This window comes from Cryptomeria japonica, chromosome 10, assembly GCF_030272615.1.
Source record: "Cryptomeria japonica chromosome 10, Sugi_1.0, whole genome shotgun sequence".
Lineage (NCBI taxonomy): Eukaryota > Viridiplantae > Streptophyta > Pinopsida > Cupressales > Cupressaceae > Cryptomeria > Cryptomeria japonica.
Window position 1 is genome coordinate 382,406,396 of NC_081414.1, and position 72,089 is coordinate 382,478,484.

The following is a 72,089-nucleotide window of genomic DNA, read 5'->3' on the forward strand; positions in this document are numbered from 1 at the left end:
CCAGGTTTCACTGACGTAAAGTTGACTTGGTTGATATTTCTTAGGACATGTAATGTGCTCTATCGATTAACCTAAGACTAGGACATTAATCTGTTTCAAGCCATGAGGGTTCCAACGAACTAGGATGTCACAAAAGTGACTAAAATATATGTACAAGCGATAGCAAAGATGCATGAACGCAGGAATGCCAATGTTGTGTTGATAGATGGAGTGCTTGAGTACAAGAGGTGCCTGTTTGCCAAGTTTTCACTTGCTTGGAAAAGATCTTTTTTTTTTACCAAGGTTCCTGTTTACCAGGTTTTCACCAAGGCATTTTCTCTCTTTTGCCTTTTTTTTTTCTCTTTTTCTTTTTCAGGACATTTTATGATTTTTAGAATTTTTTTCAGGACATTTTTCAGTTGTACAGGTTGTTGGAGTAGAGAATGCTAAGTGAAGAATTTCTTCAAGTGGATGGTGTTAATTGGTTCACAAAGCTATTCTCCTTTTGATGTTGAGATCTAATAGGCACCAAAGCCAAAAATTGCAGTAATGATGTAGGGACCGAGCCAGTTGGGTTCAAACTTCCCTTTGTTGTCTCGAAACTGTTGATTTTTAGGATTTTCTCTCAGAACAAGGTCACCAACCTGAAATTCTAGTTGTCTAACCTTCTTGTTATATCCTCTAGACATTCTCTTTTTATACACTCTAAGATGATCAAACACCACTTGCTGACATTCATCCAACAATTCGAGTTCTTGCAATCTAGATATTTTGTAGTCTTCATTAGTAACAAGACCTTGAAAAGAAACTCTTAGAGATGGTATTTCCACTTCAATAGGTAATACTACTTCAGACCCATACACTAAAGAAAAAGGTGTAGCCCCAGTAGGTGTTCTAATACTTGTTCTATAAGCCCATAATGCAGGATTGAGCTGCAGATGCCAATCCTTCACAAATTTATTCATTGTTCTATGTAAGATAGTCAGGAGGTTTTTGTTAGATGGCTCAGCTTGTCCATTACCTTGAGGGTAATATACGAATGACTAGTGCTATTTAATTTTGAATTTCTCATAGAGCTTGTCTAGATCTTTATTCTTGAAATTTCCTCCATTGTTAGTCACAATGGACGAAGGTATCCCATACCTGCAAATGATATAGTTAAGGATGAACAGAGCTACTTGTTTACGAGTTGCTTTGATGAGTGGAACTGCTTCTACCCACTTAGTGAAATACTCAATGGTAGTTATGATAAACTTATGTCCATTGGAAGATGCAGGTTATATTTGACCAATGAGATCAAACGCCCATTGCTAAAAAGGCCAATGTGTAATGAAGGGTATGAGATCTCTTGCTGGAGCATGTATGAGATTTCCATGTAGCTGACACTTCTCACAAGTTTTAGAAAACTTTATAGCATCCTTCTCCATGTCTGGCCAGTAGTAGCCAACCCGTAGTAGTTTTTGAGCTAAAGTAAGACCATTCGAATGAGATCCACAAATACCTTCATGGACTTCCAATAATGCACATTTAGACTCTTCAGTTTCTAGACACCTAATAAATGTACCATCCAAACCTCGCCTAAACAACTCATTAGTAATGATGACGTACCATGAAGCATTTCAGGTTAGGTTCCTTTTCTCATTACGAGTAAGATTTTCTAGGATGATTTAGTCTCGTAGATAAGAGTAAATATGGTTGTAGTGAGATGAGTTGTGTCCAATAATAGAATAGACCATCTGGGACTCAGGAGAATCATAGGCAGGGTAATTTAACTCTTCCACCAAGAATTCAAAGCAAAAATTAGACTCTTGTAACTTTGGTATGGATGCCAAGGTGGCCATAGCATCTGCTGCTCTGTTTGCAAATCTGGGAATCTATTGAAATGATACAAAAGTAAAATATTTCTTGAGATCATCCACCATTCTCTTATAAGGCATCAATTTCTCATCTCGAGTCTGATATGCATCGTTGATTTGATTGATGATTAGCTGAAAATCTCCATAGATGTGTAATTCAACAACCTTCCATTCAATAGCCAGCTTGATCTCATTTACCAAAGCTTTATACTCTGCAATGTTATTTGTGCAAGGGAAAATAATCTTGTAATCCTTTGGGATTGAATATTTTTTAGGAGTAATAAAAAGAATTCCAACACCGAAACCATTTTGAGTGAAAGACCCATCAAAGAACATCTTCCATGATTGTTGAGTAAGGTGCATTATTGATTCATCTGGAAATTCTATATGTAGCGGTTGAGTGCCTTCAAGTGGAGCATCAAAAAGTTGATCTACAATCACTTGTCCTTTGATGGCTTTGTGGTCTACATATTCAATATCAAACTCTGTAAGAACCATGACCCATTTAGTCAATCTTCCTATAAGTGTTGCTTTGTTGAGAAGATATTTGAGTGGGTCAATCTTAGCTACTAGCTTGATGGAATGTGCAAAAATGTAATGTCTAATTTTTTGTGATGCAAAGACCAATGCCAAGCATGCTTTTTATATTATAGTGTAGTTCATTTCATAAGACACCAATGTTCTATTGATGTAATATATAGATCTCTTTTTTATTTTCATCTTGTTGTGCCAGAAGTGCCCCCAATGATGAATCAGTAGCAGATATGTATAAGATCAATGGTTTACCCTGAATTGGTGGCATCAGTATTGGTGGATTGGATAGGTATTCTTTGATTTGCTGAAGGTGTTGTTCACATTCCTGATCCCAGTTGTATATTATCCTTTCCTCAATACTTTTGTGAAAGGTTGAGCTTTGTCTGGTAGCTGAGAAATAAAGCGTCTGATTGATTGGAGACATCCTTGTAAACTTCTCATTTGATTGATGTTCTTTGGAGGTGAAATTTCCATTATAGCTTGGACCTTTTTAGGATCAACCTCAATTCCCTTCTTTGAAATGATATAGCCAAGTAGTTTACCAGATGTCACTCCGAATACACACTTCTTTGGATTTAGCCAGAGTTTGAATTTTTCCATTCTATCTAGTATAGGGCCTAGCTCTTGAATATGCGTGGATCTCTTCATAGTCTTTACTAAAGTGTCATCAACATAATCTTCCATATTCTTATGCATCATATCATGAAAGATAGTAGTTACCGCTCTTTGGTAAGTTCCTCCCGCATTCTTTAGTCCAAATGGCATGACATTATAGCAAAAGATTCCCCATGCATAGGTGAAAGTTGTCTTTTCTTGATCCCTAGGAGCTATTTTGATCTTATTATAGCCGAATAATCCATCCATTAGTGAGTACATCTCATACCCAGCAGTCATATTGACTATCATATAAATGTTTGGCAATGGAAATTCGTCCTTCGGACAAGCTTTGTTGAGATCTCTGAAGTCTATGCAAACCATAATAGATTTGTCTGCCTTTGACACAGGTACTATGTTTTAAATCCATTCTGCATAGTCTATAGCTCTAATAAATCCAACTTTTAGCAGTTTTTCTAGCTCAGCCTTGACTAGTAGTGCCACGTGAGGGTGCATCTTATAGATTTTTTTGCTTGAGTGGTTTAACTCTTGGTGTGATAGAAAGATGGTGCATGATAAGATCAAGATCTAGGCCTGGCATATCAAAGTATGTCCATGCAAAATTGATCTTCTTTTCTGAAAAGAGATGGGTGAAATCTTTCAATTATTCTGTTGATAATGATTGAGCTACACGAATGATGTGTGGTGTCTCTTAACTCCCAATGTTCACTGGCTAAGTTGGGTCAATCAATATAGAAGACCTTTTCTAAAAATGACTTGGCAGTATATCAAGTATCTCACCTTCAGGTGCCTCAGAGAGGTTTTCACCCTTAGGTACATCCTTTATTTTCTCTTTCTTAGATTCTGACACTACCATGATGTGGTTTTCACCATCAGATCTTTTATTTTTATTTTTTTTATTTTTGAGACTAAGATACTTGATATCTATTTCAATCATGTTCTCACTTTGTTCATTGGTGGAAGAGTACATGGGTTCAACTGCATTGAGGTAATAGGTTAGCGTGTAGTCATTGGAAAAAGTAGGTACATTCATGGGTTGGTCTTGTAGACTACAGTCAATTAATTCAGGATGTACCAAGGATAGAGTGTGGACAAGTTCGAGGGAGTTCGCAGTATTGTCATCACAACTACAAATCAAAAAGTTGAGTTCTAGAAGACTACCTTGCATAAATGTCTCAAGACCAGGAAGAGTCAGAACATGATTATTAAAGTGCACGTTAATATTTAGTTGACCTAATCCAATAGATATACTTGTAGCATCATTCTCTATGCCAAACTGGACTTCATATTGTGGTTTGATAGTAACAAGATCAGTAGACAGATTCTCATCATTTACATTAGAGGATTCAAAGTTTGATGCTGAGTAGATATTGTGATAAATAGGATTGTTTTCAGAGTCATCAGAGTCATTGGATGAAGTTTTCGAGTCTTCTTCAAGTGATTGAGTGAATGTATGTATGGTATCAACACCAACATCTTTAATGCTGCAAGTTCCTTCAAGATTTGGCTCATTTATCATTTGTATCTAACATACCTATTGACATAACCTTGATGGTTCTATGAGTCCCTATCATCTACTTCATTCAGCTTCCTCTAGACTAATGACCGGTTCTGCTTTTGTAGCTTCCAATTACTCTTGTGTAGTCCCATACCTGATTTGTTCTATCTTATTAGAGGGGTATATAATAGATGAAATTTTTTCTTGTATTCTTCCTTCTTTCAACCCTTGTTCATAGTCTTGTTGTCTTTTTAGTCTGATTTCCTGTATCTCCTTTTCTAGTTTTAAGCGCATCAACTCTTGAGTGTCATCTATGATATCACTAGACTCTTCTAGAGTTTCTATAATGGATATATCAGAGAGGTGGTCTGGACCCCATTCATACTCGTTTGAGTCAATCTCTGAATCTTCTACTTGTTTCCTACTTGTGTATGTGACTGGAACTTTCAGGGGTGCAAACAATTCTCTGATTCTTTCTACTTCGTCTCTTATATCTTCTTCTGGAACTTCAACTCCCTGTATTGTTGTAGATGACACCATCAGAACTTGAGTACTGATTGTTTCTTCTCTCTTGATTGGTAGTTCCTCTTGTTCTTTTCCACACTCTTCTTGAGTTTGTTGACCATCGACTTCCTATGATGTTGAAGCCGATATCCTTTTCTTCCACTTAGACTTAGAAGCATGTTTTTGGTCTGATGTCTTTTTTGGATTGTATCCCAGTCCAACCTTATCATTTGTAGATTTTGTTTGCAGCTGAATTAGTTCAATAATACCCTCTTGATATTTGCCCAAGGGACCAGTACCTGAATATCCCATGTGTTGGATCATTTTGTAGCTGGGACCATATTGGGTTGGGGAAATTTCACAATGTCGTACTTCCTCATTTTGACTATCTTCCTTGAAAAGCCACTTAAGAACAACATCCTCTTCTTTTTCATTTGCCAAGGAAGTAGAAGATTGTACATAAAGACCATCATGTATGATATTCGAAGTTAAAGTCTGCGTTCTCATAGCCTCTAATGGTTTGCCCAACTATTTCGATGATGGAGAGAGAGAGACTAATGAAAGTACTAGTTCTATCTTGTATCCATCCATGCTAGTATTTCTAATCTTCAATTTCTTTTCTAAGTCCTTCATCAGAGCTTCTGGACTTTCATTTGTAGAGGCTACTCTATTATGAGGTACAAAGGTATCAACACCTTTTGTCAATGCATTACAGGGGAGATTTGTATCAGCGAGGATATTGACTTCAACTCCGTTATAAGGAAATTTTAAGAATTGATGGTATGTATATGGAACTATCTTCATTTCATGAATCCATGACCTGCCCAGTAAGATATTGTATGACAGAGGAAGATCAAGTACCTAAAAAATGACATCTCTTTCTATAGGTCCCACCATGATTGGTAATAATACCAAACCTTTAGAGGTCCTTTCTTCTTCATCATAGGCTTTAATCATTATTCTCTTGGCTGGATCAATGACATTTTTCAGAAAATCCTAGTCGTGTAAGTAGACTATAAGTACAAATATTCAACCCCGCGCCTCCATCTATCAAAACATGTTTAACTCTATGTTTATGGATCATGGCTTCAATATGCAATGGTTGGTTATGTGGATGATTTAGCAAGTTGTCATCTTCTTTGGAGAAGGTCAGATGGTGAGGTGAAGCCAGATGACCCACCATAGATTGAAACCGATCAATATCTAAATATTTTGGAACATTAGTGGTGAGCAATGCTTTGTCTAGGATCTCTTTATGAGTAGAAGAGATTTTAAGCAATTCAAAGATGGAGATTTGAGCATTCATTCTTTTCAGTTGTTCAACAATTCTATATCTAGAGGATGATGATGAAGTTAGTTGTTTAAATTTATCAAATGTTGTTTCTTTTTGTTTGTTTGATGAGGTTGGTAGGTTTGATTTTGTTTGAGCAGGAGTTGAAGAACTAGCTCCTTGGAGAGTGACTTTCTTTTGAGAACGGGTCATAGAATTTTCATATCATGATCCATGTTGTTTGTCTTTGATTATAATCACATTACAATATTCAGGTTGGGAAGACTTAATCATGTTGATGACGTTGTCATTGCTGGTATAAGTGTAATTTACTTTGACACCTCCTTCTTTTTTTTGAGGAATCACCTTGTTCTTAAATAGGTAAAGGATATTTAAATGCTTTGTGATCAACATTTGTCAGGTGATTCCTGACAACAATTTTACCAACATCTATGAGATCTTGAATCTCATGCTTGAGCTTGATGCAATTGTTTGTGTTATGACCTTTATTTCAATGGTAGTCGCAATATTCATTTTCTCTCCACCATTTTGGTTTGACTTCCAGATCATATGGCCTAGAATTATCTGGTAATGTTATCAGATCATTTGCCAATAAAGTTTTGAAAGTGGATTCGTATGATTCTTCCAAAGGAGTGAATTCACGTCTAGGTTTCGAAAGCCAAGGTTTCTCTTTGAACCACTCTTTTACTTTCTTCAGAGGATTTTCTATTGCGGTTTTAGCTTCTTTGAGTGCTTGCATACTGCTAGCCAAGTTATAATATCATGGGCTTCGAGTTGGTTTTAATAGTGTCTACCACTCCATCATTAACAACGTTCTTGTTATTGTCTTTGCCATATTTCCAATACTTGTTCTTTTCTTTAGAGCTAGATCCTAGTTGTGTTTCTTTCCAAGGTGAGATATCTCCTTTCTTTATAAGCACATCTTCCATTCAAATAGAATTATCAACCATTTTGTTGAATGATGGGTGCACTTGCATTTAAATACTATATTTCAATTCAAGGATTAGATTGTTGATGAATATATCCATTTTCTCATAATTTGGAATAGGCCGTGAATATCTAGAGAACATCTTTCTCCAACATTGGAGGAAAGTGAGAAAAGGCTCCCCTATTTTCAGTTTGGTATTGCAAAGCTTGATCATAGTAACATGGTGTCGAATGTTATAGGAGTATTGTTGTAGAAATAGTTGGATTAATTCTTCAAAAGTTTTTATTCCCTTAGGTAGACTTGAGAACCATTCCATAGCTTGCCCTCCCAAACTTCTTGGGAAAAGGTGCATGAGATGTGTTTGGTCGTGCATGAACTCCATACATAAAGCACAAAATTCTCTGATATGGTCTTGGGGATCTGAGTTACTATCATATTTGTCAAATTCTGGGATGTTAACTCATGAAGGAAATGGAGGCATGTATAGGTTTTTGTCAAATGGAAATGGGCATATTGTCTCCAAAGAATATTGTTTTGGGGATTTATCCTTGTTTTTTAGTTCTATGATCTCAGTCTATAGGGCTTGTAATTGTCTGTGTACCATTATTATAGGTGATTCTTCCTTTTTAGTGACGAGAGTTTGAACATCATAACCAGTAGGAAGTTTAGTGCCTTGTTTTGCTAGTTCTAGAAAATAGTCTTCTTTTTCTCTAGCCATGATAACCTTCATCATTTTTCAGAAATATTTATCCTTTTGACATCTATGAATATTAGTTTCTAGAGGTTTAGAGTCTTTAGATTCACTTGATGAGGAATCATTGTTGGTATCATGAATACTAAGGTTGTCTTCGGTATTTTGTTCTGTTCTAGGTATAGTGGGAGATAAAGGTTGATAAAAAACTTCTGGATCATATGGCCTAGAATTATCTGGTAATGTTATCAGATCATTTTCCAATAAATTTTTGAAAGCAAATTCGTATGATTCTACCAGAAGAGTGAATTCACGTCTAGGTTTCAAAAGCCAAGGTTTCTCTTTGAACCACTCTTTTACTTTCTTCAGAGGATTTTATGTTACGGTTTCAGCTGCTTTGAGTGCTTCCATACCACTAGCCAAATTAAATATCATGGGGTTTGAGTTGGTTTTAATAGTGTCTACCACTCCATCATTAACAATGTTCTTGTTGTTGTCTTTTCCATATTTCCAATACTTGTTCTTTTCTTTAGAGCTAGATCTCGGTTGTGTTTCTTTCCAAGGTGAGATATCTCCTTTCTTTATAAGCACATCTTCCATTCGGATAACATTATCTACCATTTTGTTGAATGATGGGTGCACTTGCATTTGGATACTATATTTCAATTCAGGGATTAGATTGTTGACAAATATATCCATTTTCTTAGAATCTGGAATAGGTCGTGAATATCTAGAGATCTTTCTCCAACATTGGAGGAAAGTGAGAAAAGGCTCCCCTGATTTTAGTTTGGTATTGCAAAGCTCGATCATAGTAATGAGGTGTCAAATGTTATAGGAGTATTGTTGTAGAAATAGTTGGATTAATTCTTCAAAAAAATTTATTCCCTTAGGTAGACTTGAGAACCATTCCATAGCTTTCCCTCCCAAACTTCTTGGGAAAAGGCTCATGAGATACGTTTGGTCATGCATGAACTCCATACATAAAGCACAAAATTCTCTGATATGGTCTTGGGGATCTGAGTTACTATCATATTTGTCAAATTTTGGGATGTTAACTCGTGAAGGAAATGGAGGCATGTATAGGTTTTTGTCAAATGGAAATGGACATATTGTCTCTAGAGAATATTGTTTTGGGGATTTATCCTTGTTTTTTAGTTCTGTGATCTCAGTCCGTAGGGCTTGTAATTGTCTGTGTACCATTATTATAGGTGATTCTTCCTTTTTAGTGATGAGAGTCTAAACATCATAACTAGTAGGAAGTTTAGCGCCTTGTTTTGCTCGTTCTATAAAATAGTCTTCTTTTTCTCTAGCGATGATAACCTTCATCATTTTTCAAAAATCTTTATCCTTTTGACATCTATAAATATCAATTTATGGAGGTTCAAAGTCTTCAGATTCACTTGATGAGGAATAATTATTGGTATCATGAATACTAAGGTTATCTTCGGTATTTTATTCTGTTCTAGGTATAGTGGGAGATAAAGGTTTATCAAAATCTAGCACATCTGATGATGAAGTTTTATCAGTGAGCGGGTTCTTTATGTAAAATGGGTTATCTTGATATGAAAAGGATTGCCCTTTGCCTTTGGTATCTTTCTTATGAGAAATTCTGGTTTGAATAGGCATTTTTATTGACTGATGTGACCTAAAGCTGTTTGTGAAGTCAAGATCAAATTCAGAGCTAGTTGTTCGGTTAACGTATAGATTGAGAGAAGAAACTAAGATTTAGTCTAGTTTCAGGAAAGATCTATCCTATGTGAGATGTTTATCTAAGTTGATTCGAGAGAACTGAATAAGACTTAGTTTGGTTTTAGGAATGATCTATCCTATATAAGATGTTATCTAAGTGACTTAAGTTTGATAAGTAGTTGATTGAACTAGCTGAAAGATGATTGACAAAGTCGTGCAACACAAATGGCAGAGGTACGTTGTTTTGATTTGTTTATGCTCAGGATGATGATAACTAGTTTTATGCTCGATGTAGACTATTTTAGACAAGTTTGACTATTCTAGACAGACAAAATCATAGATTCGTATGACAACTTTTACAGGACTAGACGATAGTTTAATAGCTTTAGGATGATGACAGTAGTGTTTCGTACGAGTTGCTACCTAAGATTGTATGATAGATGGGTATGTCTTAAACAAAAAACTAATCAATGCAATGTTTTATCATACGATGTAGGATGCAGGCTCAAATGATAGTTCTCTAAATAGGATGACAAATAATCAGGTCTTGTATGACACAGAATGTAGGCTCAAATGATAGACTGTTAGGATTGATGGAATTTCATATGACATAGATATGAAGCCAGATGATAAATCAGAAGACTCGTATGACTTTTTATTGGACAGAGGCAAAATTCTAAGTTTTTAATGACTGAGTATGACCAGTTTTGAGATGGACCAAGTTTTCACTGACTGATGATGACCAGTTTTGAGGTGGACTGAGTTTTATACTAGGATAGACTAGTTTTTGACATGGACAGAGTTTCGACTAGGATAGACTAGTTTTAACACAGACAGAGTTTTGATCACTGAGTTTATTTCTTGTTTTCTCCATTTTTGGTATTCCAGTTTTAGTTTTAGGGATGAAAACATAGAAAACACGTAATATGTATAATGACTCCAATCACAACACGCTAACCCTATGGAAATTGGTGAGAGAAGAAAACCTTTTCTTGTAGACTTAGGTACACACCCAATAGCTAATCTGAATATGACCACTGAGTCTCATGCAATGGATTCTCAACCCCGTATTAGCTAACTCCAAATGCTAATGGGAGCATGAAATGACAAGTATCTTGGGAGAGTTACTATCTCTCTTGCACAAAGATTATCCCCCCTTTCGGAGGTGAACTGGGTAGCTTCTAATTTTAATTAGAACTAGTAAGGGATTTGTTCGGTACGTTGAGGTATAAACTCAATTAAGAGGTCTCCCAGCCTTGAAAACCAAGGTTTAATATGCCTAAAGGTATAGAGGAGAGGTATTCCCAAGAAATTCCATTGACTTGATTTTCATCAAATCATGTTTATTTTATAGTGGGTTGGAGTACTTGTCGTTTAGCCATTCCCACTTGGGTTGTTCCCCTCTCACCGGTCGTAATGGCTATAGAGTTATTAGCTCCTCAGGAGGGCAGGCCCACTAAAGATATACAAATCTCAAACTTAAAGAAAACACCTCAAGGGTCTAGATTCTTGATTGTGTATAAAGACAAGAACATACTCTCCTACCTCTCAGAATTTTCTTAAAACATGAAATACAGATTTGTTCTTTAACCAGATAGTAAGTTAGGTGCCTAAAAAAAAAGAATTTAATGAATACATGATGTTTGGTCAATTCTCCTCAAGCAACCTGCAAAGACAATGAATCAGTAGTCATATTATCTTTATGCTACTAACATACTCTTCGACAAGCATTCTACAAAAAATTGATTAGGCTGTGAAAATTTCTCAGATAGACAGATAACAAGCCAAGGTCAGCGTCAGTATAATCAAAATTGAATAGAGAGCCTGAAGAATGAAATCTTCTTTTTTTACCAAAAAATACAGATTCATACGATAATTCTCACCGACTCGTTTGATAATTCATACATGATCGTACAATACTTGTAGTTTGTTGTCCAGCACTGTGGGGAAACTCGTACGATAATTCGCAGCAACTTTATAGATGAAAATCTGAAAAAAATAAAAAATCTGAAAAATAAGAAAAAAGTTAGTCTCCGAGGCCGAAAAGATGTATTCTTCTGCCCCACGGTGGGCACCAGAAATGTGTGTGTGAAAAAGTGAAATAAGTTTGTAAGCTACAAGACACAACACTTCAATTAAGTCATTACATGTATGGTTAGACAAATATAAGCATGAATATGAAAACTGTTGGTGTAAATAATTATTCACCTTGGATATTATTACACTATACTTAAGTTTACTCAGGTACATGCATTTAATAGTAGTTTGGGTATGAGACACTTGGGTGCTTTTGCCACATTGGGATAGTGTGTGTAGGAGAATTTCCACCTTTTATGGTGTTGATCTTATCTTGTTGTTACATTCCACCTCATGTGGAATATTATATCGTTTCTCCTACCTACCCACACCTATTTCCTACCTACCCTTGTTTCTTATTGAGCCACATGTCATGTTTGTGTGCTCACATATCCCTAGCCTTGCCTATATAAGAAGGCTCATCTACATTGTTTGTACAGACACACGGGCAATCATTGAACATCTTGTAATGATCCAGTTGATCATATTTTGTATCTTGATAGAATACAGATTATTCCTATCATCTATTTTGTCTCTTATTTGTGTTTTCCATTGCCTCTAGATCTTGGCAAATTCTGATATCACTTTGACATTATTGGTGCAGCATAGGCTCTAATTCTTCCTAATGCAGAGGTATTTTGGTCATCATCATTGGACCATCTTTGTAGGAGATTTGACATTGAGGGACGGCTTCATGGTCTCTTCTCTCTTATGGGGGGGACATATTTTGTTCTTCTCATCATTGAGAGCATTGTGTTCTTTCATCATCTCTCTTTTGGGGGGGAGTTTTTTCCCATTGGTCTTTTCTCTCTTTCTCTATTTATGGGAGATTGCATTTGCATTTGTTCGTGGGTACCTAACATGGCCTTGTAGTCGGGACCCATCTTGCATTGCTTAGTTGCATTGTAGACTTTAGTGCATTCCCCTAAGTTGCACTTAAAGGGGGGTGTTGGTGTAAATAATTATTCATCATGGATATTATTACACTATACTTAAGTTTACTTAGGTACATGCATTTAATAGTAGTTTGGGTATGAGACACTTGGGTGTTTGTGCCACATTGGGATAGTGTGTATAGGAGAATTTCCACCTTTTATGGTGTTGATCTTATCTTGTTGTTATATTCCACCTCATGTGCAATATTATATTGTTTCTCCTACCTACCCACACCTATTTCCTACCTACCCTTATTTCTTATTAAGCCACATGTCATGTTTGTGTGCTCACATATCCATAAGCATCACCTATATAAACAGGATCATCTACATTGTTTGTACAAACACAACAACAATATCTTGTAATGATCTAGTTGATCATATTTTACATCTTGATAGAATACAGTTTATTCCTATCATCTATTTTGTATCTCTTATTTGTGCTTTCCATTGCCTCTAGATATTGGCACAATATCACACCAGTGTACATCATGAAATTATACCCCAAAACAATAAAAATTGCTCGAAAAAAGGAGTCTGGATGAGTGAGATATCACTATTTGAAAATTGACTGCAAAATTATAATTTCTGGAAAATTTCCGCCATAGCTTCAAACTTCAAATACCTCTATATTTAGCCTCTGAAGTTTGATTTGGATGAAACAAATGGAAAAACTAACTTTCTTGGACCTCCTCAATCCAATGGTGACCTCAGACTTGACCCATCAAGCTTCAATAAAAACCTGCAATAGAAAGCTCCAAAATATACAACCCCAAATAACAAACCAATGACACTCTAATGGCTATGATACCATGTGAGACTTAGATTGTAATAGTATTTCTGCCATTTATGAGTACCCAGATGATTCTCAAAGCACGTTGTCTCTATGCCTGATCTTCATTTTGTTGTAGCAAGTGATTCATCGTCATCAACATTGGTACCTGGTTTTGTCACACTTTGACATTATTGGTGCAGCATTGGCTCTCTTTCTTCCTTATGGGGAGGTATTTTGGTCATCGTCATTGGACCATCTTTGTAGGAGATTCAACATTGAGGGGGGGCTTCATGGTCTTTCTTATCTCTTATGGGGGGGATATATTTTGTTCTTCTCATTCATAATTGAGAGCATTGTGTGCTTTCATCATCTCTCTTTTGGGGGAGGGTTTTTTCCCATTGGGTTTTTCTCTCTTTCTCCGTTTATGGGAGATTGCATTTGCATTTATACATGGGTACCTAACATGGCCTCATAGCTGGGACCCATCTTGCATTGTAGACTTTAGTGCATTCCCTTAAGTTGCACTTAAGCGGGGGTGTTGGTGTAAATAATTATTCATCTTGGTGTTGTCTTGATGATGATTGTAATATATTCATCACTTGTTGTCATTGATGAAACACTCTCACACACACATATGATTACATTGACTACTGGTGTAACTTCATTGGTTTACACTATTAACCAGTATGTTTAAGGTCTATCTCTAACCGGTACTCTATGTCAACCGGTATATGCGTAAGAGATAACCTGTGGTTACATTAAGTCGACATCAATGAAGATGAAAATAAAGATGGAGATCAAATGGAAGATTCCAGGACAACGGTTCACATGTTTTGTTCCAACTGGTATTGACTATTCTGACTGGTATTTGATTTTGTGATGAGTTACTAGAACCATTATCTTGACAATCATTTTTGTGATGAGTTATGTTTATTTGTCTAGATACACTGCACCTAGGAAATTGTGTTTCGATTTCCTATGGCTGACATAAGATTTGTATGTCTATTTAAAGACATCTTAGTGAATCATTTAAAAGAGAGAACTGATATAGGAGAGGATTTTATGCCAATACTGATACGCATAAAGAGTGAAAGCTTTTGTTGAAGAGCAATAAGTGTTAAGATGAAGAGCAGTGTTGAATGTACTTAGAATGATCTGATCAAGCAAGTCTTGTGCTACTCAAAATAGATCAAACCTTTCTTGTTGTTTTCTATTCATTACAACATAATACAATCCCCTAACCGGGTAAGCTCTAACAAGCTTCATTGTACAAATCCTCTAACAAGGTGATCCATTAGTTTGGATTCTTAAATCCTCCAGTGAGGTTACTCCTAATAGGGGAGTACTCTTAACAGGGTATAAGCTTCTAATCAAGCTTGGGATCTCTAACAAGATTCTCTCCTAGTAGAGAACTTTGTAAGACCTTAACTGGTCAGTTATCTATTACTGTAGATAATTAACTTGTGAGTTCCATCTCACTGTGGTTTTTACCTATTTGGGTTTTCCATGTATAAACACTTGTGTTATGGTGGATGTTCCACTTTATGTGGATGTTGTTATTTCATTTTGGATAGCATGCATTTTGTTTAAATGCTTGGTTAAGTTCATCTACTGGTTAGTGGTTGAAGTTGTGTTTGTTTTGGTGTCACTGATTCCTCCCACCCCCCCCCCCCTCTTAGTGCTTTTCAAGTCCCTCACTTGGATATTATTACACTATACTTAATTTTACTCAGGTTCATGCATTTAATAGTAGTTTGGGTATGAGACACTTGGGTGTTTGTGCCACATTGGGATAGTGTGTGGAGGATAATTTCCACCTTTTATGGTGTTGATCTTATCTTGTTGTTACATTCCACCTCATATGGAATATTATATTGTTTCTCCTACCTACCCACACCTATTTCCTACCTACCCTTATTTCTTATTGAGCCACATGTCATGTTTGTGTGCTCACATATCCCTAGCCTTTCCTATATAAGAAGGCTCATCTACATTGTTTGTACAGACACACGGGCAATCATTGAACATCTTGTAATGATCCAGTTGATCATATTTTGCATCTTGATAGAATACAGTTTATTCCTATCATCTATTTTGTCTCTCTTATTTGTGCTTTCCATTGCCTCTAGATCTTGGCAAATTCTCACAAAAACCATAACAAATCGACTAATTTCCTTCTAAAAGATGCGAGTATAAGATTGCTCTCAGATTTGTATATGCTATACAAGTGACTAGACTACACCAAGACGAAGGATTTAATCTATATGAGCATGATATTAAGCTAAATGGATGCAAGATTATGCTAGAAGGATGAATAATTCAAGCAATATGGATTCAAGCAATCATAATTGAACTAAATATGTAAAAAGCTAAACTAAGATGCAATAATCTCAAAAAGCAAGCACAATATATTCAATGACTCTAGAGAAAAAAGTGTATAATAATAAATCTCTAGGGTGTTTTGAATGAGAGTTGAAGGCTGAATTTATAGAGAATCACAAGAGAGATCAAGAAAAAGCACAATTTAGGATTAATTGAAATAATTGAGAAATCAGATTCAGTTAACCTTGAGATAGATTCCAATTATAGTTTAATTGAAATGCATTCCGAAAAGAAGTTTGAGTTTGCATTAGAGATAAAATTCAATTAATTCCATGCACTAGAGATAAAAATAGGTAATTCTTTGATTTATTCAAGAAAAGATTCTCTTCAATGCAACTGAAGTTCTTTTTCTCAAAAGCTTTGAGTTCTAATTTTAGAGAATGATTAATAATTCAATTAATTGTTTTTCTGATTTCAAGTTCTCTTAATTTAGAAGAATATCTCAAGTTTAATTTCTCTTTCAATTCAATTCTTTTATTTTATTTTCAATTTAACTCTTGCTTTGCATATTGATTCCTCTTTTGTGATAAATCAATTCCTTTTTTGTGATTAATGACAAATTTATTAATTAATTAAATATGCTAGGATATTTAATAAATTAAATAGGATAATTGATCAAAATGATTTTCTTGGAATGATTTAATTAATTAAATAAATATTTAATTAATATTGAGTTATTCACTTGCCATTTAATATTTGATGATTGAAGAATTAATTAATTGTGTGCTCAAAATTGATTTAACTACCTCTGGTTAGGACCTTGGTGATGTTGTCAAAATTAGGGGCCCATGGTTTAGGTGACCAATTTTAGGGTATTACAAATTGTACACAGGTAATATGGATGAAGTAGATGTTGAAGGATATTAGAGTTGTTTGTGATGTACCAACTTCTATATACTGTGATAGTTTTAGTGCTATCAACATTCTAAGAATCTAGTGTTGCATTCCAAGACTAAGCATATATCAATAAATTTTAATTTCTTGAGAGAGAAGGTGAATGAGAAGGAAGTTAGACTGGAGTATGTGTCTACAAAGGAACAAATTGCTGATATCTTCATGAAGCCTTTGCCTAAGGATTATTTTGAGTATCTTAGGGAGAAGCTAGGGGTAATTTACCCTCCAGATAAGAACTAAGATGCATGGATTTGCATCAGTTCAGTGGATTTAATAGAGATATCTTATGATCTAGATTGATGTGTGGTGGTTGCTACTTAGGGGGAATAGTCAGTGATTCAGATGTTCAGTAGTTGGGAGAGAGATTTGTGCAGTATGTGCCTTTAATATTGATCTCCAAGGGGGAGAGAGAGCTATGTGAAAAGCCTGTGGTGAGCTATATGCATGATGTTAGGGGGAGATGATTATTTTCTTTCTTTGCATTGATTATTTTTCACATCATATATTCTCGTCAATGCCAAAGGGGGAGATTGTTGGATATTATTGAGAAGTTTGCTGGACTGTGTTGTTCTCATTGATGTAAACATATTGTCCTTCTCCCCCCTGAGGTTACTCTTGATTTGGATGATTCTCAGTCTTTGAGGGATGACTACCATACTAACACTAATGATGATGAATTCTCTCCTAGAGCATCCCCTTCTAAGACCAAGGGTAAAGCCCTTGTTGTTAAAAGCCCCAAATCTCAAAAACCTTGTAGCTCCAGCTCCCCTCCCCTTGTTTAGAATCTTCACTTGGGCTCTAAGACTATTGGTGTTTTGGCTGACTATCCTTTGGGTCAGGGAAAGCATCCCTCTCCTCCAACTTCCATTGATTCTCAACCTAACCTTAACACTAAGAGGCGACCTTCTTTTTTGAATACCCTTGACTCCTCTTCACCTCTGCTCAGTGCTAAGAAAAAGTCTGTATCTGATGTCCTTGCCTTAGCCAGAGATGGGGCAGTGGATACTTTCAAAATTTTGAAATGGATCTTCCATGAGATCAAAGATATCCAACTTAAACAGAGAGCAAATAGAAGTAACTAGGAGGTAATGAAAGAAAAAGTTAAGGATATGGGTAATGCACATGTATCTAATGAGAACAGTCTTTAGTCTGAAAAAGAGAAGGCCTTTGTTATCAATTTCCTAAAGACAACTATGGAGGCCTTTGGTAATTTCAAAAAATACTATGAATCTAGGATGGCAACTTAGGAAGAACAGATTGGGAAAATAAAGGATTCCATCAAAGCTACTATTAAAACTAGTCATGGTGCGATTGGTGCCGTAGTCGAGAGCTTTAAGAATATGATTAGCAGTCTTGAAGAACAGTTTCAGCCAAAATAAATTGTGGATGTGGACACCAATAATGATCAGGATATCTCCTCGGGCCCCAACAAAAGAATGATAGGCACTTTGAAGAGAAAGGCAATAGGACCTCCTCCCAATTTTCAGAAACTAAAGAAGATCACCAACACAATGATTGAGATTGAAAAGGAAATGGCATATTCAATGAATCTATTGGACTAGTGCTGGTGTTCTGCTACCTCTTCACTAGGTTTGTTGTTGTTGGAGTTTTTGTTCTCTGGTTTTCTCTGCTGTGTTCAAGCTTCTGTTGTTTTTGTCTATTTTTTTATGTTTTCCCCCTATCTATTATGAATCTTTATGTATATCTTATGGGGCAGTTTGGTCTTTTTGTGGTCTCTTTTTGTCTTAATGCCTTGTTAAGTCTAGACTACTCTATGCTATGTTGTTAAAGGGTTGTGGGTCCCTTCAAAACCTATTTTTACCTTAATAAAAAATATATTTCTCTGTGTGTTCCAGTGTTGCAGTCAGATTAAGTAAGTTGGTTTGGCCAGTGTGTTGCAGACGAGTTCTATGGATTAAAGGGTTTTGAGCTAAGTATCTCTAGTTTATTCAACTAAAGTTTTAGTGGTCTATATGTTGATTTGATCGAGTTATAAGATCCGATATTGTAGTTGGTTTTTCAGTGTTCTGTGTTGTTTGGTGTTCTAAATTGTGCTTCACATTGTAATATCTTGGTTTTTTAATTTGGCAGAGTGTTTGGGATGTTCTAGTGTATCCTCAATGCAGATAGTTCATAATTTGGAGGTTCTCAAGTGTATCTTTCAGTTTGATAGTCAGTTCAATTAGTGTTCTTATATTTCGGTATAATGTTGATGAAGATTCTAGTAAGTGGTGATGTTGCAATTGTTGTTGTGGTAATTCATGATTCTTGTGGATGTTTCTAGATTGTGTCCTATTTGTATTGGTGGTCTATGATGATCGTTGTTGTTGTTATTGATGAATTCCCTTATTTTGATGGTGTTTTTCATGTTCTTGGCCGACATGATGATTGTATCATGTTGCAGATGTTTGAGGTGTAATTCTTGGAGGTGTTTCATGTTGGAGGTGGTGAGTTGGGTCCATAGTATGTCTTAGTCAACATTTTTTTGGTCCACGTGTATTATTTTAGTGTGTATGGTTATATTTTATAATTTGTGTTGTGGGTTGAGCTGACCTTGAAATATAGGTTGATGAGATGTATAAATTAATGTAATATCATGTTGCAGATGTATCTGTGGTATTTGTGTGTGTGTGTAATGAGTGAATAATGTTTTGATCTTTCGGTAGCAGAGAAGAAGTGTGACAAAGAAGTATCTGAGCTTAATCGGAACTATAACCAAGCATGAGGAGATGTTATTCTATCAGTTCATGATATTTTGGATGTAATCTGAATCTTTTTGTAAGACAGTGAGTCTTCCCTAGGGTTTTATCCCTTGTTGTTATTTTGTTCGGAGCAGTGAGCTCTAGGAAGTGTTCCTGAATGCATGTGCATTCCCCATTGTAATATTTCATATACTTCTTATAGGGTATCATCATATTGTGGGTAGGTTCCCACTGTGGTTTTCCCTTGACTAGGTTTTTCACATCAAAAATCTTGGTGTTATGTGTGTTATTGATGTGGTGTTGATTTATGCTTTCACTATTATTTATCATATCTAAAATTGTGTTTAAGTCGAGTAAAGTTTTGTGAAAACTGATTCACTGCCCCTCTCAGTTTTTTTCCTTATTGCCAACAAGTTCTACTACCCAACCCACCTACAATTAATTTATTATATTATCACTTGATTATTACCATAAACCTATAATGAGTTATGCCAATGGTCTAGACCTCGTCTCCATAACACAAGGAGTCCTAGTAGTCAATTCCTCATGAGATCGAAAGACTCATGGAATCCCACTTCCCCTAACATGCACCTAGACCTTAGGGTGACAATACATAAATCTCATAATTACAACGAGGAGGCTCAGCCAATACAATTCACCAATGACATTTACATAAACAAATACACAAACCATAAAGACAAACATTGGATCAAGAACCTCATACTATCAATTACACATATAAGCAAGGCAAAAATCCTCTTGCATAAACAAATCACAATCTCCACTATAGCAAGGCATTGGTACTCTCGTTGGAGCCAAAACATATACCCTTCATAACAAGGAACACTCATCTTGCTGGAGCAATACTACATAAACCTCAACAATAACGCACTTGAATCAATATTACAATCACCAAATTGATCCCGAAACATCTTTAGGATTCAGATGATAATAAAAAAAAGGCTTTGGATAGACTCAGAATCAAAAAAATCAACTTAGGAAGCGAAGAATTATCAAAATACATAAGGCAGATTAGCACATATTCTAGATGTTTTAGTGCATTTGAAATATAAATCAACACTTCCAAAACATTCTGCAGTGCATATAAAACATTATTCAACGCTTTTACTTTTTTAGTCAGCGCATCTGATTACTATAATGGCACATATGATAAACAAAGTGGCACATTTAACATAAATTATAGCACTTATGACACATACTATAGTGCATTTGTGACAGAGTCTCAAAACTCAAAAACATGACTTAGACATTCACGAATCAAATCAAATTAATCTAAGACACAAACACGGCCTTAAATTGACCCAAAAAGAGATGCAATATCAATAATAAACCAAGGACTTTAACAAATAGCACGATGGGAATCAAAAGCATAATAGATTATCTCAACAAGAAATAAACACGACTCTCGGCCAAACACAACAAGGCAAACAAGACTCCAAGAATAAAAAATTGGAAATTCCCATATAAACTTAATGACAATATATTTCCAACACCCCTGGGACAAGAATGCAACACTCAAAGAATTTTACAACAATCATAGGGAAGGCACAATGACATTCATGGAAAGGAAGCAACAATTAAATAAAATATGAATAAATATATTTCTGCAAATCAATAATATAAACTATATCAGTATTCAAATTTCATTAATATTTCTCCCATCTTGCAAACAACATACACAAGCATGAAGAAGACATTCTTTTCTGGAATGAAAATTACAAAGAATGAGATTAATACAACCAACCTAGAGCTAGAAGTTATGGCAAAGAAAAAATTGAAGAAGTGCAATCCCAATTCAAAATCCAACAAGCTTCAACAATCCAAGCTCCATGCAAGCAAACTCCAAATCACCAAAAAATTCTAAGAAGGCCAACCCCAAGCAAAGCACAGGAAAACTAATATATAGAAAATTATTCAAGAACTATAGAAACATGCCAACCAATGAAAAATAATAGATTAAAATATATTTCATACCAACCCTCTCCAAAAATAAAGGTAAATATTAGCAAAATAATATTATTTAAACTTACACAAACTCACAGCCATTAGCAAACTAGGGTAGGTAGAATATATAATTAATTAATAACCCAAAGTGGTAGAATAACCTCAATAAATTAAATAATCAAATGGGCAATAATATAGTTACCCCGACAAATAAATATCAAATCACAAGCTCAAGTGATAATTAAACAATAATATATAATTAAATCGAAAGGCCCAATTAAATAATTAAACCATAAGACCCAAATAAATATTGAAACCACAACTATTAAATAAATAAATAAGAAACAATCCTTAATAATAATCTCACATTAATATTAAATATTAATATCAACTATTAAATTAATTTATTATTATAAACTATATGAGCCAATTTCATTAATAATTAATTAACCAATAATCACAATACCTCAAGACAATCCAACATTGTGTAACATGAATACCACAAGACAACTCTAAACACAAAACTAAGAGTAATAGGGTACCAACTTAAACCTAGTGTGTAGAATGGGATTTCATGTCACCTTCGATCAACTTGCCATTGGGATGAAGACACGCTCAGACCTAAGAAGCCAGATGGAGTCAATGGTCGGTACCTATAAATCTATCACCACCAATACACGCACAACAACATATACAATAACATATATAATTAAATAAAAAGACAAGTGAAGGGGAATCACAATGTCATATCGTGCTCATGTGAATGAGTGGTATGACATCGTCCCTACCACAAACACAATAGAAGACAATCATGACAACCAAGCACTATCATAATCATCATCATATCCCATATAATCATGTAATAGGGTTAGTACATATTTATGATACCATCAAATCATCTTAAAATAGACTAAGCTATATCAATATGATCCTTTTATGTATAAAAATGCAAGATGAATCAGGGAGGGGCACTACATTATCAGTGTGGGGATTGTAGATTCCTTATTTGTGAAGATTATTGTGTTGCACTCATTCCAAAGGTGTTAAATAATCCATGTTAGGATGACCATCCACAGTCCAACCCCCACAACTCCCTTGAGTAACCTCAAATAGGTAGAGGACACCTCAAATAGAGTATTTTGAAGGGCCCTTGACCATTCAAGTATATTATAGAATTGACACCAACATTGTTGAGCCACCTCATATTGGAGTAGAAAATGGTTTGTCAACTCCTCATGAGCTTTGCACAAGCAACATCTGTGAGGCCTCAATATCTTAGTCCTCTAAAGTCCATCACCTGTAAGTAATTGATTGTGTAGGGTAATTGATGCAAAGGTGCCCACCTTGGGAAGTACTTTTGATCCCCAACAAAGATCCTTTGGCCATGTCCCATTTTCTCTATCTGATTTGGCAATCATATATTCAAATTAAATTGTGCAAGCACTTGATTTAGCTACAAACCACACCAACTCATCACTTTTGTGATAGTAGGATATGTCTTTTACCTAATTCCTCAAGCAGTCACACTCTCATCTAAGGTTGAAGTATCTTCAATGCTATGCCATTTATGTCAAGGGTTTGAATTTTAGCCCCTCGATCATCCAGTTCACGCAAAAAAATCAATGCGTGAGATCCAACAACATAGCCTTCAAAAGGCTCAATTTGGATTTTAAACATGTCCATCCGATAGGGCCATAATGAAGATCTGACGGTGGTGGATGTTTGATGTGGCACCCCGGGTCTACGTATCCCTTTTCTATGTGATCGTCAAATTGGTCAAACTCCCCATGCGCTATGGTAGGGAACACCTTATCCTTGTTAGGAATCCCACAGATACTAAGAGGGGGGTGAATCAGTATCTAACCGGTTAATAGATTTTCTTAACTCAAAACATGTAGATCATATTAATACTGTGTACCGGTAAGCAGAAAGTAATGCAATAAATAGAGATAAAATCAACCACATGAAAAACACACCATAACACAAGGATTTAATGAGGAAACCCGGTGTGGGAAAAATCTCGGTGGGATTTGTGACCCACAATATTCACTTACTGGCCAATAAAAGAATATTATTGCTACAAGAGGGGCCTGCACATGTAGGAAGGCCAACTGCCTAGAGCTCACTGCTCAAATACAAAATAGGAAGTCTCACTGACTTAGAAAATGGATTATATAAATCCGTGTCTTGTACTGCTTCAAAATAGCATCTATAATGCCAGATCCAGTACCGGTTTCTGCTCTGCTTCTTACATAAACCCTTAACCTATAATTCGCATAATAGGTCTACCTTATTTCACCTAAATACATTCCTCTTCCTTACTTACAAATGTTCTACAATGATCTCTCTTATATAAGAGTCATTTTACAACTTGCCAAGTCGGCTTACAATGATTTTACAAATAATAAACAAAATATATTACAACAAAAATCCTGTCGGCCTCTGTGCTGGTATGCTACCTTTCACTGTCGGTGCCGATGATTTGTGTGCCGGTGTAGAGTCTAATCTTGCTAGTGCCGGTGAACTGCCTTGCCGGTGACATAGGATTGTAAGGTTGTCATCAATGACAAAACCTTCAATCACCTACAATGTCTCATTGGAGTGTGCCTATGCCAACAATCTCCCCCTTTGGCATTGATGGGAACACTCATGAGAAAATTTCAAAAGTGTATCCAAAACTTGTAATCCAAAAATGTGTACCAAAAATATATGAGCTCCCCTTGAGCAGATAAGTCTTTTGAAGATTATTTTCTCATACTACTACTCCCCCTTTGGCATCAATGACAAAGGTTGTCAAGGTGTCAATAGAGTTGTAGTTTTTCTGTCTCAACCTTGTAACTGGGTGGTTACAATTTGAAAAGGATCTGCCAAAACCAAATTTATGCTTTCCATAAACTTCTTACTATCTTTTATTACTGCCTCTATTCTTTGAACTATACTGGTGAGGTGCTACATATGCTCTGCTGGTGTTTTTTGTCCTTGTACTAATGCCTCAGATATCTCCTTTCTCAAGGATGCTAGATAGTCCAGTCTTGGACTTAGTCTTAGTCTCAGATTTTTAGCCTTGTTTATTATTCTCTCCTTTTCTCTCTCTAGCTTCAGTAGTTCTACCTCAAAACTAGTTATCTTTTACTCAAAAACTGATAATGTATCAGGTGAATTAACAAAATTGTCTACAAGTTTACTTATTTCTTCTTGTACCTTGCTCATTTTCTTATATATGTCCACTATTAAAAAGTTTGTCTTGCAAGTATCTTTGTACAGAGTTTTGAATTCCTTCAATATGTTACATAGTTCCGGTAGAAGTGTGTCAAATTCCCTAGTACAATTCTTTATTTGATTCTCAAAGAATTTTTGTTTTTCAATTTCCAACCTATCTTTGAATGCCTGTTCCTTTATTTGTTCAACTGTCACTATGTTGTCAGTAATATACTTCAACAAAGTGTCAAGTTGACTCAAAGAATCCTTATTATCTATGTTGTATTTTGGAGCTATCATCTTAAAAATTGGGATTGTGTCATCTATAGCTTTATAAGCTTGTGAACTACAATTAGTTATTTTCTTGAAAGAATCTAAAATAACTTCAGTTACATTGGTTGGTTTATAGCCTGTAGAGGAGGAACCAACATTATGAATTCTGCTGGTGGAGGAAGTAACCATGCTTGTAGTGACCTCTGGTAGGTCAGTCTGTGTTTCCATTTCCTTAAGCAAGGGTTTTTGTTTCTCTCCTGTTCCAGAGCCTGTTGCTCTGCTTGTTTCTTTGTCCGTGTCTCTGTCTTCCCATCTGTTGGTTTACCTTCATTGTTATCAGTGTTGTCAGCTACCGGTGGCTCACTAGCCATGTCAATTTTACCAGTTGTGTCCTTGTCTATCACAATGTTGACCTTTTGAGTGTCAACATCCACTTTGTATAGTACCTCAGGATTAGGATTAGCATCCTCTTGTGATACATCCATACTTTCATCTATCGGTTGGTCTTTTGTTGTTGTTACCGGTGGAGTAATCAGAGGTGGTAAGGATAAGTTATCTTTTATTTTGATACTAGGAGGTCCACCAACCTTTCCTTACCCTTATCTTTGTCTTTCTAATAGACTTTGATAGGCTTGGGGTTCCTGTATTCTTCCTGCTTTTCTTTTTCCACAAGGAATATATCTCATCCATTTTCTATTTCTTTTGTTACCTCATTTACTCTTCCTGCCATTAGTGCAATATGTCGGTGTGCAATAGAGAATACTAGCCGGTTGGCCTTTGCAATCAGATCAGCTATTTCTTTTGGAGAGTTGACTGGGTAGACAGTAAGTAATTTTTCAATTTTGATTTTCTTATCAAGTTCTACAATAGATTGTCTTCTTGCTTCCAGTCTCTTGAATAATTCATCTGGTATTTCATCTACAACTTGCATCAAAACCTTCTTATAGATATCCAGGTGTAAAATGGCACTGTTTTCAACTTGCTCTTTCTCATCTGTTGATAGTGTATCATATAATTTTTCTATGTTCTTGAGATTTCCTTCTTTTGTGATTTAATCCAACAATTTTTCAATTGGAGAAATATTATGTTGATTCCTTTTCTTCTTAGGTGTTCACTTTTTCTTTGGGGTTGTCTTCTTTATTGGAGACCTCACTGCCTGTTGTTTTTGTCTAGTTCTTCTAGGTGAGGGTGTGGATACCAGTGAAGGTTGTCTTTTCCTTACAACTCTTTTAAATTCGGCTGGCTTGTCACTCTCTGAAGAAGTTGCTACCGGTGACAGGTGAGTTTCTGGTTGTTGTTCCTGTAACTCATCTTTAGTGATACCAGTTTGTTTCAGTACATCTTCTTTTATAACCTTGGCCTGCCTTGAACCTCTTCTCATAGTTGCTTCTACTTTCTTTACTCTCTTCTTAGATTGAATTTGGCTTTCAATGGTCTCAGCACTACCAAATACTTCTTCCTTAGGTTCATTTTGTGTTTCCAGAAGAGCTTTTGCATATGTTTCAATGATGTGGTCATCAATCTCATAGCCCATTTCAGTAACCCAAATTATTCTTGGGATAACTGCTTCCATCTTGATCTCATCCTTTTTAATCACAAAACATATATCATCCTTTTATTTGTTAACAATTTCCTGTGATAGTCTGATTCTTTTGTTCATTCTGGCCTTTAGTGCTTGAAAATACTCATCAATATTCTTTTCCTTGTTTTCACCCATGTTGTTAAATAAGTCTGATAATTGTTTTCCTACCTATATGTCAAATCCAAGATTCTTGTTTCCTATATCGGGCACCTGTTTGGTTATATGTAGCATTAAGAATACAAGTAAATTACCAAATCTAAAAGTTCCTTTCTTATCCTTCTTTATTTTCCCTAAGTTGTCAATCAATTCATCCTTTAGCCATTCACATACATCAATTTTCACATTTTCTTTTACCATATCATGTGCACTTTTTATGCATAAACTGGAAACTGAGTTAAGTCTATTTGCATGTGTTGCTTTGTATCCTAAAATCATGCTAACAAATCTCACATTTATGTCAGTCACATCATTAACCCTTAGAGACCTTCTATTGGATGTTGCACCAGTTAGGTTCATTACCAGGTCATTTGAGACCTTCTTTGTTTTGTCTGGTCTGCTACTGGTGGAGGGTAACCCTATTACAGCTTTCACCGCTTCCTTGGTAATTTTATGGATTGAATCTAACCAAAAGAATACACCATGTACTCTGCTCAATACTATCCTAATAACTTCCTTGGGGAAATCTAGAATGCTGAGAATTTCTATGAATCCTAGGGTTTCAATAATTTGGTGTTCAGGTTTTACTTTACCGGAATCATCACAGATAATAGATTTGTGCATGTTCTTGATTTCTTCATCTCCCAATTCTTCTATATGGCAATGGATATAGATTCTAGGCTCTTCTGCATAAACAACTCCTTTGGGAATTTGGGAAAAAGAACCTACATTGTCATCCTTTTTAGCTATCTCAGGAACTAGCTAAAATACAGGCCTAGGTTGTTTGATTACCTCGACTATAGTAGGGTTTTCTATGAATTCAGGTGCAGAGGAGGATGCCAAGATTATAAATACCTTTTTCTACCTTAGGAAGGATTGATTGCTAAAGTGCTTTGCCTCTTTGCTCGAAATGCCTTAGCTCTGGAGATTTTGCGCTCTTCGAATGTTTGAATGCTCGGTGAAGTGAAATGGAGCCAAAAATATTAATTTATAATGTCAATTTGCCAACTACCACATTTAATGCATGCTGGTTAAGTAATCACTTAACTTTGTCTGCCGATATAGAAGTAAATTCAACTTCTTACCATCAACCAAGGGAATAATAGCATATGTCTCATTGGTTGCCAAACCCTCAAGGAAATTTCTTCAATTTGATGAAGAGACTCCTGCTAGTGGAGTGCTACTCTGTTCTGCCAGTGGAGTGTTTCTTGGTTCTACTGGTGGAGTAGTATTCCTATCCACATTCAGTTCTGATTTCTTGATCCATTGTTTTGAAAATTCTTGCTTAACTTCTTCAACCTTTTCTTTTCCTTTCAAACTAGGACCTTTGTTGTTTGCAGATGATCCTTTACTTCTACAAAATTTTGCAATATGCCCAATTTTGTTACATACATAGAAAGTCACATTATTCTTCTGAATAGTTTTCCCATAACCTATGCTGGTTTGTGTTCTGCATTGATTAGATAAGTGTCCAAATCTTCCACAAACATAACATTTTACATTCATTCTACAATTCTCAAAATTATGACCAACTTTGTTGCATTTTGAACATTGACCGGTGGGGGTGTTGATATTCTAATAATTTCTAGATCTACATTGATTTGCTCTATGACCATACTTGTTATAGTTAAAGCATTTTCCATTAAATTTATAAGTAGTAGGTTGTCTTACCGGTTTTCTATGATCCTATGTGTTTGCAGTATTGGAGCTTTCACCAACTTCAAAGCCAATTCCACAAGTGTCACCTTTAGGTTTTTGATTCTTTAGCAAGTTACCAAGTTCTTCTGAGCTTTTCTTGAATTTCTCTTTATGTTGATTTGCAGTATCTAGTTCTCTTTCTAAGACTTCTTTCTATCTCATCAGTTCATTGGAGTCATTCTGAGTGTGCATTAGACCTGTCTTCAACAAATCATTTTCATAACTGAGTCTTGTGTTTTCATTTGCAACATCACTTAGTCTTCTAGTCAAATCTTCTTCATTCTTCTTTCTATCTTCAATTTCTTTACAAAATCTCATAGTCATATCCTGCATCTCATTCTTTGTTTTCATGTTCTCTTGTTTCACCTTGTTTATCATATCATTAAGAGTTTCTTTTTCATCATTCTCATTTTGCATCTTTTCATGAAGTTCTATTCTCTTGTTTCTTGAAATAGTAAGATTTTATTGAAGTGCTTGAATAATATCCTGAGCAGCCTTTAGATCATCTTCAAGTTTGATATTTTTCAATTTTTCTGCATCATAATCTGAGAGATCTCCTTCAAGTTGCTTCATCAAATTTTCCATCTCTACCAGTGTCAAGATCTTCCTCAAGCTGTTAGGCTTCTAAAAATAGAGGACCAAGCTCTAATACCAATTGTTATGATTCCCATAGATACTGAGAGGGGGGGCTGAATCAATATCTAACCAGTTAATATGTTTTCTTAACTTAAAACATGTAGAGCATATTAATACTGTGTACTAGTAAGCAGAAAGTAATGCAATAAACAAAGATAAAATCAACCACATGAAAAATACACCATAACACAAGGATTTAATGAGGAAACCCAGTGTGGGAAAAACCTCGGTGGGATTTGTGACCCACAATATTCACTTACTGGCCAATAAGAGAATATTACTGCTACAAGAGGGGTCTGCACATGCAGGAAGGCCAACTGCCTAGAGCTCACTTCTCAAATACAAAATAGGAAGTCAAACTGACTTACAAAATGGATTATATAAATCCAGTGTCTTGTACTGCTATAATGCTAGATCTAGTACTGGTTTCAACTCTGCTTCTTACATAAACCCTTAACCTATAATTCGCATAATAGGTCTGCCTTATTTTGCCTAAATACATTCCTCTTCCTTACTTACAAATGTTCTACAATGATCTCTCTTATATAAGATTCATTTCACAACTTGCCAAGTCGGCTTACAATGATTTTACAAATAATAAACAAAATATATTACAACAAAAATCCTGTCGGCCTCTGTGCCGGTATGCTACCTTTCACTGCCGGTGTTGGTGATCTATGTGCTGGTGTAGAGTCTGATCTTGCTAATGCTGGTGAATTGCCTTGCTGGTGACATAGGATTGTAAGGTTGCCATCAATGACAAAACCTTCAATCACCTACAATGTCTCATTAGAGTGTGCATATGCCAACAATCCTTGTGTATTTCTTACCCCGCACACAATTCTAATGTTTCTTTTCCTTGGTGTGGGGTAACAAAGAACCAAATCTTCATCACCCTTTGTTACCCCGCAAGATCCCTGTGATGTCCATTGACCTATCACAAGATGGTGGGGGGATCAAACCACTTCACTTTGTATTACCCTGCAAGGCCCTTTTACAATCTCCTTTCACCTTGTAAGGTGGTGGAGAGACAAACTGCTTCACAAAACTTGTTACCCCGCACTGCTCTTTTTTGCTACTATTTTCCTTCGTGGGGTAATGGGGAGAGACCAAGTCTCTATCTCTCACTATCCCATTCTATATTTTCCTTTCCTCTTCTCCCCACGCACATCATTTGGACCTTGACTTTACCTTGTGGGATGGCAGGCAAAGTCCTCACGTTCTTTACCTCCCTATCATGTGCCCGTCTTTCTTTATCATTCCTTTTGGCATGGGATGGTGGGGGGAGGAAAATTATCATTGCATGTTTTTCCCCACAACACACCCTTTTAGAAAAATTTTCCTTGTAGGATAACAAGGCGAGAATGAAGAACTTGGTTCTTGTTACCCCACAAGCATCATTTTTGATAACTTATGCCCACATAAGGAAAGAAAGGAAAAAACTTCCTTGCCTTCCTTGCCATCTTGTATAGGTAGAACTATTGGAAAGAGACATTGCATAGGTTATCATGTATTTCCATCAATGGCAACCCAAGTTAGTGCACCCATCTGCATTGCATTATTTGATTCTACCGGAAGTTAGATTGAAGATTTGTTCAAGGTCGACAAGATAAGAAAAAAGCATCTAACACTGTTTAGTATTTTGTTTAGTACTTCTTTTCAGGTTAACATTTTGTGTTATGGATATCAGGGAAGCTTGATGGATGTATGGGATACCTTGTTCCAAATTTTTGGTCTCTGGTGATGATTGGTGTGCAAGTTAGAAGATTCTGAGTATCGGTTTTTGGTTTAACAGTGCATAATAGCCGACTTGTGTAGTTGATCCATGTGCGGATTAAGTGGAGTGGTTTTGGTGATTGGTTTTGTGATCCAAGAATTTTGGCTGACACTTGTCATAACATGTGAACAATCATTTTGGTCGGCATAAGCATTGGAGGTTGGATTTTGCCGACAGGTTGTACACCTTTGGATAATGTTCTATCTTCATGAGTCGACTCGCGATAGATCTAATTTCTTGTTGTGGATATATATAATCTATGTATTTGATCATTTTGGATATGTGAAAGGTGTTAGTGATCGATTGTGTGCATGGTATAGATTTGTGCTCCAGATCTTAGTAGAACAGTGTAACAAAGAAGTGTAGATGAAGTGTATGAAATCCAACCAAAACTATAATCAGGAATTTGTAGATTCTATTCTTTAGTTCAATCACTCCAATAATCTTTTGTAATTGATTTGTAGGCAGTGAGCCTCTCTTTTGAGCAGTGAGTCTAAATCCATGTGCATTCCCATTGTAATACTTTTATCTGAGTATACTCATTTTATGGGTTCATCCCCACCATGGTTTTTCCCATAACAGAGTTTCCACACAAAAAATTTATGTTATTGTACTGTGGTTGTTGGTTTTATGTTCTTGCATCTTTCTTTCAATTAAATATATTAAGTGGTTGAAAGAATAGATTAATAATATCAAATTTTACAAAACACTGATTCACCCCCTCTTAGTGTTCCTTGATTCCAACAATTGGTATCAAAGCCTAGTTCCTTGGGAATAATTCTAACCACTTGAGGAAGATTTGGGAAGGTGATTCAATGAATTCTGGTGGTCTTCAACAACAACTCTTAGTTGCACTAGATGATCTTGATCAGTCAAAAGTTGAAGTCTAGGAGTTGCATGCAAATCTTAAGGATGCTGAGAATTTCATTTAGTCATTGAAAGGGAAACTAAAAATGTCTTAGGAAAAGAGAAAAGAACTCTATGAATAGCTAAAGTAAAAAGAAATCAAAAGCATCGAAGATGGTCACCTGAGTCAAGCCTTGAATGAGAAGATAGAAGAGTGTGAGAAGCTTGCAAAAGACAATGCAGTCCTGAAACATGAGATGGAATCTATAATGATGGGATTGACTAAGAAAATTGAGGGAAGAAAGAAGAATGAAGAGTATCTTAATTAGTCCTTGAAAGAAAGATCTGATGAATGTTGTAGAGTTGAGTGTGAAATTGGTCAACTAAAGCTTAACCTGCAACAATCTAGACACAATGAGGAAGAGCTTGAAAAGAAGATTGTCATTCTTAGGGATGAACTTGTGACTGCAAAGGAGTATAAGGAGAAATTGAAAATCAGCTCAGCTAAACTTGATGCACTACTTGAAAGCCAGAAGAGGATAGATAACAGGAAATATGTTGGATTTGAGAAAGGTGAAAGCTCTAGATCTGATTCAAGCAATCCTAAGTCAAAAAATAAGAAGAACAGAGTGTAGTGTCATAAAATTGTGACCCTTTCGATTTTAACCACATTTGAGGCCCTCACCTTGGTGACGGTATCTTCTTCTCCAACTGAGACCCCTTTCTGCACCTTCACCCTTGAATTTCTCCTGTTTGAGCCTTGAGATGGCCTCAAGACCCTGTCCGAACCCCAAGATAGGGCAAGACAGGGGCATGGAACCCCTGGCCCCCATAGGATAGGGGTGTGGCACCCTTGTCCCCCCCTCTTAGGGTGGCCCCAAGATAGGTCCCTCCGGTCCTATCTGCATTTTGGGATTCCAAATCCCCCTGATGTCGGCCTTTGGTGAGATGAATTAATCTTCTGAGGTATGTATAAAAGGGGAGTTGGTCCTCTCATTTGCATAGATGGGATAGACACAAAATAAATGATAGGAAAAATTCAAGTGAAAGGTCTTCATCAAGCATTCAAGTCTTCAAGCATCCATCAAGTCTTCTTCTTTATGTGTCTTATTCATTCATCCATTGGAAAAACATTACAACATTCATTTGCAAGCATGTGTGTGTGTTAGGGTTTTGTCATGTTACATTCTATTTCATGAAACACTTGTGATTACATTCAAGACGCAAAGCAATCATCATCAACAAATTGCAGATCTACAAGGAATACATTTCCATTATTTTTATTTAAGCATTTGCAATTACTTTCTTTCAAGGTTGATTCCTCAACTGGGGTTTGACTGAGGCAAACCCCTATACACAACCCTTCTTCCCTTCTTTTTTGTGTGTAGGTTGTAGGTACGCAATTGTAATTGCAGGTTTGGGCTTCATTTGCAGAGACGAAAAAACCCCTTTTGTTTTGCAGATTTTTTCAGAGGACCATGTGCACTTTCAACACAGTCCTGATGAATTTTCTCCAAATTTGTAGGGTAGATCCGTATTAGTCTAAATATCTTAGATCCGAAGTTACAACACGATCCTGAACTAGCAGCTCCTTATTTCACCCATTTTATCTCTCTTTTCTACATAGTCAACAAGTCAACTCTTATATTTACAAAAGAGGGCAAATTACATTCCAACACTTGCAATCCACTTAGAATTCGCATCCTTGTTTCCCTTGGATTTGGATCTAGTAGATTCAGCTCCTCTTTTGAATTTAAAGTATCTCCCAAGTGAAAATCATCCTAGTGATTTCCTTTCTCTATCCTAGGTGGGGAATCACTAGGGTTCAATTTTCCACTACACATTTTGGTGAAACCGACGTCCCACATCTTTAATTTTGATTTCTCATTGTTAGATATAAATAATTGCAATTTGAACTTTAAAATTTCATTTCCAAGTTTGATCTTTTTACAAAATTTAGAGGTTAATTGCATAAAAACCCTAATTTTCCATTTTGAGGAAATTGAGCTTGTGAAGTGTAACATTTTGGTTGCTTGTTTCAAATTTGATTTCTATTTCAAAATTGCAATTCAAATATATCTTTTCATTCTAAAAATTAAGTGGTTAAACAACAAAACCCTAATTTTTAAAATCCTTTTATTTTTTACCTTTGACTGCCAATTTGACTAATCTAGACATCTCCAAATCAACTATTTTTTTGGATTCTGCAATAAAATCATAATATCTATCATCTCTGAAAATTTTGAAAAAAGTTGGTCGGATCGTGTGCACTTCCCACATGGTCCCTACCTTTTTTCCCAAAATTTTGGGAGATGAAATTGATTTTCTTAAATCCAAAAAATTGGCTGATTTTATCAATTTTTAAACCTCCTAAGGTCGAAAGAAAATTCAAAATTGAATGTCTAGTTTTCTTGTAATTTACAAAAAACATAGATTTGAAATTGAATTTGTGCAAAACTTGGATCTTACTTCAATTTTTAGATTTATCGTTGTTGTTAGACTTGTCTTCTTGCCTAAAATTCAAAATTTCAATTTCCCTCCTTTTTCCAAAATTCAAAATTTAAAAATTTAGTGGTTAGGTCCTAAAACCCTAATTTTCATAATTAATTGGATTGTGAGCAAATCTCAATCATTTTCTCATAATTCCAATTTTCTCAACATCATCTAAGGTGGCCTTATCCATTAGGTGTGACCTTTTTCAAATTTGCAATTCAATTCCTCATTTTTCTCAAAACCTTAAAAGGGTCCTATTTTGACATTCACATCTTAATTTCACCTATCTGTAGATCAGAAAATCAATCAATTTTTTGGGGTTAGCTCTCAAATCATCGTAGCTTTCATCCCTAAAAATTTCCAAAAAAGTTGGGAGGGCCGTGTGCACTTTCAACATGGTCCTTGGTTTTTTCCCTGAATTTTTGGGAGACTGTTATGAATGTATTCGTTTGCTAAAATCCAGGAAATTGGCTGATTTTGTCGAATTTTGATCCCTCTAAAATAAAAATAAAAATCTCCACTTTCAACATTTCAATTTTCAAGATATAGTTTAAAATTAAGTGGTTAATTAAGAATAGCCCTAATTTTAAATTTCAAAATTTCAATTCAACAACTTTCAATTTTTAAAATTAAGAGGTTTTTCAATAGGCCCTAATTTTAAACTCTTTTGGATAATTTTAAAATTAAGAAGTTATTTTTTTCTTTTTACATAATCCTAATTTTAAAATTTAAATTTCCTAGGAGGTTGCATTATTATTCTTTCAATCAATTTGTTCATTTAATTGAATAATCATTTTTCCTAGAATTTTGAATTATTCAATTATTTTGCAAGTTTAAAATTTCACATTTGCAATTCAAAATCCATTTTCCCTCCTTTATTCAATTTTCTATGCATGTATGGGGTAAACATTACCATGGTTAAATGACATATGAGTTCTTGTTTGATCATAAGTGCATATGGAGTTCTTATCTTATTTTCCTAATTCAATTTAAAGTTACATTAAATATGCTCATGATGTTCCCTTTTATGCATATGATGATAATTTAGTTCTCCCTTTCATTCATAGCTATGATTTACCCTCTCCCAAAATTGATCTCATTAACGAGGGCACATTGGTGCAAAAAGGGAATATGGACACTTCTTTCAAAGATCTCCCTCCTAAAGATGAATCTTTGGAGAATTGTGTTCCTTCTTCTCCTAAAAAGTACCTCCCTCATAAGGATTATTTGGTGCAAGAGGATGATATTATGGCTACTTATCCTAGGGATACCATACCTTATTTTCATGATCTTCCCTCTCAAGATGAAGCATTAATTACATATGATAGTCCTTTTTCTAATGAGTGTCTTGAACATAGAGATACCTTAGAACAAGAGAATGATATTATTTCTCATCATAATGCTCTCTCTCCTAAAAATCAAGAGCCTAACAAAAATCAAATCAATTCCATTTATGTTCCTAGGAAACCAAACATTCTTCCTGCTTATCATGTTGTGCCTTACACATATACTAATGAGGTAGTTGATGAGAACATAAGTGAAGCATCATATGATTTCTGAGTTCCTACAATCCTCTCTTCAATTCACTCAAATACACCATCTCCTACCAAAGAAGTTCCTAAAAAGGAACTCTTAGAGGATCATTGGGGGTCCTTAGATTTCACTCCTACCTTTTCTAGAAAGTCTAAGATGCCCAAATTTTATACTCCAAATTTTTCTCTTAGCAAAAATCTTGAAATTGATTGGGCCTCTTTAAAATTGAATCTAATTCCCCCTAAGAGTGAACCCTCTTTTGAACATACACATGGATGCAATGGACTAATGTTTGAATATGAGCGACAAAATTATGAGAAATCACACTTTCCTTTGTCTACATCTTCTTCTCCATTGTCTTGTAAATCCACACATTCTCATTCTAATTTTGAATTGCAACAAGAAAATGTGTTGACCAATCTCCTAAATTTCAACTTAATATCTCCTCTTTCTCCTAAACTAAGAAGAAAACATAAACATCATTCTGAAAATTCTTCTTTTTGTAAATATCATCAAACCTATGGTCATTCTACTAATGAGTGTCAAGGTTGGAAAACACAAATACAACATTACATTTATTCGGACATGTTAAAAATAACATCTAAAAATGAATGGCATATTCATCATGAGAATTTAAAATAACATTCAATATCCTATTATGTTTCTCCTCACTATGTGGCATAGTTAGCCTACCTATTGGGGGCTCCTTGTCATTTGTGGTGGTACAATTTTAGGTGCGATCATACTTAGTGAGCAACGTAATAGTCTATTTATTTTGCCTCTATGCTTGGGGGGAAAGAATATTCCTTTTCCTCTTTCTAAGGTTTCACTATTTTCTTTATGGAGTACATTATTCATAAACTTTATATCCTTTCTTGCATGAAGTTTTCCTTCATGCGAGTGCATGTCTATTCCCTAAGTGGGATCTTCTCCTTTCTTGAAACGATATGTCTATTATGAACAATCTCTCCTTAGAGAAATTTTTGTGAACTGCCTATAGCTAGGAAATCGGAAATCATCACAAGAAAATCAAAATACTAATCTAGCTCAATCACAAAAGAAAATTGCAATGATCAATCCTAACACACTCAATAAAGACACGAAAACAAAACATTCAAAGCTAAAGACTAAGCAAACCAAATACAGATCTGAATGTCTCCTTCATGCGGCTTCATTGTCCTTCTTTCTTCTCCAAATAGCCTTTGTTTGTGGATCTCACCTTCAAGTGCAAAAAAACTAATGTGAAAGCAAGATTGAGATTGGCACAAGAATACTCAAAGCGTGATTGATTCGACAAAGTAATTCAAACAAGTGATTATTAGCCAAGATTGAAGAAATTCATCCAATTTATAGACAAATTGGAGAAATGATCAAATTAGCATGATTCAATTCAAATGGAAATTGTAAATCAAAAATGTCAATTATGACAAATTATGACAAATTATGCACTTTCTATGCAAAATTTGATTGATTGATAATTATGACAAAATTATGACAAATTGGAATGTCATTCCCATGAAATTAGGAGAAAAATAGGAGAGAATTGAAATTAGGAATTAGAAAATTAGAAAATTAGAAAAAAAGGAAAATTAGGAATTAAGAAACGGATGAAAATTAGGAAATTAGGAATTAAGAGAAATTAGGCGAATTAATTAATAATTTGTCATTTATTAATTAATTCACAAAAAGAGGAATTATTAGCCAATTAAATGAACATTTAATTGTGATGAGAAGACTTAGGATAAATAAATAATTTATTAATCCTAAAGGGAGAAATGACAAACAAGGTTAAATGATTAAATCATGAAACCCTAGAAGATGAATTAGCAATGCAAGGATGACAATTAGGTCTTGACAAAGGATAACTGATATCGATTCGATTTGATCATTATTCTAAATTGATAAAAGACCAATGCTGCTAAGTGATTTGATTGACAAATGCACCAATTGACGAGGAACAATGACTAATTGATCCAAATTGACATAATTGAGACAGACAACGGTCAATGGCAAATTGATCGCAAAATGACAAAATTGACAAGAGAACAAGGATCGATGAAAAAATAGATTGCAAGATGACAAGATTGAAAATGACCACGATCGATGACAAATCGATCGCAAAATGACAAGATCGAACATGACAACGATCGATGACAAATAAATTGCAAAACGACAAGATTGAAAATGATAAGGATTGATGACAAATCGATCGCCAGATGATAAGATTGATAAGAGGACAAAACCCTAATTAGGATTGACGATGTCCAAAATGATGACAAATGAGCATGCACATTGATGCGACAGGACAAGATCGATCAAAATCATGACTGGAGAGTGTTGTCAACAAGACCAAATTTGAGAGTGAGACGAATGAAGAATGTAGAAGAATGACTTGATGCTCACAAATGATAAAAACCAAGTGCGTGACATAGGAGAAATGTTAATGCGACGCAAAAACCTAAAATGAGGCAATGCACAAATGTTAAAGTATGCTTCCGCAAGCGTTGACCATTTTTTAGACGTCTACATTTTGCCCCTCTTTGAGACAATGCGATTCTAAGCATTGTTTCAAAGAACTTAAATGAAAATGACCCAAACAACTGACAATGACATATGCATGCCCCCTCGAGGAATCGGCTGAAAACATGCAAAAATGAGGCCAATTGATCGATAAAAATGATAGGATCGAACGGACTGACAATCGGAGATCGGATGCATGAAGGACAAGCAATTGATGGTGCAAAAGACCACGACTAGCATGAGATGGAGAGGGTGCACATCCATCTATGCACTGACAAAGATCTATAAATGAGACCAAGAGAGTGAAAATTTGCTCATTTGCACTAGCCTAAGAAGAGGATTTGTTCCTCTAGAAAAGGACACTTGCAGAGAGATGACGAACATGCCAATGACAGATCACCTTAGAGAATGTGTACGCACGTACAGACAACTAGACGACACAGAAGCAACTGTATGTATCTCAAAAACCCATGTTTTCAGTTTCATGAATTTGACTTGCTTGCGGGACATTGCGGGGCCCACAGGGAATGCAGAAACTGTCTTCTGCGCTTGTCTAGGGCGAATCCTGCACTTGTGTAGGGTCTTATGCACTTGTGTAGGGGGACACAGGCACAGGATATGTGACATAGGTGCTGGATACACAACACAGGCATAGTTGTGTCCTGGGAACTCAATTTAGGTCAAAAACAGCATGCAAATGATCCAAAAATGGGGGATAAGGGTAGGATAGGTCAGAGTAGATGAAAAACACCCTGATGTGGACATGAAATGAGGAAATGCAACCCGTAGGAGCAAACCCTAAAACTGACAAAATATGCCCCAATTGTGATGCAGAGTCGACAGTATCCATTGATCACGTGAGAGAACCGACCAGATTGCTTCATGTTATGACATAGACTCAGGAGCACGGACAGAGATACATTAGCAGGAATTGGGATATACTATATCACATTCATGCCCGAGATTAGGGCAAACACATGACTGCTTACCGCATTGGCAGAGCGATGGCATTCGGAGACCTCCTCATTCCATCTGGCGACTGGAGAGGCGACTATGACATTGGAGGATGTATGGCGTATCCTCCACATTCTGATTCATGGGGAGATGGTAGAGTATGACCCAGTGACAGGGAGAGAGGCATTGTGCAGATTATTTGAGTGTGACGCAAATGATCTGGATATCGTAGAGAGGGAGATCGGCTGGGAGACCATGGCATCAGAGTATGATCGACGATATGTGGTGATAGCCATGGTTATAGCATGTCTACTAGTAGGAGATAGACGAGGACATGGATTCCCTATTGGATGGGGAAGAGTGTTGGAGCGGATGGCAACAGAGGGGATGATGTACGCATGGGGACCATGTGTGCTAGCTATGCTATATTTTCAGTTGCATCAGATAGCATATTAGGGAGTTTAGACTTTGAGCTGTGGAGTCACATTGCTATAGGTATGGGCATTCGAGCACATAGCCATATGTCGACCAATTATAGAGAGACAGGTAGTACCACATCGACCATATGTGTACTGCTATGGGGGAGCACTGAGACAGGGTCCGTTTGGATACATATTGTATTGGCGACACGAGCTAGACAGACTAAGAGAGTTCACATGGAGGCCATATCGTGATTGCCCTGGATGGTCAAATGATAGTGATGAGCTATCGTATTGTAGACAGGAGAGGTACCTGATTGGGCGACCAGTGAATTGCTAGAGAGTGATTGAGATGTACCTGCCAGAGACAGTCAAACGACAGTTTGGAGAGAGATAGGATGTACCTAGGAGGACTGCACACTTTGCCCAATCTCATAGAGAGACGAGTCAGTGGGGGAATATGATTCAGCCACATATAGCATATGCTGACTTCTCACAGCTACAGCAGAGATAGTGGGATTGGAGATCAGATGTGGAGGACGCTGGGATGACAGAGGAGTATGAGAGATGGTTTACACAACGACGGCCAGTGCCATTGACCAATCCTGACATTCCAGTACCGAGGAGACAGGAGGACTTCCCACTCGTAGGAGAGGAGGAGGGAGATGAGGATGATGAGGATGACGAGGATGGAGATGAGGATGGGGATGATGAGGATGAGCCAGATTCAGGCGAGTAGGAGGCATTGCAGGATATACCCATAGAGCCAGAGACAGCTAGCATAGAGGAGATGGAGATGTGCAGGGCTACCATAGCAAGTCAGCATGATCATATTGTGACATTCGAGAGACAGAATGATCAGTTCAGAGCGGAGATAGCCAGACTCACAGCGGCTCAAGATACAGCGATAGCGTAGGCACAACGAGAAGAACAGAGAGTCACTGAGTATATTGGGTCAATTAGGGATGCCAGTGCATGGGAGATGGCATAGATGTTGGTAGAGACCAGAGAGGAGATATGCCATTGGAGGACACTATATGAGAGTGCAGTTCCACTAGAGCAGAGAGCAGCTTCATATCGGGCATGATCGAGGATAGAGAGCAGGGCACGCTCTCGGAGGTCAGTGAGTAGCATGGGGGTGAGTGGACCTATGAGACCACCACAGCCAGGATCAGGAGGGACATCATCCTTGAGACATGGTAGGGATGAGGAGGACAGAGGGAGCACCCAGTGACAGAGGCACATGCTCCTTAGGACAAAGACATATGTAGTTTGATATTATATAGTCAGCTTGCGGGCCATACTTAGGACAGACAGTCCAATTTTGTACTCCAATATTATGTGGATATATGATATGATATGCATCGATATGATGGGATGCAATGCATTATGACTTATAATTATTTTCCATGTGTGGATGACTTATGCACTGTTTATTGTGGAACATGTATGGATGCATTTTTTATGTGTTTTTGATGCATTGATAATATGAAATGGATAAAATGCTTGATGTGATGCTCGATGTGATGTTTGATATAATGCAAATGTACTAACCAAATGGATGCAGGATGCAGCATATGTGTGTGGAGAAATCGAAGCACTAGACCGAACTGACTATCCGAACTGATGGAAGAAATGTTAGTAAGAAGAAAATGAGACGGAGGATAGTTAGAGACGAAGAAAAACTTGCTTTCAGTAATGCACTTTGTAGGTGAGAACCTTTATTTTAATGTAGCAAAATGGATGCGTAGCATCATGGCATTGAAGGCCAGCGCTGAAATGCAAACCCTTTTGCAAAAGACAGACACATTGCAGACAAACATCAATCACAACAAAAAAGAAAGGGACCATGAACCATCCTGGTCACTCTAAATCACTCAGTGACATCATCGAGCAACATAGGAACATGATCGAAGAGAAATCAATAAAAAGATAAGATGCACAAATTCCAACAAATCAAACAAACATCTTCATCTTCATTGTCAAAAGTTGAAAGTGCTGATAGGATGATCATGTTGTCTGGTTTCAGGACTTGCGGTACCTCGTCTAAGACAGGACATAGTCTGGTTTCGAGAATACCACACCCTGTATAAGACCCATGATAGCGTGCCAAGGACGAATGATTTTGAGGTTGATTGATATGACAATGTTGATCAGTTTGAATGTCTGGTTTGAGTGAAAAGTTCATCTGTTTATGCATGATTTCATTAAAGCACAGTGTTGGATTGTGTGTCGTTGGATGTATGCTTAGCGATCTGTCTATGCACAAAGGGATTATTGATTTTTTTGTTTTGCTTTTCGAGATTTTACAATTTTTTTGTGTTCATTTTTTTTTTTTCAGGACTTTATTTGACTTTTTAGGGGTTTTTTCAAAACATTATTTGATTTTTGGATTTTTTTCAGGACATTTTTCAATTTTTTAGAGATTATTTCAGGACATTTTTCAATTTTTTTTTTTGACTTATTTCAGGACATTTTTCAATTTTTATTTTTTTTTGGATTATTTCAGGACATTTTTCAATTTTTTTTTTGACTTATTTCAGGATATTTTTCAATTTTTTTTTTTTTGGATTATTTCAAGACATTTTTCAATTTTTTTTTACTTATTTCAGGACATTTTTCAATTTTTTTTTTTGGATTATTTCAGGACATTATTTGATTTTTTTGTTTGGATTTTTTCAGAACATTATTTGATTTTTTTGGATTTTTTTTTTTTTTTTGTATTATTTCAGGACATTTTTCAATTTTTTTTGACTTATTTCAGGACATTTTTCAATTTTTTTTTTGGATTATTTAAGGACATTATTTGATTTTTTTGTTTGGATTTTTTCAGAACATTATTTGATTTTTTTGGATTTTTTTTTCTTTTCAGGACATTATTTGATTTTTTGGATTTTGCCCCCAGTGTCTAGCAAGGCAAGGAATATGACAGGTGAATAAATAGGCTTGCTAAAATGTTGGTGGATAGAGGGAAGACAAAGGCCTTTTATCATGGATACAATGCGGATGCAATTTTCAAGGGCTATTGCGTGATGGGACAAGAGACTGGATATGACAATGTAAAGTAGTGACATGGCATGAGGGACATGTCAAGAGGTTTTTGAAACCATGTTTAAATTTTGCATCCTTATGTCAAATCAAGATCAAGGAATGAAAAAAAAGAGTCTATGGATAGGATAAGCAAGACCAAGAATGGATAAGGGACATGGACTGAAGGTTAGGATAGGATACGGAAAAGTTGCAATAAGACAGGGAATATGGATGAAAAGTTATAATAAGCAAATGGATAAATGACCAAAAGCTATGATGGAATAAAAGCTGCAAACAAGATACGTGATGCTCATGAAGATCCTCAGCCTTGTCAAGATCAAAGGTGAAAGGAGAAACTGGACAGGAGGGACAATAGGATAATGAAGGGTAATGACAGGCATTCGATAGGATAATGGAACAATGAAGGACAAAAGGATATGATAGGATAAAACCTATCCCCAAGTACGGTATGCAAGAAGTTCATAGATTACACATGACGCCTTTTTGCCAGGTTTTCACCAGTGGATGAATTATTTTTTCTTTACGTTTTTATCTTTTGTCTTTTTTTTTTTTCAATTGTTCACTTTTTTTTTGTATTTTGACTTTTTCAAGAGAAGATGGACACATGATAGGGGATGGAAGAAGGAATCAAGCATCTTTTTTTTTGGATAGTAGCCTTGAAAAAATGGACCATGACCTTAAAAAGTATGCTCAAAAACGTTGGTAGGATAAGGACATGGAAAAAGAGATGAAACTAAGGCTAGGATTTATGCAAAGGATTAGATCAAAGGGATGGAAGGATGGAAAATATGCATTGGATAATAGGTAGGGTATTGGAAGAATTGGGCTTCAGTGGATGGAAATGAAGGCAAGATCAACATTGGCACACACCTTGAGGGGTGATGGACTGATGGAGGAAAAATGTATTTTGGATATTGAGATTTGGATGGAGGAAAGGATAGTGATTTTGGGACATAAGGGCCCAAAATGGATGAAGAAGGTGATGGAGGAACAGATTTGAGAGGTTTGGATGGAGGAATAGAAACTTTGGATGCCAAGTTGGATGTTTCTTTAGGCTTTTGTGCTTCAAGGAACCGCTTAGGGGTCCACATGGTTTTTGATTTTTCATGCTTTTGTGGTTCCTTGGAGTGCTTTACTTGCACAAGGGATTTAGGAACCCATATAGATTTGGTCTTTTGTTTTTGAGAAATGGGCCTTTGTAACCTTTTGGATTTTTCTTTTTGTTTAGAGATCATATTTTGCTTTCTTTTGACATGTTGATTAGATTGGACATGTTGATCCTTGAATACATGTGGATTTCTAGACTTATGACTTTTATACTTGGCATCCAAATTGCTTGGAGGGGGAAAGGAATGCATGGATGGACATGAATGAAATGGACTTCTTTTGGATGGATGAAATTTACTCAAGGATGTATGCCTTTGCTGACCTTGCATAGAGAATGAAGGAATATAAGGACCTAAGATGGATGGAAGGTATGAAGGGGAAGGGATATGTTTGGATTTTGATGGAGGGATACCAACGTCTTGAGAGTGAGTTGTGTAGACATGACCCTGAAGATCTTCTTTGATATGGAGAGATTCTTGCTTATGGAGATCTACTCCTTTGCCTTTATGAATAGCTTGACTTGTAGGATACTCTTTTCTTTGGGAAGAAGACGCGAGTCCATTATGAGGTGGATATGATATGAGAGAAATAATGAGATCTTGAAGTGGATCGGATTGCACCAAAGTGGAAGAACCCATTATGCATGTCGAGGGTTCATGAACATCTTGCACTGACACATTAGAATCATGAGAGGGATTAGGATCATGAGGGGGATCAAGATCACGAGGGGATCTAAGCTTAAGTAGTGGACATGGTTCAATGACAGGCTCTTCAAGAGATGGAATGAGAGAAATAATGGGATCATCAAAAGAAATGTGATCTTGGAGTGTATATGGAGCATTAAGACAAGGAGATGGAGGAACAAGTGGATCTTATGGAGGATGTACAGGAATAATTTGATCTTGACAAGGAGGAAGATCATTGGAATCATCTTTAAAGGTGCTTTGTCTTGACTTTTAATGGGATCATCGTAAAGGATGGAAGGGATATCTTGATCTTTCTTAGGAAGTGGAATGTCAATGGGATTGGAAAGGACATTTTTTTCATGAAATGGAATGGGATCGTTTGGGATTGGATGGATTGGGATATCTTGATCTTTCTCAAGGAATGGAGTGTCAATAGGACTTTGGATAGGATGGACAAAAATAGGGGAATCATCGTGAGTGTCTGGGAACATGGGGTCCTGGTCAACAATTGGATGGGATGATAAGGTTTCGGGATCTTGATCTTGATCTATTTTAAGACACGTTTCTTCATGCTCTAAATTATCCTCTTGACATGGGGTTGGACTTTGGATATGCATGGGGGATTCTAACAAGGGATCAATGTTTTGGCATGAAGGAAATGCACTTTGAACATTTGTGATGCATTCTGGCAAGGAATCAATGCTTGAACATGAGGAAGAGAGACTTTGAATGGGGTCCTCTAAAACAGGTAATGGCAATAAAGTGCATGGTGGCATTGGGTCTTGTATTTCTGAAACATGACAAGGATGTGCATCATGAATTGGATTATCTTGGCAATCAATTATGGATTGCCCTTGGATAATTTCATCCTTGGGTGTATTGTTTGATGAGGACAATATGGAAGGTTCCTGTGAAACTTCTAAAGGTGTAGGGATAGATGCCACTAGAGAGTCAATTTGTTTGTGGGGGGATGAGGCATTGCTAGACATAAGTGTATTATCTTGATCTTCTTCAAAGAACTCACTTGGTAGGTTCCTTAAGAGCCTTGCAATAAAGCCACCTTTCTTTCGAGGTTTTGACATAGTTGTATCTGGAATTTGAACTTGTTTGGAAAGAATTTGGTTTGATGTCATCTTTTGATTTCAAACTAGATGTTGATCAGATTGGTTTGACATGTTCAAAATTTGGCTTGGTGTGGGTTGCAACCTTTGTTTTTGAATGTTTGGTTGTGGTTGTTGACATTGATATGTTGATTGAACTTGTTGATATTCCACCATTGGTTGAACCATTTGTTGACATTGTATAGTTGGTTGGACATATTGTTGAAATTGAACCATTGGTTGTATTGGTTGTATATGTTGAAATTGTTGAACAATTGGTTGTGATGGTTGAAAATATGATTGATAGTAAACACCTTCTTGTTCTTGTCATGGAGGCACATAATGTTGTTGTCTCTTTTCTTGAAATTGTTTCATCATCTCTATTTGTGAGAGGAGAGCTGGTATGTCTGATCGTTCGATAAGAGATCTTACATCAATTGGCTCAATCTTTGGATTTCGACCTAGAAATTTTTGAAACATTTTGGACATTTGTGATCTATTCTTCTCAATGTTTTTCACTTTTTGTTCCAATATCTCATTTTCTTGAGCTAGTTTCTCCTCTAGTTTTTGTATTTGGAGACTTGTTTCATCATAAAAAGTTTGATCGAAGTTCTGAGACATGTAGAGATGGGATTGACATGATTGATTGCTCAATTGTGATGACATGGCTTCGTAAGAAGGTTGAGACCTCATTTCAACAAACATGTCACTATGCAAATGCAACTAATGGGATTGACAAATGCAACTTAAAGGATGACAATGCAACTTAATGTTTTTGTTGTTTTTCAAGATTTTGACAAACTTTTGAATGCAATTCTAAAAATGAGACCCTTAGGAAATTGAAATGATGTCTAGACCTCAAAGGACAAAAGGACCAAGTGACAAAAGGACAAAATGACAAAGTCTCCCCTATATGCTTGGATACTAAGCTAGGTTTGACCAAATGACAATAATGACAAAAGAGAAAAGGTTTGATAAGGTCTAGACTTCCTAACAATGACTTAGGGTTTATCAAAGATTTGGATTACTCAAGTATGACAAAACCTAGTTTTGACACTATATGCAAAGGAACAATTACTATGCAAATGACCCTAATATGATATGATAATGTCCTAAGCTTGATAAAGAGACCTAGGGTATGCAAATGCAAATGTATGACAATGGTATTATGATAATGCAAGAGGACACATGAAAAAGGATGACCCTTATGGATATGCAAAGGAGTATGACCTAGATGAAACCTAACCTTGGTACTTGATAATGACTTTGCAAAATGGACACTTAGGATGAAACTAAATCTAAGTGACATGAATGTTGAGAGAAGATTTTGAAAAATGTTTGAAAACCATATTTGAAGATGTTTTGAACTTTGTTGGATGAAATTTTCTTGTGTTTAACCTTGTTTTGAATCAATTTGTCTTGAGATGCAATTCAACTTTTGACAAACAAAGAAGACAAGATATTTCAACTTAGACTCAAGACAATCATGCTCATTAACACATTTCTTATGGTAGGCAAGGACATTAGGTACTTGAGAGGTAGACTCATTATGAGATTCAAGGAGAATACATAGATGCTTGACCCCACAGGCTCCCCTCCACGGTACTCACTTCTCAAGGCAGCCAAGCATCAGTCCCCATGGAAATCTCCCCATGGCGAACTTAGTATCTCTTCCAAGTATCCGAACTTGTCCTTCTCAAGCAACTAGAAGGATTTTTGGCCTCTAAATACAAGGTGTTTAGTAAGGATTTTTGTTAAGCATTACTCCTTAATGTCACGCAAGCGTGATTGAGACATTAAGCCCATCAAGATACCAAAAAAATGTAGTCGCGCAAGCATGATTTAGACCGCGAGGTCCTACTTAGATGTTGATATGAGAAAGAGTTCAAGGGTCATCACTTCCCAAGTAACTGCAATTCCCACGTAACCCTTCCTTCAAAGCTTTTGCCCATAAGGTATTTGTTTATAGTGAGTTAGAATGCCAAGGTATTCTAGCCATACTCACTTTGGGTCGTTCCCTTCTCACGATTATCACTTGCTTGCAAAAGCAAATGGTCAAGAAGGCAAACCCTCTAAAGGTGACACACAATCAAAAACATGAGCATGGTATTGAAGATCTGGATTTCTAATCACCCTAAGAAGGATGAGAGCATACTCTCCTACTCCAATGTCAAACTCAACAATCAAAGCAAATATATATTCATTCCATCCTATTTAGAAATCATACTAGGTGCCTAAACATTAATTGCAAACACAAAGTTTAGTTGTAGTCCAAGGCAACCTACAAAACCCAAGTCAGAAGTTTGATATGTTTAGTCTTTAACTATCGAACCTATATAAAACATGTTAGTAGTTTCATTTGTTGTCTTTGTCATGCGTATGCCAAGGTTCTGCACAGAAAATTAGTACCAACAAAACCAAAAAAGCAGAAATAGAATGCAAAAGAAAACAATTTGCAAGTGAAAAACATGTCTTTTACCTCTGTTTCTGGCCCTACATAGGCGTAGAATGTCTAACATAGGTGCAGAATGTCTAACACAGGTGCAGAATGTCCTTGACACAGGCGCAAAATGTCTGACACAGGTGCAGAATGCTTGACACAGGCGCAGAAGTTCCCAGAAAACACTGCACTACCCTATTTCTTGGGTTTTTGACCTACAAATCATCTCAAAAGCACTCAAAAGCATGGTTAGGGGGTTAGTTCATGTCGGGTTCACCAATTAATGTAGCTAGGAAATTGGAAATCATCACAAGCAAATCAAAATACTAATCTAGCTCAATCACAAAAGCAAATTGCAATGATCAATCCTAACACACTCAATAAAGACACGAAAACAAAACATTCAAAGCTAAAGACTAAGCAAACCAAATGCAGATCTGAATGTCTCCTTCATGCAGCTTCATTGTCCTTCTTTCTTCTCCAAATAGCCTTTGTTTGTGGATCTCACCTTCAAGTGCAAAAAAACTAATGTGAAAGCAAGATTGAGATTGGCACAAGAATACTCAAAGCGTGATTGATTCGACAAAGTAATTCAAACAAGTGATTATTAGCCGAGATTGAAGAAATTCATCCAATTTATAGACAAATTGGAGAAATGATCAAATTAGCATGATTCAATTCAAATGGAAATTGTAAATCAAAAATGTCAATTATGACAAATTATGACAAATTATGCACTTTCTATGCAAAATTTGATTGATTGATAATTATGACAAAATTATGACAAATTGGAATGTCATTCCCATGAAATTAGGAGAAAAATAGGAGAGAATTGAAATTAGGAATTAGAAAATTAGAAAATTAGAAAAAGAGGAAAATTAGGAATTAAGAAATTGATGAAAATTAGGAAATTAGGAATTAAGAGAAATTAGGTGAATTAATTAATAATTTGTCATTTATTAATTAATTCACAAAAAGAGGAATTATTAGCCAATTAAATGAACATTTAATTGTGATGAGAAGACTTAGGATAAATAAATAATTTATTAATCCTAAAGGGAGAAATGACAAACAAGGTTAAATGATTAAATCACGAAACCCTAGAAGATGAATTAGCAATGCAAGGATGATAGTTAGGTCTTGACAAAGGATAATTGATATCGATTCGATTTGATCATTATTCTGAATTGATAAAAGACCAATGCTGCTAAGTGATTTGATTGACAAATGTGCCAATTGACAAGGAACAATGACTAATTGATCCAAATTGACATAATTGAGACAGACAACAGTCAATGGCAAATTGATCGCAAAATGACAAAATTGACAAGAGAACAAGGATCGATGACAAAATAGATTGCAAGATGACAAGATTGAAAATGACCACAATCGATGACAAATCGATCGCAAAATGACAAGATCGAACATGACAACGATCAATGACAAATCAATCGCAAAATGACAAGATTGAAAATGATAAGGATTGATGACAAATCGATCACCAGATGATAAGATTGATAAGAGGAAAAAACCCTAATTAGGATTGATGATGTCCAAAATGATGACAAATGAGCATGCACATTGATGCGACAGGATAAGATCGATCAAAATCATGACTGGAGAGTGTTGTCGACAAGACCAAATTTGAGAGCGAGACGAATGAAGAATGTAGAAGAATGACTCGATGCTTGCAAATGATAAAAACCAAGTGCGTGACATAGGAGAAATGTTAATGCAATGCAAAAACCTAAAATGAGGCAATGCGCAAATGTTAAAGTATGATTCTGCAAGCGTTGACCATTTTTAGACGTCTACATCGCCTTCTTTCTCTCTATTTGCAAATTACCTCTTCTATTGTCCTATTTATAACCTGATGTCCTTTCTTGAATGGAGTTATCCTTCATGTGAGCACATGTCTGTTCCTTGGTTAGGATGTATTCCTTGCTTGAAATGGTGCATCTCTTATGAGTAGTCTCTCTCTATAATTTGTGTAATTCTTCTCATTATCCTATACTTGGGGGAAATGATCTCTCTCTCTCTCTCTTTCTCTAAGGATACAAACTTTCCTATGTTGTGGATGGTGTGAGTTTTATTAGTTGATGTCATTCCTTGTGTGGAATTATTGTTTTCACTCAAGGATTCTCTCTTATACAAGAGGTGTAATTCCTTGACTATAATCTATTTCACACTTGGTAATGTGCATCTATAATAAATTCACCTATCCCCATTGGGATAAAAGTGAGTCATCCTTCATTAAGAATCCCTTTCACCTAGTGATAGGAGGAAGGATTGAATTCTTGTTCTCTTCTTTTCTTTGTTCTAGAAGATGTTATATTTGTCTAAGACAACTCCTCTTGGAGGAAGATGTCTTTTGAACAAAGATCTCTTCTCCTCCAAGGATCTCCTTTACATTTACAACAAGATATCTCTTTTCAACTATCTTATCCTTTCTTGAAGAGTATTCCCTCTCTTGCTTGGATTTATGACATTTTTGCATGACATATATCTTCTTTGTGATGAAGGTAGGTACCCTTGTTCTATTTTCCTTAAGATATCAACATCAACCTATGTTGACATCTTTAGGGGAGCACCCACATTGCTCCTTTGTACCATACTTCTCTCGTGCATTATACAATGGGTCATTCTCAGAACTAGAGCACAAACTCTTAGAGCGAGATGTCACCACTTTTTCTTTTATAAAGAAGGTCATTCTTGGAACCAGAGCACAGACTCTTAAAGCGAGATGTCATCACTTTTTCCTTGTACAATGGGTCATTCTTGAAACTAGAGCACAACCTCTTAGAGTGAGATGATGTTACTTTTCTCTTATGCAGGGTGATTATTCTCAGAGCCAAAGCACAGACTCTTAGAGTGAGATGTCTCACATTTCTTGACATTTTTACTATACATCTTATACAGGTTGTAGTGTACTGGGGCATAGACTCCTATGAGGCACTTCAAACCTCACTTTCACATGCACGCGCTTGAGGTTGGGTGAAACTAATGGTGTTCCCACTCTCCTCCCTTACATGGATCACCTAGATAGACTCTAGGGGCTAGATTTCCATGTCCTTCTCTCCATGGATAACCTTGTTTTAGGGGCGATATGTCCATGGTTTCTCTCTTGTTTTCCTTTCTTCTCGTGGATCACCAAAGTGTGTATTAATTTCCTCTCTCTCCTTCCTCTCATGAACCCATAGTTTTACTATTGATGGTTCATGGATGATGTCATCTTTTCTCTTTTATGTGATTATTGGTGTTTATGTGATGGCATTTGTCTTTGTGTTTCAATTAGTTGTTTGAGACATTTGTATCAAGGTCTCTACGACTAGTTGATGTGTGGTCTTGCGTTTTGTTTTTGTAGTATATCTTTTGTGCTTTGTCTTGTATTATTTGTCTCATCCTTTTTGTTTTGTGTGCTCTTGCATATGTTTGAGTGAGTTAAGATCCTAATATTGGGGGCTTTTGTTCCTCAATATTAGTGACGTCTTATGCTCCTTGTAATCTTTCTCTACATCTCTCATCTTCATCTCTATTTCTTCTACTTTACCGATAGTTTTGGCGTAAGTTGTACCCCCGCTAAAGTGAGGGCTAAATGTACTATCATAAAATTGTGAACCTTACAATTTTAACCATATTTGAGGCCCTCACCTTGGCGATGATATCTTCTTCTCCAACCAAGACCCCTTTCTACACCTTCACCCTTGAATTTCTCTCATTTGAGCCATGAGATGGCCTTAGGACCCTGTTTGGACCCCAAGATAGGGCACGATAGGGGCGTGGCACCCCTGTCTCCCCTAGGACAAGGGCTTACCACCCCTGTCCCCCTAGGACAAGGGCGTGGTGACCTTGTCCCCCCTCTTAGGGTGGACCCAAGATAGGTCCCTCTGGTCTTATCTGCATTTCGGGATTCCAAATCCCCTGGATGTCAGCCTTTGGTGAGATGAATTAATCCTCTGAGGAATGTATAAAAGGGGATTTGGTCCTCTCATTTGGATAGACATGATAGACATGAAATACATGATAGGCAAAATTCAAGCAAAAGGTCTTCATCAAGCATTCAAGTCTTCAAGCATCTATCAAGTCTTCTTCTTTATGTGTCTTCTTCATTCATCCATTGGAGCAACATTACAACATTCATTTGCAAGCATGTGTGTGTTAGGGTTTTGTCATGTTACATACCATTTCATGCAACACTTGTGATTACATTCAAGAAGCAAATCACTCATCATTAACAAATTACAGATCTACAAGGTATACATTTCCATTATTTACATTTAAGCATTTGCAATTACTTTCTTTTGAGGTTGATTCCTCAATCGGGGTTTGGTTGAGGAAAACCCCTATCCACAACTCTTCTTCCCTTATTTTCTATATAGGTTGCAAGTGTGTAGCTATAATTATAGGTTTGGGCTTCATTTGTAGAGACAAAAAAACCCTTTTCATTTCGCGGATTTTTCAAAGGATCGTGTGCACTTTCAACACGGTCCTGATGAATTTTCTCCAAATTCGCAAGGAAGATCAGTATCAATCTAAATATCTCAAATCTGAAGTTACAGTGCTATCCCAAACCGGTAGCTCCTCATTTAACCCATTTTATCTCTCTTTTCTACATAGTCAACAAGTCAACTCTTCTATTTACAAAAGAGGGCAAATTACATTCCAACACCTTCAATCCACTTAGAATTCATATCCTTGTTTCCCTTGGATTTGGATCCAGTAGATTCAACCCCTCTTTTGAATATAAAGTATCTACCAAGTGAAAATCATCCTAGTGATTTCCTTTCTCTCTCCTAGGTGGGGAATCACTAGAATTCAATTTTCCACTTTACACAAAGCTAAAAGGTTTCCGGTAAGACAATCTAATGCTCAAAGGTATCCTTATTTCAATTGTAATTTCTTTGTTTACAAAAAAATTAGTCATAAAGATATTCAATGCAAAAGTAGAATAAATCAAAATGGTCCATCTTTCTTCGGTCAGTGTTTCAATTACAATAAGTATAGACATAAATCAAGTGAATGCAGAAGTATGATGAATAACTCTTTCAATAGAAGGAATATTAGATTTTATGCATGTAATAGGTTTGATCACATTTCTAATTATTACATATCAAGAGGAAATCAAGTGAATTATAGGTTTGGATAGGGAAATGTTGTGTGCTACAATTGCAACAAATCTGGTCACATTGCAAGATTTGTAGAAGCAAGAATGTGGATAGGAAGGGTCTGGTAGATAAAAGAAAAAGTGTACAGAAAGATGATAAAGGAAAAGGGAAAATAGATGATATTAGGAATCAAATGAAGAAGACATGGGTGAAGAATAGTGATATTGATGCAGGAAATGGGTCTGCACCTGAATCTGATGCTGGAAATTCCTCTAGGAAATAATTTAAGGCCTCTGGCCTAAGGGGAGTTTTCAAGAAAATCCTATACCCCTTGTTAGTAGTCAGTGTTTGAATTTGACGAATTGACAGAAGATGTATTGGAGTATTGCAGATAAGTTGGAAGAATTTTTGAAAGAAATTGAGTGATATTGAAGATCTACAAAAGAATTTTTGTAATGCAAACTGAGAAGACAAGGTATCCAGAAGGTTTAGGGCAAGTGCATTTATTACATGAAAAAGTTAGATGTGAAAATGATAAAAGGTCACTTAGCCATCTCATTTGTCACTTTGTATTTTAAGAGAAATAGTAGGAGCGAGCTCTGCAAGTATATTTCCATGAGATCGAAGTGTATAGGTGATTTCATGTGAAACCCTAATTCGGCGAGAAAGGTATTTTTTTGTAAATCTTGTGAACTTGAAATTTATGAAAATGGACACTCCAATGGTTGTGGATATCACTAAGAGGCCTCGCCCTAGGTTCAAGAAACACCCCTTAAAATCTATGGAGGTAGATCAGCTAGGTGCATTTTCATTAGCTCCATATGGTGTTCTTCATGTCGAAGATATTGGGGCATACATTCATGCAAATATGGACAAACCCGAGAGCTCTAAATTGCTAAATATGTTCATGAATCAACTCAGAGATGCAGACTATAACCTCAAAGCTGAGTATAAGGCATTGGAGATGAATAATTTCATTCAGTTCATCAAGTTTTCTTTGTTTGAAGAGAATGAATGGGTATGGTATGTTGTGAGTTAGATGCATGAATTCATGTGGTTGATGAACCCGTTCAAGATTACCAAGGATTCCATCAGGGCCGTAACTAGTTTAAGCTCTTGTAGTGAGCTATCCATGCTAAAATATATAAAGAATCACCTTGTTACCGATGCAACCAGTTGCATGTTTGACAAGAGGGAAATGATAGCTGATGATATCATTGAACTGGATGTAAAGTTTTCCTCCATGTTAATTGGATACAATATTTATCATTCTAGCCAGAAGAATTCAGCCTTTGGGACAACCATCTATGCTGCATACCAAATGATCAAAGAAAATGCTGAAGATGACCTATGTGAGCTGCTCTGATGCCACATAATGGAGAATTTGGCAAAGATAAAGAAAGAAAGAAGAACAACTTCAAGTATGGTACTTTGGTCTTGTTCCTATTCTCTTACATCATGAATGAGGTTCTGGGAGTTAGGCAAGTCTACTGGTCAAATGACAAGCCAATTGCTACTCAGATAAGAGATTATTTATACAACATTGGCTACAACAAGGCTCAAAGAACTTCTTTTTGGGGATACTTAAAAACTTCTAGAGCATAATGCGGGTTAAGGAAAGGATTCCTTAGTCCATTATTGAGAAGTATAAGGACTCTATATGCTTTATGATAGATATGGATCAATGTTTGATGGAAGCAGTGGAGCCTATAATTATTTGGATAATGCCTATGGGGTATGAAGTTGATGAACAAATTTTTGAGATGTATGCTCAACACCTCCTAAGAAAACTAGTAGATACCTTAGAGGAGATATTTGGTACCTATGAGGAAAAGGGTTTACAACTGCACTCTCAAATGAAGCGACTTGAGATAGTCTGGAAGGTCAAAAAACAGGTTGAGAAATATGTAGAGAGTATTGTCATTTCCAAAGAATTTGTGAAGGAAGCTAGGAAGAAGTCAAAGGTAGCTAAAGAGGAGAAACCCACCTAAGAAAAATCTATTGTTTTGGGAGCCTCTCCTAAGCCAAGGCAAACCAGAAGCTTTGCACCCTCCTCTGATTCTCGTAAGCCATCCAACACTAAGAAATATCAAGTCAAACATCTGACAAGGAAGGAAAGGGAAAGAAAGTTAAGAGTGCAAGGGTGTATGTCACTATTGAAGATGATGAAGAGATTGAATCTAATGAGGCAGTGAAAGAAATCAAGACCAAGGGTTCTAAAGCCTCAAAAGTCTCTAAAGAGAAACCCTTAAATGAAGAAAAGGTAAGAAAGAGGATGGAATTTGATTCAGATAAGCCCAATATGTCAATTGATAAAGTTGTGAATGTTGTCACTGAGCAAGGCAATCTAAAGCCTCTATTTGAATGCTATGACAAATTTTATGAGGCTAAAAAAATAATTCTTGAAGAAGCCTTTATTAAATACTTGAACATATTCAATAGGGCTCTTGTTGAAATCATGTTTGAGAATCCTAAAAGTCTATATGATCTTTTAGAGATGAGAAGAGTTAGTACCAAAGTTGAAGATGAAAGATTAAAAGAGTGTGTGTTGATCAAATTATGTCCTAAGATATCTCTAGAGGAAGTGAAACAAATAGTAAAAGAATCTAAAAGGGAGTTTAGGAGCAAAACTAGAATAAACAATCTTATGATTGGGCAAACTGATGAAGTTGTTGAGGAAACTAAGATCTTGAAGTCAGTTCTAGAAAAGAACAAATTTTATGTTGTCTCAAAAGAAGCCTATGATGGTGATGGATCATTTGTTCTAGATGTTCAAGAGTTGCACTCAAAAGGTGAACAGGTTGAAGTGAATGTTTTCTCTATTCTGAAAGAGGAAGGTGTGAATAAAGAGAAAGAAGATGTGTTGAACCAAGGTGGAGAAGTGATAGGGAAAGAAGATAAAGATGAGGATACTCAGAATCATTCAGTCCAGTCAATGAACAAAATGCCATATGTGTAGACTCAAGCTCCATCTAGAAATGAAGGTCCAAAGGAGGTCAAAATTGAACTTGACACTGCAGTAAAAAATACTACGGTAATTGGTATTATCTGTGAATAAAGAGACACTGCAGATGATGTCAAGGACTTCTTTGAAATGGATAAACATATTTGTGATGATTTGTCATTATCCCAAGGACCTATCAATTTGGCCACTCTCTCTCTGATCTAGAAGTTGAAGTTAGCATCACTTGCTCAGGCCAAAGCAAGAGAGGAGATTTTGAAATCTCACATGGAGGACAATGAGCTGCTAGATATTGCATCCAGTGTCTTAGAGAAGGTAATGCCTAAATTCCAAAAGGACACATCCGATTCTCCCTTTGGATAGTTGAAGAGATTAATCAACTCTATAAGTACTCATTTTAAATCATTTGAGAAATCAACAAAAATTAAGATCTGAAATGAATTTAATGATAAAATATTCAATGAGTTAAAGAAGATGATTGATAATGATAGGAGGCTGCTAGATAGGTGTGTAAAGAGCATTCAAAATGCCCTATCTGAAGGTGGTGCAATATACAAATCTTGTTAATCTTATTCTAAATTTGTCGATGATATTGAGAAGCAGTTGGCAAGTATCTCTCATTCATTTGATCCTTTGACTTTATTTGTGGACAGTCAAGAAAGTCAGGTTGTGGCTTTTCTTGACAAAGTCAGGAGTTTGGGGCAATAAAAAAATAGAATCATTGCCAAAGTTGGTGAGCTTTGGAGTCTAATTTCTCCTAAGTTGAAAATAATGTTTAGTGATTTAAATGAATCCCAAGATGCCATGGTTACCCATGATCCTCTATATCTTCAGATGGAAGAAATACAGGTATTTCTCTTTTGTGGGAAAATATCAGTTTTGGAAGGCCTAAAGAAACATTGGGATAGTGATCTGGCACCGTTGAAAACTATTTTTGCAGATGTACTTAAGTTTATATAAGTTAGAGATATCTATTTGTACATATGTTGTTGTATATAGAGTTTTGTAAGAATTTTGGTATGCGGATCCCTGCCTCTGCCATCGATGTCAAAGGGAGAGTGTAGGGCAGTGAAAAATGTAATATTCATCTTAGGGGGAGCTTTAGAGTTTTGATTTTTTGAGTTTTGGAGTTTTGGAGTGTATGTGCATATGTGGTACTGATTCCAACACAATCATTTTTCACTAAGTGTTGCCATCAATGCCAAAGGGGGAGATTGTTGGCAAGAGACACTACACAAGTTATTAGGTGTTGTCATTGATGTTAACCCAAGTTAGTGCACCCATCCACATTGCATGATTTGATTCTACTAGAAGTCAGATTGAAGATTTGTTCAAGTTTGAAAAGCTAAGAACAAGGCATCCAACATTGTTTACTATTTTGGTTGGTACTTATTTTTAGGTTAACATTTTGTGTTGCGGATCTCAAGGAAGCTTGCTAGATGTTTGGGATACCTTGTACCAAATTTTTGGTCTCTGGTGATGACTAGTGTGCAAGTTAGATGCTTTTGAGTATCAATTTTTGGGTTTAATAGTGCATAACAACTGACTTGTGTAGTTGATCCTTGTGCGGATTAAGTGGAGCAGTTTTGGTGACTGGTTTTGTGATCTGGGAGGTTTGGCCAACACTTGTGGTAATGTGTGAACAATAATTTTGGTCCACAAAAGAATTAGAGGTTGGATTTTGCTGACATGTTGTACACGTTTGGATAATGTTCTAAGTCTTCATGAGGTGACTAGAAATAGATCTAATTTCTTATTGCGGATATATATAATCGATGTATTTAATCATTTTGGATATGCAAAAGGTGTTAGTGACTGATTGTGCATAGTTTCACGTGCACAGGTTATAGATTTGTGCTCCAGATTGTAGCAAAATAGTGTAACAAAGAAGTGGAGATGAAGTGTAGGAAATCCATGTATGGTGCTTAATCAGAACTATAATCGGGCATTTGTAGATGCTATCATTTAGTTCAATCACTCTAGTAATATTTTGTAATTAATTTGTAGGCAGTGAGCTCTAGGTAGTAAGCTTGAATGCATGTGCATTCCCATTGTAATGCTTTTATCTGAGTATAATCATTTTGTGGGTTCACCCCCACCATGGTTTTCCCCCTTTTAGGGTTTCCACATAGTAAAAATTTGTGTTATGGTATTATGGTTGTTGGTTTTATGTTCTTGCATCTTTCTTTCAATTAAATGTATTGTGGTTGAAAGAACAAATTAATAATATCATAGTTTGCAGAACACTGATTCACACCCCCCTCTTAGTGTTCCCTATTTCCAACACCTTCAAAATCTTATATTTTAGACAAAGAGGGGGAGAAGAATGAAGAAGCTTGGGAGAAATATCAAAGTTCTAATAATATGAAGGAAGTAACTATTAAAACACCTTATCCTGAATGTTTTGAAACAACCCAAGTAGCTCTTGATGTCTCTCATCCTAATCATATTGACATGGAAGATTCTCAACTTCTTTGTGAGATAAAAAAATCAATATAGAGATACCTTTATTACAAGATATCAAGGACATACCAGAAATAAACCAATTGGTTAAGTCACTTTGTATAAAAATGCCCAAGAGAAAAAGGAAGTTTCCCTCTACAATCCAGGTAGGGGCTAAGACCACTGATATATTGCTAGGGAGATTGATTCCTCAGAAATATAGTTACCCTGGGAGTCATGTGATTACTTTAAGCATAGGAGTTGAGATACCTAATGTTACGATTGATTTGGGAGAAGCTATTAATGTTATTACAGTTGATATTATCAAAATGTTAGGAATGACATGTGTCCATCCCACAACAACTGTGCTTCAGTTGACAGATCAATCTATTGCCAAACCTATACATGTCTTAGAGGATGTGACAATTACAATTGACACGACATTATCCAGTTGAATTTTTAGTACTCAAAGAAAGAAAGAAGGAATCAAGATATCCAATCATAGTAGGAAGAGCTTGGATAGCAACTGCAACAACATTGATAGATTTTAGATCTGGTAGCTTGACTATCTCCAATGGTAAAAACAAAAGGAGTTGACAATTTATCCTCCAACTAAAACAACATTCCATTATGACACACAATATTGGGTTGATGAGGAAATAGAGTCAAAAGGAGATGGAGTTGTTGATTTAGCCATGGTTACTTTGTCAGAACACGTTGAGGAATATGAAGAGTATGTGGAACAAGGAGAATATTTTAATATCAATACTAATGAATCCAACCAAGTGAACAAAGAGTGTTCTTTTCTTGAAAATGTTGAAGAGAGATATTGCAAAAAGACTTTGCATCATGATAAGTTACATCCTTGTCCTCTTAATTATACACTTGTAGGAGATCCATCTGATGGGAAGTGTGAAACTAAAGAGATTACAGTATCGAAGGACAAACCTCTTTTCATTAACTCATCTTTTCTTCCAAAGCAAGAAGAGGAGTTGAAGCATACTTTAGAAAAATACATAGAAGCATTTGTTTGGGAATACAAGGATATGAGAGGAATACAACCTTCTATTTATACACATCATATCTACACTGAATATGTTAAACCTGTAAGATAGGGTCAAAGGAGAAACAATCCAGCTCTAAGAGAGTTTGTTAAACAACAAATAGAGAAATTGTTGCAAGTAGCATTCATATATCTTATTTTTGATAGTCAATGGGTTTGTCCATTGGTTATTGTACCTAAGAAAAATGGTAAGTGGCATGTGTATGTGGATTATAAAGAATTAAATAAAGCCACCAAGAAGGATTACTTTCCTTTGTCATTCATTGATCAGGTGCTTGACAACCTAACTGGTAGTAGTTATTTCTCTTTTCTTGATAGTTTAAGTGGTTACAATCAAATACAGGTGGCTCCTAAGGACCAAGACAAAACAATGTTTACATGTCCTTGGGAAATTTATGCATACAGGATTTTACCATTTGGACTTTGTAATGCACCAACCACTTTTCAAAGAGATGTATTGGCTATTTTTGCAAGATTAACTATATCATGTGTTGAAGTGTATATGGATGATTTCACAGTCCATGGAAAAACATTTGAAGAAGCATTGGAAAGTTTCAATAAAGTTTTGCAAAGATGTAAGAATCATATATTGTCATTAAACCATGAAAAGTGTACCCTTATGATGACAAAAGGAATTGTTTTAGGGTATCAAATGTCTAAAGGGGGAATAAAAGTTGATCCTTAAAAAGGTGGAAATTATTCCACAAATTGAAACCCTATCATGCCCAAAATTTAGGGCAAAAATGGAATAATTTTTTTTTTAAATAACAACTAAATAAGTTCACTAACATGAAACGCACTAACAAGTTTTGGTCTTAACTATGTTTAGAGTTAACTCAACCTACTAACTTAAATAACAAAAATAATTTAAGATTAAATACGGATTAAAATGGACTAGCTTATTGTCGCTCAATCTATTTAATTTATAAATAAATATCAACTTCATAATATTTAGTTCATAAACATTCAAGCTATTTAAATTTAAAATAAATATTAACTTTATTAATATTTATTTCATGAATACCTAAATCTATTTAAATAAAAAATAAATATTAATTTCATTAATATTTAGTTCATGAACTTCTCAATCTATTTAAATTTTAAAATAACTACTGACTTCATTAATATTTAAACAACTCATCTTATTTAAATTTAAAGTCAAATTTTAATTCATTATTATTGGATTCATAACATTTCAATCTCTTTGAAAATTAAAATTAAATAATTCAGCCATATATATATATATATAAAATAATATTATATATATATAATATTAATATATTTTAAATCTAAAAGGGATTACCCATGCGAACCCTAACCCTTATTTAATCTATAAAATAGTCCCTTATTTTTGTTTTATTTACTCTTTACTTATTTACCCTAGCCCTAACCAGGCTAGGGTTTCATCTTACTTTTTTTTTGTGTTGCAGGGGAGGTCAGGCGGCGGCCATGGCGAAATCCGCCAAGTTTGCTACAGGGAGGCGACGACGTTTCCTGTGGGTGCCACTCACTGTGGGTTACCAAAGTGGCGGCGACCACTGTGGTCGCCCACAGTGTCGGCCTTAGGGCCATCCACTGTGGGAGGCCACAGTGGCGCCGACCACTGTGGTCGCCCATAGTGGTGGGAGCCCGCGCTGTTCCCACTGTGTTAAGCACAGTGGTTCAACATGCCGACCACTATGTTTAACACAATGGGTCAGGCCGATGCCAAGGTCCCCTTTTTATTTATTTATTTATTTTTTATTTAAACAAAAAATTTGTTAAATGTTTTTTAAAAAAAAAGTATAATTATATATATATATATATGTATATATATATATATTTATATGTATATATATTTATATATATATATACACATACATATATTTCATTATATATTTATATATTTATGTATATATATATATATATTTATATATATAAATAAATATATTCATAGCATTTTTATATACATGCAGACATAAACACCTTATTTGTATTTTGGTGACCATTATTCTGATTTTAGATAGAAAAATATAAATGGTTTAATACTTTCCTAAATCATTCATAGCAAGGGTTTTTTTTCTTTTAAAACCAAAATACTTTATTGCTAAAACATAGATGTACTAAATTAACCTTAGATTTATCTTCTGCATAAAGAAACTGACTGAATTAAATTAATTTTATACATCAAATTTAACAAGTTAAAATTTTACATTTACTAGATGAAATATCTATTTAGATACTAACTTTTTGAAATAAATGAAAGAATAATTTCTAGAACTTTATTGTACTATATTGCATTTACCGAAAACAAAACTATATATTTTATTTTCAACCTACAATATGCATGCAAATCTAATTTATGCCTTTTCTGTTTTATTTTATTTTAAATGCATAAGAATGGAAGAAATTTCTTGCTAATAAATTTATCATAAACACATCAGATATATGATTTTTTTTTTTTTTGACTTTGGAAAAACTAATTTAGGAATACTCATTTCTTTTCTGCAATAAATAAATTTACTGATTCTGCAATTACTACAACAACTAAATAGATAATAACTTTTTATTAAAATCTATCAACAACTAAATCTCATATTTTCTGCAATTTAAAATGAAGACAAAATCGCAGGTAAAAAGGAAATCACAGAATTAAATAAAAATGATTTTTATATTTCAGTAGGCTATTGCATGCAATTCCAAGGCATTTCTTTTCGAATAGAAAGATGAATATATCTAGGTTTTTTTTCATTCCAAAAAGTATTCTGCAAAATTTACAAGATAATTTCCTTATCTAAATAACAAATAACGAAATCCCATGTCTTTATTTCTATTTTACAATTAGACTCTAATTTCAACAAATGAGGATATATTTCTCCTTTTAAAACTAATATTTACAACTGCAAATAATTTCTGCAACAATAACTCCTGCAACCTTCCACTTGTCCTATTCTTTTCTCCCGACAATCCTCCATATTAAATGACAACTATGACCATGGAGTGCTCACCTCCCAGCCTAGGATAATTGGTAGCCACCCTTGAGCTCGGAGAACCAAGGCCTAGAAGGGAAACAACCATGCAAACACAAAGAAGACAGAAAGCACACAGATTCAAACACACTCCCATCCCGGCTACACTGCACCACACTTTGGTGATGACCTTTTTTTAAGGGTGGTAGTGGACCAATACCCTGAGGAGAACTGCAAGTATGGAAAAACATGTAGCCACCTCATGGCACAACAAATACATCAAGAATTGCAACCCCTTATTCCGTATGCCCCCCAAGGCATTCTAGCCTTATTTCCCTCCTTATGAACCCCATTGCACAAATAGGCCATGCAGCAAGGGTCACACAAAAATCCCTTGTGATCGCTCTCATAACGAGAGTCTCTCACTCAAGGGTTGTCACTTCTACCACCCACAAGATCCTCCTCTCTCCCAAGAGTAAGAGGTCCTGAAGAACTTGTAAAACACATACAAAACATAATACAAAATACCAATGAAATACCCAAAAAGGACATGCAAGGAAGCAAATTTCTTACACCACCATACTTTCAAACACATGCAAAAAGAAGCCATTTTAAGAAGAATGTAACCAACCTTAATCTGCCCAAAGGTAGGTTAGTATTGTTGAGGATGAGCTGCCCAAATCCACATTTCTTCTCCTTCTACCCTTAGCCAAAATTCTCTATTCCAAATCTATTCTATTCTTTTCAAAATTTCTCTTGTCTCCAAAATAGGAGAGTGGGTGATTACCCTCAAATTTCCAAATTCTTGCTTCAGAAGCTCATTGTGAGAGTTCTCACAAGTTTCTAAAAACTAAAGAGGAAGGTAAGATAGAATGGGAAAGGGAAGTCTTATTCGCAAAGGAAAGTTTATAACTAGGTTCAATCTTCTAATTTCAATTTTCGCACAACTCAGAAAAGTCAAATTTTAGGGTGTCTAAAAGGTCACTTAGGAGTAGAAACTTGCCTTAAATTACCCCTAACCCTTAGGTATACCTTATGGGCTTTAGGAAACCCTATTAAACTACCCCTAGGTGTTCATTTAACCCATTTTAAACCCCTCTGAAGTTTATTTTCGGGTAAAACCTATGTTGACCACCCCAAATATTCTTTACCCAACGTATTTATGACATCACATTACATTAATTGGAAAAGCTATAGTTGAACACTTTCCCACCAAGAGACAAAAATAAAAATTTACACTTAAATCCACACATGTGTCAAGTGACACAAAGAAAACACTTTTACAATATAATACATGAAATCGTCTCTTGTGGATTTTACACAAATCAATTAAATAACACTTAACACACATGCATCATATACTGTTACGAATAAAATACAACACAAACAGGGTGTTGTCTCTTCAAATAGACAACCCCTGGCTTACAAACATACATAGGTCTAGGTTTAGTTCTCTGTAATATTTCCATGGTCACATGGATAACTTCCTGCGCATGTCAATTTACACATTAGTACTTTCAAATATTCACATATAATATAATTCAAAGGAATAATAATACACATCATCACTTGCATACAATTTACATCTACACAAATTAAATACATCCTTTATCCAAGCAATTTCACATAAGCAATTCATCCTAATTCTCATAAACTTAAACATACATCATAATTCTATTATCATGGTAAAGTCCTGCAAATTCAATAATGACATTTATCACCGCAATTTCATCTTATTCAAAAATCATGTATTGTTCTATCGCATAAAGCATATAAATAAATCATCAATATATAGCAATCCTATCCGAATCTTGAAATCATATAAGTTCTAAATCCCAAAATGCATCAAAATAAAGTATCCATAATAGTCTCAATATAAAACCACTGAAATGTCAGACTGAGTCGAGGTGAGGCCTCACACCCTCCCCCTCTAGGCATGAACTTCCTCCTAGAGTTCATCAAAGAGGTGGGGGTACTCAGATCTCATACGTGCTGCGTCCTCCCATGAAGCCGTAACCTCATCATAACAATCCCACTGGACCCTAACCTGGTCTAGCTCTCGACCTCGAAGGGCCAGCGTCCAGCATGCCAAAATGCGAATGGGCTCCAAAGCTAGTTGCCCGTCCGACTCCACCTGCAAGGCATCCCAATCTAAAATATGAGACCCATCATAGATATATTTCCTCAAAACTGATACATGAAACACATCGTAGATGTGTGATAGGCTAGGCGGCAATGCTAAATGGTAGGCAACTGGGCCTATCCTCTCACGAATCTCAAAAGGTCCTACAAAGCGAGGTGTGAGCTTAGAACCCTTTCCATAATGGATTGGACTCTTATGCGGTCGCACTCTCAAGAAGACTCTGTCTCCAACCAAGTAGCTACGATCTATCCTCTTTGCATCAACATATTTCTTCTGTCTATCCTGAGCCTCTCTAAGACACTGCCTAATCAAATCTATCTACTGTTCCATATCCTGAACTATCTCAAGACCAAAAGCAAGTCTGTCCTCTATGTGATCCCAACTCAAAGGCGTCCTGCAAGGCCTACCATATAATGCCTGATAGGGTGGCATCCCCAAAGAAGTGTGATGCCCATTGTTATAGGTAAACTCCACTAAGGGAAGATACTCCTCCCACCGGGTCTGATGATCCATGATGTACATGCGAAGCATATCCTCTAACACCTGATTGACCCTCTTTGTCTGACCATCTATTTTCGGGTGATAGGCTGTACTGAAATTGAGCATAGTGCCCATAGCTGCCTGTAATGACTTCCAAAAGGAAGAAGTGAAAAGAGAATCCCTGTCAGAAATAATCTTGTGGGGCATGCCATGAAGTCTAACAATGTCTCACAAGAACACCTATGCTACTGCTGGAGCTATAAATGTAGTACGAACTGGTGAAAAGTGAGCTACTTTGGTCAACTTGTCAACTATCACCAAGATAGCATCATGGTGACGAGAAGACATAGGAAGACCAATGATGAAATCCATGGATATAGTATCCCATTTCCATCCTGGTATAGCATGAGACTGGAGCAACCCACCTGGATGGTGGTGCTTTGCCTTTACTCTTTGACACTCGAGACATCGAGCTACTATCTCAGCAATGAGCTGCCGCATTCCTGGCCAATGATATAACTGCCTCAAGTTAGCATGCAACTTTTTAACTCTAGGATGCGCTACATAAGGAGCTCTATGAGCCTCCGTGACAATGAACTCTCGCAATCCCCTGGAGGAAGGTACATAGATGCGCCTTCTATGGCGTAGCAGTCCATTGGATTCCAAAGAATAATCCACATATTTCCCCTCTAGAGTAACCTGAGATCGTATTACTTGACCAACCTCTGCATACCATCCATCCTCTGGCAAGACCTATGGTATATGGTCTCTCAAATCTGTGCCCATAGATATGGTGTAAACCTTGTGATGTCTCCTACTCAAAGCATCTGCAACTACGTTTTCCTTTCCTTTGATGTAGTGAACATCAAAATCATATTCGCACAAGAACTCCATCCATCTCCTCTGACGTGCATTAAGGTTTGGCTGAGTGAAAATTTACTAAAGACTCTGATGATCTGAATGCAGCTCGAAGTGATGACCTAAAAGGAAGTGTCTCCACCTCACAAGTGCATGCACTACTACTGCGAGCTCAAGGTCATGAGTGGGATAATTAAGTTCATGAGTCTTAAGTTTCCTAGACTCAAAAAGCTATGGCCCTACCATCCTGCATAAGAACTGCTCCTAAACCCTCTAGTGAAGCATCTGTACAAACCATGAAGTCAATTGTGGGGTCTGGTACAACAAGGATAGGAGTGCTAGTAAGTGCCTTCTTGAGTTCTTGAAAGGCCTTCTCGCACTTCTCTATCCACTCAAATTTCTTCCCTTTATGCTGAAGAGAAGTAATAGGGTGTGCAACTTTGGAGAATCCCTTGACAAAATGTCGATAATACCCTGCTAAGCCCATGAAACTCCTGACCTCTATCACACTGGTTGGTGCTAGCCAATCCATAATAGCCCTAATCTTTGATGGGTCAACTAAGATCCCATCACCAGAAATAACATGCCCAAGGTACTTGACCTCTGACCGAAAGAAAGCACAGTTTGACAAACTGCCAAACAACTGGTTATCCCGCAAACACTGCAATACCTGTTTCAGGTGCTCCTCATGCTCCTTCCCATTCTGAGAATATATTAGTATATCATCGAGAAACACAATAACAAAATGGTCTAGAAATGTATGGAATACCCCATTCATGAGGCTCATAAAAACCGTTGGGGCATTCGTAAGTCTAAATGGAACTACGGTGAACTCATAGTGACCATATCTAGTGCGAAATAAGGTCTTGTGGATATCACTCTCCACTATCCTCAGCTGATGGTATCCTGACTTCAGATCTATTTTGGAAAAGACTTTGGCACCTTGAAGCTGGTCGAATAAATCATCAATTCTGGGAAAAGGATATCGGTTCTTGATGGTTACTTTATTTAGCTATCAATAATCCATACATAATCAGAGAGATCCGTCCTTCTTCTTAATGAAGATGACTGGTGCACCCCAAGGGGATACGCTAGGATGAATATGACCCTTCTCCAGGAGTTCCTCAAGCTATATTTTGAGTTCATTAACCTCATTTGTGGTCATCCTATAAGGTGCTCTGGAAACTGGCTCGACTCCTGGTACTAGGTATGAAAATCAATCTCTCTACGGGGTAGCATTCCCAGTAACTCTGAAGGAAACACATCTGAATATCCCTTAAGGATAGGATGGTCATCAAGTGATGTTTCTTTTTCTTCCTCTTCTCCTCTGTCACTAATAGTGATAGCAAAAAGCTGACATCCCTTTCGCATGCTCCACTTAAGCTGCATTGCGAAGATCATACAAAGAGACACGGGCCTCTGAATCCCAGTGATAACTATGGGCGAACCATGATCATCCTCACACTTGATCTTTTTCGGGTGGCAATCCATCTTGGCTCTGTGGGCATAAAGCCAATCCATGCCAAGTACGATACCGTAAGATCCAAGTGGTGTCACTCTAAGGTCTACTAAAGTGGTGGTCTTGCCAATCTGTAGCTGACATGCCCTAACCTCTGATTCCACTGACACTCTAGCCCCTGAAGCTAATTCCACTTCCCAACTAACACCCTGTCTAGTTGCCACTAGCCCGTAATGCTCCACAACCAATGGAGATATGAAGGAGTTAGTAGCTCCTAAATCAAACAAAATAGATACATTATTACCTTTGATCATACTTGCAGACTCGATGACTGTGGCCTGATGCTCAGCCTGGCAGTTGTCAACCACTGCGAATACTCTATGGGACCTGCCCATATCATCAACTGTCAGCTCTGAAGCAGCCATCTGCTGATTCCCTGCCATCTGACCCTGAGGGAAATCCCTTTCCATATGCCCCATGGCTCCACACATAAAGCAAGCACCCCATGCCTGAAACTGGGCGCCCTGAGGCCTAGAGAAATCCTGACCTCTTGTCCTACTAGATCCGCTGTACCCACCCCTAGAGGACTACTAAGTCCTCATCGGAGGTGTGTACTACACCTGTGCTCTTTGATCACGTCTCTGTCCCTAAGTCTGCCACTGCTTGGGCTTGGAGCCCTACTGATACTGTGGAGGCTTCTGCCTCTAGTTTTGTGGTGTCTGTTGTGGAGGAGGGGGTTTGGAGAACCCTTGTGAGTTTTGGTTGTTTCCTTTCCAATGTGCTTTATGGAATCCATAAGTCTGAGGTGTGGGGTTTTGGTTCTGAAACCGATCCCTATTGTCCTGTGGTCTGACCTAAATTTTCTCGGCAATCAGTTCCTTCTCCACGGCAACCCAAAGGCTCTTTGGAGCGGACATTCTAACAGGCCCAGCTATACCAGCATTTAACCCTCTAATGAAGTAGTTTACAAGAAGTTTCTCATCCTTTAGATAATCTACATAAGGCAACAGCTCAAAGAATTTGCTCTCATATTGGGTTGCTGATAAGCCTTTTTGTTGGAGATCATGAAATTCATCTATACGACGTTGTCTGAAGTGTGCTAATAGGTACCTCTTGTGGAACCTGTCTGTGAATATCTCCCAAGTGAGAGTATCAGGAACTAATCCGCATTTGTACTCTTCCTGTCTCCACCAAGTGGAGGCCAACCCTCTCAACAGATGAACTGCGACATGTGCTTTTAGGTTGCTCTCGTAAGAACGCAATGCAAAGCACCTCTCAAGACTCAAAAGCCATGCCTTAGCCTCTACCCCATCGGTAGAACCTCCAAAAGATGGTGGCTGGAGGCGCATGACCTTCCTGATAAGATCCCTTGGACCTCGACAAGCTCTCTCAAAATAAACTGGTTCCACCACTGGAGGTGGTCCTGGCATGTGTACAGACTCTGGCTCATTTCCACCCTGACTCTCTATAGGAATAGGAGTTGGGCTCCTACTTCATTCTCTATCAACTGATCTATGACTCCCAGAGTCCTGATTTTTAACCTGAGGGTTCTCTGTTGGAATCCTTTCTTGAACTATGCCAATAAGATTCTGTATTGCTTCTAAGAGGTTTCGGTTAGGTTCATTTGGTTGTTCGGGAAGTTCTCTTGGGTTCTCTTCTGGAACTGATACCTCCCTTACTACCTCTTCACGTGCTATGTGTACACGTCTAGGACCCCGTCCGTGCTTGCGAGCTTGTCGCATTGTCGGAGGCATCCTAAGAGGAAAATAAAGTAAAATAAATAATTAATTTCTTTTAGAATAATATTAATTCAATTAAATTTAAATGTCTTATAAAATCAATTTAACAAAAATAATTTAAATAATCTAAGGCAAAACGTAAGTGGAGTAAGGTTCCTAGTGTGGAAACCTTGCTCTGATACCAAAATGTCATGCCCAAAATTTGGGGCAAAAATGGAATAATTTCTTTTTAAATAACAACTAAATAAATTCGCTAACATGAAACGCACTAACAAGTTTTGGTCTTAACTATGTTTAGAGTTAACTCAACCTACTAACTTAAATAACGAAAATAATTTAAGATTAAATATGGATTAAAATAGACTAACTTATTGTCGCTCAATCTATTTAATTTATAAATAAATATCAACTTCATAATATTTAGTTCATAAACATTCAAGCTATTTAAATTTAAAATAAATATTAACTTTATTAATATTTATTTCATGAATACCTAAATCTATTTAAATAAAAAATAAATATTAATTTCATTAATATTTAGTTCATGAACTTCTCAATCTATTTAAATTTTAAAATAACTACTAACTTCATTAATATTTAAACAACTCATCTTATTTAAATTTAAAGTCAAATTTTAATTCATTATTATTAGATTCATAACATTTCAATCTCTTTGAAAATTAAAATTAAATAATTCAGCCATACATATATATATATATAATAATAATATTATATATATATAATATTAATATATTTTAAACCTAAAAGGGTTTACCCATGCAAACCCTAACCCTTATTTAATCTATAAAATAGTCCCTTATTTTTATTTTTATTTACTCTTTACTTATTTACCCTAGCCCTAATCGGGCTAGGGTTTCATCTTACTTTTTTTTTTTGTGTTGTAGGGGAGGTCGGGCGGCGGCCATGGCGAAATCCACCGAGTTTGCTACAGGGAGGCAGCAACGTTTCCCGTGGGTGCCTCTCATTGTGGGTTACCACAGTGGCGGCGACCATTGTGGTCGCCCATAGTGTCGGCCTTAGGGTCGTCTACTATGGGAGGCTGCAGTAGCGCCGACCACTGTGGTTGCCCATAGTGGTGGGAGCCTGCGTCGTTCCCACTGTGTTAAGCACAGTGGTTCGGTGTGTCGACCACTGTGTTTAACACAGTGGGTCGGGCCAATGCCAAGGTCCCCTTTTTTTTATTTATTTATTTAAACAAAATAAAATTTGTTAAATGTTTTTAAAAAAAAAAGTATAATTATATATTTATATATATATATATATAAATATGTATATATATATATATATATATATATATATATATATATATATATATATATATATATATATATATATATTCATAGCATTTTTATATACATGCAAACATAAACACCTTATTTGTATTTTGGTGACCATTATTCTGATTTTAGATAGAAAAATATAAATGGTTTAATACTTTCTTAAATCATTCACAGCAAGGGTATTTATTTATTTATTTATTTTCTTTTAAAACCAAAATACTTTATTGCTAAAACATAGATGTACTAAATTAACCTTAGATTTATCTTCTGCATAAAGAAACTGGCTGAATTAAATTAATTTTATATAGCAAATTTAACAAGTTAAAATTTTACATTTACTAGATGAAATATCTATTTAGATACTAACTTTCTGAAATAAATGAAAGAATAATTTCTAGAACTTTATTGTACTATATTGCATTTACCGAAAACAAAACTATATATTTTATTTTCAACCTACAATATGCATGCAAATCTAATTTATGCCTTTTCTGTTTTATTTTATTTTAAATGCATAAGAATGGCATAAATTTCCTGCTAATCAATTTATCATAAACACATTAGATATATGATTTTTTTTTTTTTTGACTTTGGAAAAACTAATTTAGGAATATTCATTTCTTTTCTGCAATAAATAAATTTACTGATTCTACAATTACTACAACAACTAAATAGATAATAACTTTTTATTAAAATCTATCAACAACTAAATCTCATATTTTCTGCAATTAAAAATGAAGACAAAATCGCAAGTAAAAAGGAAATCAAAGAATTAAATAAAAATGATTTTTATATTTCAATGGGCTATTGCATGCAATTTCAAGGCATTTCTTTTCGAATAGAAAGATGAATATATCTAGTTTTTTTTTCATTCCAAAAAGTATTCTGCAAAATTTACAAAATAATTTCCTTGTCTAAATAACAAATAATGAAATCCCATGTCTTTATTTCTATTTTACAATTAGACTCTCATTTCAACAAATGAGGATATATTTCTCCTTTTAAAACTAATATTTACAACTGCAAATAATTTCTGCAACAATAACTCCTGCAACCTTCCACTTGTCCTATTCTTTTCTCCTGACAATCTTGCATATTAAATCACAACTATGACCATGGAGTGCTCACCTCCCAGCCTAGGCTAACTGGTAGCCACCCCCGATCTCGGAGAACCAAGGCCTAGATGGGAAACAACCATGCAAACACAAAGAAGACAAAAAGCACATAGATTCAAACACACTCCCATCCCGGCTACACTGCACCACACTTTGGTGATGACCTTTTTTTAAAGGGTGGTAGTGGACCAATACCCTAAGGAGAACTGCAAGTATGGAAAAACATGTAGCCACCTCATGGCACAACAAATACATCAAGAATTGCAACCCCTTATTCCTTATGCCCCCCAAGGTATTCTAGCCTTATTTCCCTCCTTATGACCCCCATTGCACAAACAGGCCATGCAGCAAGGGTCACACAAAAATCCCTTGTGATCGCTCTCATAACGAGAGTCTCTCACTCAAGGGTTGTCACTTCTACCACCCACAAGATCCTCCTCTCTCCCAAGAGTAAGAGGTCTTGAAGAACTCCCAAAACACATACAAAACATAATACAAAATACCAATGAAATACCCAAAAAGGACATGCAAGGAAGCAAATTTCTTACACCAACATACTTTCAAACACATGCAAAAAGAAGTCATTTTAAGAAGAATGTAACCAACCTTAATCTGCCCAAAGGTAGGTTAGTATTGTTGAGGATGAGCTGCCCAAATCCACGGTTCTTCTCCTTCTACCCTTAGCCAAAAT